We start from the raw sequence: 72,089 nt of genomic DNA, 5'->3' as shown, positions 1-72,089 counted from the left end.
GGCGAGTTGGATCGAATTCATCACTTTTTAGGCATGGACTCACCGAGTCTCCTGATGGACTCGCCGAGTCTGATGGCCAGACAGCACCAGATTCGTTTTTTCAGCTTCTATTGCAGGTATAACAAGAAAACAAGCCTAGGCTCTGATACCACTGTTGGGTTTTGAGCATTCTAACACTCCTAAGTGTACATGCAACCCTAAATACCTTGGATCTATGTTTTCTCTATTATACATGCAAATAAGAACTTCCAAGGTATTATCCTAATCTAGCATACAAAACAATAACTATAGCAAGATAGAATACATACCTCTTTGATGTAGAAAGTCTTTATGAAGCTTGAGTGCCTAGTGCCCCAAGTGTGACACCTCAAATGGAATCACACAACACCAAATACACATTGATTAACTTGAGAGAATTCTACACTTCATGAAAATCGGCTAGCCCTTTCTCTAGAATCCTACTAGTGGCCGATTTTTCCCAAGAATGTGATCTTTATATAGTGTTACAATTAGGGTAAACTCTTAATTGTCATGGCTTTCCATTTCCTTGGATCCATGGGTTCAAATACACCATGGAGCATCCATGAACCATCTTATGGGTTTTAGCCCAACTTGATTATCCATGGAGCATAAGCCCACTATACAAGTATGGATGATTTACACAATCAACCCATATATTTAATTAGTCTTCTTTTGATCACTTAATTAATCCTAGATTAATTCTTGATCAATACTAATTAAATAATCTCATTATTCTTATTATTAATATACTAGAACTTATAATAAATTAATAACCATAAGTGTCTTATTTCTCTCATTTAGTCTATCCAAGTGCATGATGCCATGCAACCCAAATGGACCATGCCGGGTCGGGTCAAGTCTCACCAATTAAAGTTATGGACTTAGACATTAATCCAACAACCTTATCCAACAGTCTCCCACTTGGATAAGTCTAATAACTACAACTGCAACACTTCAGGAACCGATCGGCAATCGTAGCTCTTTCAAGGTCTCTCGGAACTGAGAAGATGTTGATACGCCATTTAAGATAAGTGATCATATAATCCTCTGTTCTAGATATCAGCCGGACAAATACATGGAACAATGTCTTACTTATTGTCCAGCAGTTTGTTTCCCGATTCCCGATTTGTTTGACAAAGAACTTAATTGAACACATCAACTTAGTTCTGACCGGGCCCGGTACATAGGTCAAAACAAAATCATCCAGGGGCCCAGATATCAGCTTCTAATCCAAGATGGAACAGATAAACTTCGACTCATATGTTTGTTCTACCACTCATTGAATTACACACAAAAGCACGTTTTATAACATCGAGTTACCAATGCGTTTTCGTACAATCAATGCATAACCAAATCGTAAGTAACAAATCATATCTCTAGGTTTGAAGACTTATATGATATTACCGTCTCACGATCACTCGAGATAAAATTCCATGAAGTGATTCCAGTGAGCGTGGGTTGTGTCCAATGCTCAGAACTTATGAGCACTCATGATTATTGTAGCCATGTCCAACACCTTAGACCTCTGCAACCAATCATGACAGTCTTGATTCATACCTACTTCCGACATATGACCAACTGTGGAGGTTTGAATAATATGTGAAACCACAACATACTATTCTGGAAGTCAAAACATGCAAAAGAAATTATAGTAAACGACTGACAAAAGATAGAAACACTTTACTCATAAATAAAACACCTTTTATTCATCATATAATGTCAATTACACTTTACAAATTTCATAATTTATCTAACTACTAAAACTTATATCATCCTTCAGCCCTATGCTCCGAGCATGCTGGAGATGCTTAACCCTACTCAGTCCCTTCGTGAGGGGATCTGCTGGGTTCTCATCCGATGATACCCTCTTTGCCACGAGGATTCCTTCTTCTATGCGATGTCTGATAAAATGATATTTTTTGTCGATGTGTCTGGATCTTCCGTGATCCCTTGGTTCCTTAGCTAAGGCAACCGCACTTTCACTATCACAGAAAATTTCCATGGGCTCCTTTATAGCTGGTACAACTCCAAGGTCTCCAATGAAGTTCTATAGCCATATTGCCTCCTTTTCTGCCTCGCTCGCTGCTATATACTCTGATTCACAAGTGGAATAAGCCATTGTCTCCTGCTTGGAACTCTTCCAAGTGATTGCTCCTCCGTTCAAGGTAAAGACCCAGCCCGACTGAGAGCGGAAATTATCCCTATCAGTCTGGAAGCTAGCATCACTATACCCTACAACTCTCAATTCATCACTCCCACCGAGGGTAAGGACCCAGTCCTTAGTCCTCCGTAGGTACTTGAGGATATTCTTTATTGCAGTCTAGTGAGCCTTGCCAGGGTTCCCCTGATACCTGCTAACCATGCTCAAGGCAAAGGCTACGTCAGATCGAGTACACGTCATAGCATACATGATCGAGCCTACTGCTGAAGCTTAAGGTACTTGACTCATTTCTGCTATCTCAGCCTCGGTACTTGGTATTTGTTTCTTACTCAATCTGGCGTTGCTCTGGATGGGTGACTCTCCTTTCTTGGAGTTCTGCATGCTGAATCTCTTCAACACCTTGTCCAAGTATGTACTTTGACTAAGTCCAACTAGTCTTTTACTCCGGTTTCTCAAAATCCTTATCCCTAGAATATAGGCAGCTTCTCCTAGGTCCTTCATAGAGAAACACTTCCCAAGCCAGGACTTAACTTCCTGCAAATTTGGGATGTCATTTCCTATGAGTAGTATGTCATCCACATACAATACCAAAAAAGCTAACTATACTCCCACTAGCCTTGACATACACACAAGATTCATCTTCACTCCTAGAAAAGCCAAATTCCTTGACCTTTTCATCAAAGAAAAGATTCCATCTGCGAGGTGCTTGCTTTAATCCATAAATGGATTTCTCAAGCTTACACACTCTATTAGGGTACTCGTTGCTGACAAAACCTTCTGGCTGACTCATGTAAACATCTTCAATCAACTTTCCATTAAGGAAAGCAGTTTTGACATCCATTTGCCAAATTTCATAGTCATGAAATGCAGCTATGGCTAACATAACCCTAATAGACTTAATCTTGGCTACTGGAGAAAAGGTATCATCATAATCCACTCCAGGAATTTAAGAGAAGCCCTTTGCAACCAGTCGAGCCTTATAAGTGTGTACATTACCATCGATGTCGGTCTTCTTCTTGAAGATCCATTTTCACCCTACAGTCTTACGACCTGGTACATTCTCAACCAAGTTCCAAACTTGATTGTCATACATGGATTGTATCTCGCTATCCATAGCCTCTTTCCATCTCGCAGACTCGGGGCCTGCCATGGCTTCCGCGTAGCTGTTAGGTTCATCCAGACCTACTAGTGTCTCATCACTAATAAGTGTCTCACCTTCCGCAGTAATATGGAAACCATAGTAATGCTCAGGTGCATTCCTAACTATCGTGGAACGCCTTAGAGGTACAGAATTGTCAATTGGCTCAACAGGAGTTTCCTCCTCAAGTTGAGGGCTAGGGTTTGAAGTTCCTTCACCTCTTGACTCTTGAAGTTCTTCAAGGTCAATTTGCCTCCCACTGTCTCCTTGGCTTATAAATTCTCTCTCTCGAAAGACTCCTCTTCTTGCTACAAAGACCACATTGTCACTAGGTCTGTAGAAGAGGTAACCAAAGCATCTTTGTGGGTAGCCGATTAAAATACACCTCTCGCTTCGGGGTTCTAGCTTATCATGAGACTCGCACCTCACAAAAGCCTCGCAACCCCAAATCTTGATGTGGTCTAGTTTAGGTACTTTACCAGTCCACATCTCGTGAGGAGTTTTGGCAACTTTCTTTGTAGGGACTAGATTAAGAATATGGGTGGCAGTCTCTAAGGCATACCCCCAGAATGAGATTGGTAGCGAAGCTCGACTCATCATGGAACGAACCATATCCAACAAGGTTCGATTACGCCTCTCAGCCACACCATTCAACTGCGGTGTCCTAGGAGGTGTCAATTGTGAGACAATCCCACATTCCCTAAGATAGTCGAGGAACTCTGAACAAGATAATCACCACCTCGATCGGATCGAAGCATCTTAATGTTCCTGCCCAATTGATTCTCGGCTTCCTGTTTAAATTCCTTAAACCTTTCGAAACTCTCTGACTTATGCTTGATTAAGTAGACATATCCATATCTACTGTAATCATCAGTAAAAGTCAAATAATAACGATTAGCATCCCTTGTGGCATGTTTGAATGGTCCACACACATCCGTGTGTACAAGGTCCAACAAACCTTCACCCCTCTCACAAGAACCTGTGAAGGGTGACTTTGTCATTTTTCCAAGTAAGCATGATTCGCAACTATCATCAGACTTTATGTCAAATGACTCCAAGACTCCATCCTTTTGGAGTTGGCCTATGGGTTTCTTGCTTATATGTCCAAGACGACAATGCCATAATGATGCTTTATCCAAGTTATTATTATTAACAGAATCAATACACAATACATTATTTCCTAAGTTATCAACCACAGATACTGTTTCATACACGCCATCACAAGGTAATGCTTTAAAATAAAGAACATTATTAAAGAAAGCATTAATCGAACCAACTTCATTATCAAATGAAAAGATGAAACCTTGTTTATACAATGCATGAAAGGAAATAATATTTCTTGCCATTTCTGGTGAATAACAACACTTATTCAAATCTAAACTAAACCCACTACTTAGCGATAAAGTATAAACTCCAATCTTGGTGACATGTGAAGCTTTCCTGTTTCCCATGATCAAGTTTATCCTTCCTTTCTCCACATTCTCACTTCTTCTTAGTCCCTGTAAATCAGAACAGATATGAATACCACAAATGGTATCAAGGACCCAAGAATTAGAATGGGGTGAGTTATTAGATAAGATAGTGTAAATACCTGCATGGTTGGGTTTAACTTTCCCATCCTTCACATCTGCTGGTACTTTGGGCATTTCCACTTCCAATGTGCCTTTTCAAGGAAATAGAAGCATTCAGCCTCTTTTGGGTCAAAAGAAGGAGTGATGAAACCTTTCTTGGTTTCACTTGAAGAAGAGCCATCAAGGGTCCTAACCTTGGTACCCTTCGAATAACTCTTTCTCTTCTTCCCTCGTCCTTTCCCGATTGCCAAGACAGGGGCGAAGTTGGTAGGAGTAGGAGTAGTAACAACCGCCTTACCCTTAAGACCACTTTCCGCGGTCTTTAAGAGTCCTTGAAGTTTGCTAAGAGTGACCTCTTCCTTATTCATGTGGTATGTCATGCGGAATTGATCATAACATGAAGGTAAGGAGTGCAAAATAATATTTATTGCTAGCTCCTCGGGGAAGTTCACATTAAGCTTCAGCAAGCGGTCCACAAATCTTTGCATTTTCTACATGTGGCCCGTGATGGGTTCTCCATCCTTCATTCGGGTTGTTATCATGGAGGAGATGATTTCATACCTCTCTTGTCGTGCACTTTGATGGTATCTTTCCATCAAATCTTGGTGCATTTCAAAAGGGTAGTAGTCCTCGTAGGACTTTTGGAGATCGGCTGTCATAGTGGCCATCATGATGCATGCCACCTTGGTGGCATTCCTTTCATGTGCCCTAAAGTCAGCGATTTCTCGAGGAGTAGCAACTGTCTCATCAATCTCCTTAAGCTCCTTATCGAGGACATATTCTTTGTCCTCGTGGCGGGTAATCATTCGGATGTTTCTGATCCACTCATTAAAGCTGGATCCATCAAAAGTGACTTTCCCACACAAGTTCATAAGAGAAAAAGAGCCATTAGGATTAGAGCCAAAAGCAACAGTGTTTGCAGACATCTGAAGAGAAGAAAAGTTTAGTTTAGAAATAGAGATAGTCCTTAATAAAACAATCAAATGTAGTATTAAGGCTAGGACCCAATCACAATATATTATACTTAGAAGATGTATGTCGTAATCTAAGTAACAACATATCTGAAAGGTAGGTGAATGACGATTCACCAATTTCCACCAAAGTCGAAATATTAAAATATTTAATTTGGTTCTTAGAAACTCCTAGATTCTTTTGAGATTCGATGAACTTTTTCAAAGGCATGTTTCAATCTCGAGTGTGCCCTCCAAGTTTTGTGACTGGGATGCCGAGGATCACAAAACGAGGTGTGAAGTAACCATGCAACTTACTTGGTACCCTTAATAAATTACCCCTCAATCGATGTGCCGGTTAACCACACACGCTCCATCGATACTATGATAAATATTAAGTCACCCTTTACCTACCTTGTTAAGTCCAAGTTAGTGTGCCGGTTAACCACACACGCTCCACTAACGACTTAGACAAAGTGTAAAGTGTAATTTCATGGATTAGCACCTTATTCACATTTTTCCTAAAGTAACTAAGATTGGGAATTTAATAAAACATTTAGTTACTTTATAATATTCATCATACTTTTAATGAGAATTTATAAGTCCTTGTCTTACCCGTTCGGCTAACGACCCTCCACCAGTCAAGCAAGCGGTGGGTGAGAGTGGACACCCATTAAGTTGCCATTTTATAGGCAACAACCTTATACCCACCTTATAGACAGGCTTCGTGAATGAGGCGTACTAGCGGTAAGACGACTTTAATTTTATACATATATATATATATATATATATATATATATATATATATATATATATATATATATATATATATATATATATTAACTTATAATATTATAAGTATAAGGGTTGAATTTTAACTTTTAAAATTCTAAGGGTTGGAACTAAAGTTTTAATCAAGACTTTACTTGTTCCAAAACTTGAGGGAAAGTTTTGTAAACTTTCAAAACTTTTCATTTCTTGTAACTTATGAGTTTATTAGGGTATTAAAAATGAAGACTCTTCATTTTTATAACCCATGTGTTCTTTTAATGGTTTTTAAAAAAAGTGACTTTTGGTTTTCCATAACTTGAGGACAAGTTATGGACTCCATTAAAACACATAATGATCAAGAATTAATCTACCACATAGGTTACAAATAATTCCTTTGATCATCTAAACATCATAAGATCAAGAACATGAATATGAACACTTTCATCAATCAATAATTACACTTAAAACTTTATAATTTTGATAACTAGTTGTTGTAAATGGATTAGCAAAGACATTACACCATCTAAAACAAGTTTTCAAGTACCAAAACAGTTTAGGGTAATGTTTCTAGTCCATTTCCAGCAACTAAAGTCGAAAATCTGCATTCTAAGGCTCCTACTCGCCGAGTGCATGAACCTACTCGGCGAGTAGGTTGAAGATTCACATGAACTTGGCGAGTCCCCCCATGGACTCGGCGAGTTCATTAGGCAGAATGCAAAAATATCGACTTTTTCAACTATTTAGCACAAATAACAAACAAATAAGCCTAGGCTCTGATACCACTGTTGGGTTTTAAGCATTCTAACACTTCCTAAGTGTACATGCAACCCTAATAACCTTGGATCTATGTTTGTCTAATTATCATGCAAAGTTGATTTCCAAGGCTATGATCCTATCTAGCATACATGGGGAACAATTCTAAATTGAATAATAGATAGAATTACATACCTTGTTGTTGTAAGTGTTCCTTGAAACCTTGTGAGCCTAGCACCTCAAGTGTGATGCCTCAAATGCTTCACACAACACCAAATGCAAAGTATAAACTTGAGAGAATATTCTAACACACTCAAAATCGGCCAAGCCCTCTTGTTTCTCTAGTGTCTCACTAGTGTATCTAGTGTAGCCGATTTTGGGGAGAGACATGGTCCTTATATAGTGTGTTGCATTAGGTAAAACCCTAATGTAACATGACTCTTCATTTCTCAATCCATGGGTTAACTCCATGGAGCATCCTATGGGTGGAACCCAACTTGATAATCCATGGAGCCTTTTAGCCCATTATATAAGTTATGGAAGATTTACATAATCTACCCATATATTTAATTAGTTATTCTTTTGATCAAAACTAATTAAATAATATTATTAATATATTAGAACTTATAATATATTAATAAACCATATGTGTTATTTATCTCATTTAGTTTATCCAATTGCATGGTGCCATGCAACCCAAATGGACCATGCCGGGTCGGGTCAAGTATTTACCAGAAATAGTTATGGACTTAGACACCTTATCCAACAAAAGGACCACGCACAACCGGGTCAAATACATACCAAATATAGTTACGGACTTAGACACTAATCCAACAGTCTCCCACTTGGATAAGTCTAGTAACTATATCTCATATATGACTTCAGGATCCGATCAACAATCGTAGCTCTTATACGCTTCTGTCAACTTTGATCAAAACTAGTCCTTCAGATAAGGGATCGTACAATCCTCTGTTCTAAATATCATGCTGACAATACTTATTGTCCAACATTTGTTTCTCGATCTCTGATTTGTTTGACATAGAATTTAGTTGAACACATCAACTTCATCCTAACCGGGCCCGACACATAAGTCAAACCAAACCATCGAGTGGCCAGATATCGCTCTTACCCTCTTAGGATAAAAGAAACAGAAAAACGTCGACTCATATGCTTTCATTACTCACTAGCTAAGTCACACACAACAATGCGTTTTATAACATCAAGTTACTGATGCGTTTTCACATTATCAATGTATAATTAACTAGCTATCTCTAGGTTCAAAGATCATATGATATTATCATTTTGCGATCACTCGTTAAAAGTAGTGATACCAGCAAGCGCGGGTTTATTCCAATGCTCAAATCATATTCATAAGCACTCATGAACTTAGTAGAAAACCTTTGTAATGCCCAAAACCTTTTAGACAATCTACAAACAAATTCATGACAGTCTTTATTCATATCTACTTTCAAAATATGAACGACTGTGGACTGTTCGAATAATTTTATTATTCAGGAAGTCAAAACATGCAAATTGAAACAATAGATAAATAACTAATACAAGATAGTAGCTTTACTCATAAATAACACAACTTTATTTATTCATCAATGTCAAGTACAAATTATCTATTACACGTTTCTTATTTATCTAATTCAAACTTATATCGTCCTTCAGCCCAATGCTCCTAGTGTGTTGCAAGTGTTTGACCCTACTCAGTCCCTTCGTAAGGGGATATGCTGGGTTTTCTTCTGACGATACCCTCTTCACAACGAGGAGTCCCTCTTCTACCCGATGTCTAATAAAGTGGTATTTTCTGTCGATATGTCGAGATCTGCCATGATCTCTTGGTTCCTTGGTTAAGGCAACCGCTCATTCATTATCACAGAAAATTTCCATTGGCTCCTTTATGGATGGCATAACTCCAAGATCTCCAATGAAGTTCTTCAACCATATAGCCTCCTTTGATGCTTCACTTGCCACAATGTACTCTGACTCGCACGTTGAATCAGCTATGGTCTCCTGCTTGGAACTTTTCCAAGTTACTACTCCTCCATTCAGGGTAAAGACCGAGCCCGATAGCGATCGGTAATTATCCTGATCTGTCTAAAAACTAGCGTCACTGTACCCTCGTACCATTAAGTCATCCCTCCCACTGAGGACTAGAAACCATTCCTTGGTCCTTTATAGGTACTTAAGAATATTCTTAACTGCAACCAATGAGCTCTACCAAGGTTCCCTTGATATCTGCTGACCATGCTCAAAGCGAAGGCCGCAACAGGGTGAGTACAAGTCATAGTGTACATGATAGAGCCAACTGCGGAAGCGTAAGGTACTCGGCTCATATTAGCTATCTTTGCCTCTATACTCGGGCTCTGAGTCTTACTCAGCTTAGTATTGCTTTGGATTGGCAGCTCCCCTTTCTTTGAATTTTCCATACTAAAATGCTTTAGTACCTTATCCAAGTATGTATCCTGACTGAGTCCTATCAGTCTCTTTTCCCTGTTTCTCACTATCCTTATTCCCAAAATATAAGCAACCTCTCCGAGGTCCTTCATAGCGACACATTTCCCAAGCCAGGACTTGATCTCCTGCATGGTTGGGACGTTGTTTCCTATGAGTAGTATGTAATCGACATACAATACGAGGTATCTTACTATATTCCCACTGGCTTTGACATATACACATGACTCATCTTCGCTTTGCAGAAAACCAAACTCTTTGACCTTCTCGTCAAAACAAATATTCCACCTGCGAGACGCTTGTTTCAATCCATAAATGGATTTCTCAAGCTTTCACACTCTATTGAGATGCTTCGCATCTACAAAACCCTTTGGCTGATTCATATACACATCCTCAGCCAACTTCCCATTAAGGAAAGCAGTTTTGACGTCCATCTGCCAAATTTCATAATCATGAAACTCAGCTATTGCAAGCATTACCTTAATAGACTTTATTTTAGCAACTGGTGAGAAGGTCTCATCATAGTAAACTCCAAGAGTTTGAGTAAAGCCCTTCGCAACCAATCGTGCTTTATAAGTGTGCACTTTCCCATCCATGTCCGTCTTCTTCTTGAAGATCCACTTGCACCCGACTGTCTTACGACCCGGTACATTTTCAACAAAATTCCAAACTTGGTTATCGTACATGGACTGAATCTCGCTGTCTATTGCCTCTTTCCATTTAGTAGACTCTGGGCCTACCATGGCTTCCTTGTAGCTGCTAGGTTCGTCCAAATTTATCAGTGTTTCATCACTAATAAACGTATCCCCTTCAGCAGTAATATGAAAACCATAAAACTGGGATTGAACACTAACCCTACTGGAACTTCTAAGAGGTAAGGACTCGTCAATGGGCCCAACAAGAGTTTCCTCCTTGGGTTGAGTGCCAGTGTTAGAGGTTCCTTCATCGCTTTGCTCTTGAATATCTTCAAGATCAATTTGCCTCCCACTGTCCTCTTGACTTATCATTTCCCTTTCTTGGAAAACTCCTCTTCTATCAACGAAGACAACATTGTCACTCGGTCTATAGAAGAGATAGCCAAAAGACTTCTGTGGATAGCCGATGAAATAACACTTCTCACTATGAGTTTTGAGCTTGTCGTGAGTCTCTCGTCTCATGAAAACCTCACAACCCCAAACCTTGATATGGGCCAACAAGGGAGCTTTCCGTGTCCACATCTCGTGAGGTGTCTTGGTAACCTTCTTGGTGGGAACTAAGTTAAGGATATGGGCAGAAGTCTCTAAGGCATACCCCAAGAAAGCTGTCGGCAACGAAGCCCGACTCATCATAGAATGAACCATGTCCAACAAGGTCCGATTACGTCTCTCAGCCACACCATTCAACTGTGGCGTTCTCAGAGGCGTGAATTGCGAAACAATTCTGCATTCCTTTAGATAGTCGTGAAACTCAAGACTTAGGTACTCTCCTCCTCGGTCTGACCGAAGCATCTTGATTTTCCTGCTCAACTGATTCTCCACTTCATTCTTAAACTCTTTGAACTTTTCAAAGGTTTCTGACTTATGCTTGATTAAGTAGATATATCCATATCTGCTATAATCATCTGTAAAAGTCACGTAGAAGCAGCAAACATCCCTTGTGGTGGATCTAAAGGGCCCACACACATCGGTGTGTATGAGATCCAATAGACCCTCACCCCTTTCACAAGTGCCAGTAAAGGGTGACTTGGTCATCTTACCAAGTAAACAAGATTCACACACGTCATCATCCCTAAGGTCGAATGACTCTAACACTCCATCCTTTTGGAGTTGGGCTATGCGTTTCTTGTGTGACATGGCCAAGGAGACAATGCCACAAGCATGCTTTGTCTAGACTATTAGACGAATTAATATTCAACACATCATTTCCTAAATTATCAACAACCAACAAAGATTCATAAATCCCATTACAAGGTAATGCATTGAAATAAAAGACACCATTAAAATAAACATTAATAGAACCATTACTATTATCAAATGAGTATCTAAAACCTTGTCTAAGCAACCCATGAAATGAAATGATGTTTCTTGCCATATCTGGTGAATAGCAACAATTATTTAAATCCATCCCTAACCCATTACTCAACACTAAAGAATAAACTCCGACTTTGGTCACAGGTGACGATCTTCTGTTTCCCATAATCAAGTTTATCTTCCCATGTTCCACCTCCCTACTTCTTCCTAGGCCCTGCAAATCAGAACAAATGTGGTAACCACATCCCGTGTCAAGAACCCATGAAGTAACAAGTGATAAGTTGTTAAATTTAATAGAATACATACCTGCAAAGCTGGGCTTTATCTTCCCATCCTTTATGTCTTGCAGATACTTAGGGAAGCTTCGTTTCCAGCGGCCCTTCTCGTGGCAGTAGTAGCACTCTACTTCTTTGGGGTCAGAATAGGGTTTGACTGAACCAGCTTTGGTTCCACTAGAAGAGGAACCATCATGGGGCTTACTCTTTTGGTGGCTCTCACATGAAGCCTTCCTCTACTTACCCTTTCCTTGACCTATTGCCAACACGGGAGCAACCACAGTAGAGGATGATGCAACAGATTTGTCCTTGAGGTTGCTCTCAGCAATCCTTAGGAGCCTTTGGAGTTTGCTCAAGGTGACCTCTTCTTTATTCATATGGTACGTCATCCTGAATTGGTTATAGCATGAGGGTAAGGAGTGGAGAATGATGTGATAGCCAAATCTTCCCCAAATTTAACATTTAACTTGCGAAGATGATCAACATACCTCTTCATCTTCTGCAAATGCGAGGTTAGGGACTCTCCACTCCCCATCTTAGCGGTGATCATGTTGGTGATGATCTCATAACGCTCTTGCCTTGCGCTTTGGTGGTACCTCTCCAGCAAATCTTGATGCATTTCATATGGATACATTTCCTCATAGGACTTTTGGAGTTCAAGATTCATGTTGGACAGCATAATGCAATGAACTTTCGTTGCATCACGCTCGTGGGCCTCAAAGACGGCCAACTCTTCGGGAGTAGCGACTTATGGATTGATCTTTTCAAGCTTTTTTTCGAGGACATATTCTTTGTCCTCGTAACGAGAAATCATGCGAATGTATCTCATCCATTTGTTGAAATTCGATCCATAAAATGACACGTGACATGGGCTCATTAGCGAGAATGAACCAGGAGCAGTGTTGTTTGTGTTTGCGTTAGACATCTGAAAATAGAAAGGAATAAAGTTTGATTAGAATTGAGTCCCCAATTAAGGACCCAAATGAGAAATTAGGGCTAGGATCCAACAACATTATTTACAACTTAGAAAGGGATGTCGTACTCTAAAAGTAAATAATTTGAAGGTAAGTGAATGACGATTCACTAATTTTCACCATGAAAAACGAAAAGGAGATTAAGTTTTAAATGTATTTGAAAACTCCTAGATCTTTAAGATTCATTGAACTTTTCAATGGTATGTTTAAATCTCGATATGCACTTCAAATTTGCGACTGGATGCCAAGGATCACAAACAAGTTGTGAATAACCATGCAAATCAACATGGTGCACTCAACGTCTCTATCACCTAATCAATGTGCCGGTTAGCCACGAACGCTCCATTGATCTATGACAAACATCGAGCCACCCTTTGTCACCAACGTCAATCCCAAATTAGTGTGCCGGTTAACCACACATGCTCCACTAACGTTTGACAAGGGTACAGAGTGTAATTCCATGGAATAGCATCATTTTCACATTTTACCCTAAAGTAACTAAGATTGGGAATTTGGAAAAACATGTTAGTTACTTTGGAATATTCATTATACTTTTAATGAGTTATTAAGTGCCCTATCCTATCCGTTCGGCTAACGACCCTCCACCAATCAAGCAAGCGGTGGGTATGAGTGTACATCCATTAAGCGCCATTTTATAGGCAGCAACCTTATACCCACCTTTTAGACTGGCTTCGTGAATGAGGCCTACTAGCGATAAGACTAGCTTATTCTTATATATATATATATATATATATATATATATATATATATATATATATATATATATATATATATATATATATTAATCTTATAATAATAAAGTATAAGGTTGATTTTTAAACTTGTAAAAATCTAAGGGTTGAAATTTAAAACCTTTTCAATAATAAAACTTTTAATCATGGAATTTAAATTTGAAAACTTGAGGGCAAGTTTTTGAACTTTTCAAAACACAAGGGATCAAATAACAAATAATATAAATCAAACAATTAATTTAGTGATTATCTATATTTGACCTAATTCAATTTCTTGCAAGATAAGTTACCCAATTAATTCTAATAATCAATTTTAATCATATAAGGAATTTATTATCTAATCAATTGGTAATTATCTTGTGGTTTGGCAAGGATAATATTTCAATAACAAGAAAAATCAAATCTTATCAGTTAAAAACATATAAGGCAATTATCCTTCAGCAAAACAGCAAGAAAATCCGAAAATCCCTTTGTTTGACGCCCCGACTCGTCGAGCACTCATTGGACTCGCCGAGTCCATGAAGTGACTCGCCGAGTCAGTTCGAATAGAGGGCCAGAAAACGTTTTTCAGCAGAAAATCAATCATAGCATCACATACAGCAGAAACCAATCAAGGCTCTGATACGACTGATGGGTTTTATGCATAAGAACAATCATATGTGCTCATACAAACCCTAATGCTTGGATCTAGGTTTCTCTATTGTACATGCAATGAATCCAAGACTTGCAAACCCTAATCTAGCAAACATAATTTCGAAATTAGCTAATTACATCAGATCTAGATGTTTACCTCTTAAAAAAGGTGGCTTGAATCTCCTTCTCTTGAGCTTAGAGTCACAATTGTAACTCCTCTAATGAGTCACAAACACCACAAGCAAGAAGGAAACTTTTGGAGAGGAGGAAGGATGCTAATTTTCAACCCTAGGGTTTCTCTTGGAAGCAAGTGGACCAAAATTGAAGCCTTGGGGTCTAATTTATAGTGCAGGCTGCAAGGGTTTCAGTCTAAACCCTAATGGACAACTTAGCCACCAAGCAGCCCAAGGAACCTTCTGGAATAAGGCCCCTAGACGAAAATATGATGATCTTTCATCATAATTTCGTTCCTCCTTGGTCCATTAGGTTTCCCAGCCCAAAAATCAACTATCAGTCATTTGACAGTTTATGCCCCTTTATTTAATTAATCTCTTTTAGTCACCAAATTAATTACTAATTAATTTATGACCAATACTAATTAAATAAATATGATTTCTCCTTTAATATATTATTGTTATAATATATTAATAAACCATAATATCCTCTCTCTCCTCAAATTACCTTGTCGAGTTGCTTTGGTGAAGGCAACCCAAAAGCACCATGCACAACCGGTTCAAATACATACCAAATATAGTTACAGACTTCGACACTAATCCAACAGTGTCACCAGCGCGACAAGGTATCATCGATAGCAGTGGTTGATGACGGTCTTAGATCGAGAGGCATAAATCATAGATCTATTGTCGGAGCTCGTAGACCAAGAGAAATAAATCATAGATCTAGACGCAAAAAGCGTAAATTTGTCGTCGGAAGTTGTTGATCTATCACCAGAGATAATAGATCAATCGCCAAAGATCTTTGATAGTAGAGGATGTCGATTGAAGAAAGAAGATTAGAGAAGGTTTCTCGTGCTCCATCGGATCTAGAATTCAGAGGCCTGGAGACGAAGATCTAGACCGCACTACACATCATATCTAACCAGATATGAGAACCTCGTCGTCTAAACCTTTAGATCTGTGAGTATCAGTGGGTTTTTTTGGAGAAAAATCAGCAGCGGTCGGTGGTTTGATGTCGGTGATGTTACGGTTGGTTGATTTAAACAGATCTGATATGCACAGTGGAGAAAAGAGGTGATGGTAAGTCATCGACATGGTGAAGAGGCGAATAGGGTTGTGCCGCCAACAACAGTGACAATTTACCGATGGTGGTCTTGTGTCGGACGTGTGATCTTGTTGTTGTGGAAGGAAATAAGAGATGTTTAAGAGTTTTGAGTAACTGGGTGTTTTGTTGTAAATGAAAAAAAGCATCAGAACTTGAAAAGCACAATATGATGTTTGGATTAAATATCTAGCTTCTTATTTCTAGATATTTACTATAATGTCATCCTATTTATTGATAGTCAAAATGCATTTTATATAATTTGCAACCATATATTTGACAAAAATACATGTGTACCTTTAATAATAAGCTAAAAATATAAGCTCTTAGAGTTCTTAATATTTTTTAGTTCTCATTTGATTATATATATATATATATATATATATATATATATATATATATATATATATATATATATATATATAAAGAGAGAAAGAGAGAGAGAGAGAGAGAGAGAGAGAGATAGAGAGATGTTCAAATGTTACCTACAACTATTGTGTGCAGGTATGGACCAAGGAAAAACTAGGAATGATTTAATCATTAATTAAATTAATAATGGTAAATTAGTAATATTACATATATCTATTAATTAATATCCAAATTTAACCACTAATATCCCTTTTTGCTTAACTGGTAATACTAACGAGTAATGCATTTTATAAAAACATTCTCACATAATGTTATTTGATTTTATGGTGATTATTCTCATTAGAGTTTAAGGATACATTCCATTGGAATAAATTATAATTCTTTAATGTGTATAAAATTCTGTCAGAATGTATAGTTTTTATTCTCTATTATAATTTGTCATATTTTAGAGTTTCTACTATATTTGTCAGAATTTATAGTTTTTATTCTCTTAGATTGCACTGACTTTTTTTAATATTTGAAATTTGATTATGTTTTCTTTGTGAATTTAGGTTTTGAAAAGGCTGCCATTGATGTGGAAAAAGAAGAAAACATGGAGAACGAGAGTGTATTCTACCATAATGTATTCTGCCACAATGTATAATGTGTTTCTTAACACAAGTATTCGTTCAGAATGGATTAGTGTTTTTGTTAGATTTTGATGTTTTTTATAACCATTTTTTTATAGTTTTAATCTTTAAGATTAAATGTAATTCTTAAACGATTATAGGTTAGATTTTTTTTAGAATGAATGTCTAACACCCGTGACTTGAGGTAATGCTAATTATTTACTCATTGTAATTCAATGTTGGACTATGAGATTAATGTTGGATTATTGAGTTGGGCCATTAGTGAGTGCGCTGTTATACATTTGGGTTGTCTGAAGACGTACGTTGGGCATAAGCTTGGCGTACGCAGGGCTTAGTGACAACATTGGATGCGAGGGGTTGATATGCGTACGTGCAACGTATCAACAGGTACATGCAACGTACGCGAGCAGAGTCAAAACCCTAATTTTTAGGGTTTAAGCCATATAAATTACTCATTATGTCCCAAACCCTAGCCTGCTTACTAGCCTCCTTGACTCAAAAATCCTAGAAACCTAACCTTCTTCATCTTTGTGTGATTTTGATCTTGTGAAGCCTATTTTGGTGATTTGGAGCTTGGAAAGAGAAAGAGGAAGTTGGTGAAGAAGAACTTGTGTAGCTTGAGCTCAAATATCTGAGATATCATCATCATCTAGTACTCATTTGAGGTAAAAAGCTCACAACTTGCCTCATGTATTATTAGATCTATGGTAATGGTGTTTTGGACCTTTTTTGTCCCAAGAATGGAACTTGATGATTCCAAATCCGTTTTTAGGCTTAGGGTTGCCACCCTGAGTGCTATTTGAGTACCAAAAACAAAAAAGTTACCATCTTGAAGGTCATAATGTGGCCATGCATGAGTATTAGTCATATCTATGGAAGTAGGTTGCCATATTTCAAGTTTGGGTCCATTTGGGGGTTTGCAAGCCACCAAGTAATCGACTTTATTGGTTAAGACACTTTACTGGACTCAGATCTATGTTTGGAGCGTAAGGTCTTAAAGGATTAATCCTTTTTGGAGATTATGGCTTAATAGGGTAGTACGCTGGGCGTACAACCCCGTACGTGCAACGTACCAGCGATGCAGCCTGTACACTTAGCGTACAGAGGAATACGCCCTACATACTCATTGGATTTGCGTTCTACGTTATTTGGGCCTCGGGTTGGGCCATTTCATGGACTTTGCTATTTTGGGCAATAGTGGGCCATTAGAAATCAGTTACTTTGGGATAAGAATATGTTTGGGCTTAAGGGAAGGCCCATTTGAGGAGTTGGACCCAATTTAGAAAATTGGGCCATTAATGGGCTTGGAAAGGCTATATATAATTCGACCATTCATGTTATGGATTGGGCCTAGGTTATGGTCCGAATTAGATCAGGGGTAAAATGTTCATTTTACCCTAAGAAGGATTATATGATTTTGACTAAGTGTTGTTGTGGTAATGATAGCCCAGGGAGTCGTCAGAGCAGCCGTTAGAGATTCCTTACCGTGAGATTTTGCATTCAGCTTTACGAGGTGACTTTTCCTCTTGTAGAAACGGGTCAAAGACACCAATGTCGGCCCGTATATGTATGTATGTTCCAGACCAAGGTCTGATGCTAATTAGTGCCCGATATAGGTTTATATGTTTCCGGATTTCCGATCTGATGTCGGGCGGTGCCCGAGAAATGTTTGTATGCTTTATGTCTTCATGATTCTTGCATGTGTATGTATTTTATGTTTCCAGATATCGGTCTGATGTTGGGCAATGCCCGAGGAATGTTTGTATGCTTCCGGATTTCGATCCAATGTCGGGCGGGGCCCGAGGAATGTTTATATGTTTATCTTATGTGATTATTTATATGTATTGTTGATATGTTTATATGTATACCGAGCTTTGCTCGATGCCGGGCGGGGCCCAATGCCAGACTCTGTTCGTTGTCGGGTGGGGCCCGTGCCGGATTATTTCCGATGTCGGGCAGGGCCCGATGAAGCGGGCAAGGCCCATGATATGTTATTTTGTGATTATGTGATTATACGTATGGTATGTGGTAGTTTGGGAAAATCACTAAGCTTCGTGCTTACAGTGTTCAGTTTTGGTTTCAGGTACTTCGTGTAGCAAAGGAAAGAGCTCGGGATGACTGTAGTGCAGACACTATTATGTTAGCCCGGGATGTTTTACTCTGATATATTGACATATGTTTTTGATATGATGTTTTGAGATACTACGATTTACATTTTGATGAGATTATTTTGATAACTATGGTTTATTTATGATTTAAAAACGAAATTTTTGGTCATAATTTTTGGGATGTTACAAGTTGGTATCAGAGCCTTGGTTTGAGGGATACAGGCATACCATCGGGTATGTTTGAACTCAAACTAAGGACTTGGTATGAAAATTTTCAAAAGAAAATCATTTTTATAAAAACGATTTCCAAAAAGAAAAAAGGGTGTGGTGCATGCAATCAGCCGAGCTCAAGTAAATTCTCCCAAATTACCCATACATGTTTGTTATGATATGATATGATTATGAGAACTGCATGCTAGATTTGGGCTAAGGGTCTAGGAAGGATGACTTGTATGCCTGCTATATGTGTATGAGAACTGCATGCTAAATTAGGGCTAAGGATGTAGGAAGGATGCCTTGTATGCCTATTGTATGAGCTTATTAAACTACATGCTAGTACTGATTAGTCACTGATATGATGGTCTGATTAGGATATGCTTTGTTTTGATTACTCAATGCTCGAATGTTGCTTGCTTTGTGCTTTTAGGAGTTCTAGCTATCTGTAACTAACTAGTAAACGAATACGCTAAGTTATATATTGCGAGGACTAAATAATTTCAGAAGGTTAGGTTTAGCCTTATTTTGCAGCTCTTGTATGAGTTTAACCGTTGTAGGGAGAGACCTCTCATTCGAAGAATTATCTGGTCTTAGTAATATGTAATGGTATTTGCTAACTAGTTAGGGAAGATAACAGGGACTTCTTATGCAATTGATAGCAGAGAGTGGGTCGGAGATTACCCTAGGGCAAGCCTCGGATGAGATTAGCGAGAAGAGCAGCAGTAGTAGTGAAAGAGACTTGGTGGAGTCAAGGAAATTCTTGAGGAAAGTACGGATAGGTGTGGAAGGTAGTATGGGCCTGTACTCGAGTCAAGGAGAACTGAGATGAATTCAGGGAACTTATAGTGTATGTGTGTGTGTGTGATCCCTCGAGTTATGGTGAGTATTCTGATGTTTGTTATGGTGTATTTTCAATATGGTGACGCTACACACTCGAGCAGTTGGCAGTTCTGGCGTCGACGAGGGATCAGGCTTGGGCTCTGGAGTCGTGCATCTCGATGAGCGGATGAGAAAGTTCATTTCATCTGAGATCACACGCAGTATATTAGATCAGACTCTTGTGATATTTGGTATGGTCAAGGAGGGCATTTTGGAGATTCTTGACGAGAGGTTTGGTGCATTCCGCACCGAGATAGCATCCATGATCGGGGCGTGTATGATGACATTCAGGGAGTTCCGAGCTTGTGGAGCTCCAGACTATCATGGGGCTTGGGACCCCATTGCTAGCAGCAAGTGGTTGGCTGATGTCACCAACACCTTTTAGACCAGCCATTGTCCCGAGGAGGACAAGGTCCGACTTGCTTCTTGCCTTCTGAAGGACTGGACACGTGATTGGTGGGAGGAGGTTGGACATGCCATTGGAGATTATGCAACTCTTGATGCTATGACTTGGAGTGATTTCCTGTCCAGGTCCAGGGCCGAGTCTGCACCTGTGATTGAGGTGCAGTAACTTGCGAGGGAGTTTTAGGAAGAAGACTACTGAGACGGTAACTAAGATCACTACCATGTTCAGGGAGAGGGACTTTCTTGTTCCGCAGTACATGGCGGACGAGGAGATGAAAAAGGTCTGACACCATGAGAGGTTGAGGAGTGATATCCGCCAGTTTGTGAGTTGATCGAGCTGCAAGATGCTAGAGGATATGATATTGAGGGCTCAGGAAAGGGAGTTGGATTTGGATATGGAGAAGAAGAGGAAACCAAAGGGGGTTCAGACAGGGAGTTCAGGCAAAAAGCCCTAGGTATTGATCATAGATCAAGGTGCCAGCAGGGATGCAACCGTTGTGGCAAGTGCAACAAGATGCACGATAGGACGTGCAGGGCGGGTAGTTCGGGCTGCTTTAAGTGATGTCGAACTGGTAATGTTAGCAGGGATTGTACTGCTACCACCACCACAACAACAGTATCTGATATGATTTGCTTTCAGTGCAATCAAAGGGGCCACAATAGGTCCTAGTGTTCGAGTTTAGCAGCAGCAGGACAGGTGGCGACACTCGCTCCTGCTACATTGAGGATTACCGATGGCCGTCAGGGCCGGTCAGAGGCGTCTGTGGCAAAGAGCAGAGCCTTCCAGCTAACAGCAGAGGAGGCACGTGTAGCTCCTGATGTTGTGATGGATATGTATCTTCTCCTTATCTCTTTATTTATATCTATTGTTGCTTATGTTTATGTGTTTCATTATAGGATCGTTCCTTGTGAAGGTTATATATGCTCTGGTATTATTTGATTCGGGGGCTACCCGATCTTTTGTGTCACTTGCGCTCAGCAAGCGATTTGTGGGAGCTCCAGGAGAGCAGGACTGTCCTCTTGATGTAGAGATAACGGATGATAAGATCGTTCGGGTTGTAAGGGTTCTTCAGGGATGTACACTGCAGTTATTTGATGAGCAGTTTTCTGTGGATTTAGTCCCTATTCCCCTGTGAGGGAATAAGGTTATCGTAGGTATAGACTGGTTGAGCCCCAATGGGGGCAATGATCGATTGTGAGCAACATCTTGTAGATTTTCAACCGCAAGTGGGAGAGACTTGGTGATTGAGGGTGAGAGGACGCAGCATGGGCCGACTTTGTGTTCAGCAATGAGAGCTAGGCGCTACCTCCAATAGGGTTGCCCAGGATATGTCGCATATGTCATGGATACCCGAGATAAGGGTAAGGCGATCGTAGATGATGTACTGATCATACGGGAGTACCACGACTTGTTTCCAGAGGACATGCATGGGGTACCTCCGGAGAGGCACGTAGAGTTCAAGATTGAGCTGGTTTCTGGTGTGGATCCGATAGCCAAGTGTAACACCCATAAAATTTGAGCCAAATTAAAACATTTTATCTCATTCAAAAACCATTAAGTTCATACATCTTGTTTTCAAAATAGTTTAAACATCAGAGTATCCCCCAAAACCATATCACATAAATCATAAAACATGAGGAGCGGTACGATCACGCCTTCGCCTTGCCACGATCTCCTGAAGTACCTGAAACAATTCACTGAACTGTAAGCCCAAAATCTTAGTAAGTTACCCCCAAAATACCAACCACAAATAAACATACTCATAACATATCACAAATAGAACAACCATGCACATCAGGTGTACTGTGTGACTGGTCTGCCCGCACCGGGCCTTCAGTCCACCTGGTCCACCCTCTGAGTCTAGCCATGTACATCGAGTCTATAGTGTGATTGGTCCGCCCGCACCGGGCCTTCAATCCACCTGGTCCACTCTCTGAGTCTATCGTATAACTGGTCTGCCCACATCGTTCCTTAAGTCGGCCTAGTCCACTCTCCGAGCCTCAGCACGTCTGGTCCGCCCTCTTGGGGCCTTCAGCATATCCAGACCGCTCGTTGGGCCTTCAGAATATCCGGTCCGCTCTGGGTATGTTGGCCTACAGCACAAAGCAAGACCCGCCTCAACCCAACCCCCGTCAAACAACCATGAGCACATAAAACAATTAATCACATGACAAATCCTTAACCAGACAAACAGTCTAACAGATCACATAGCATATCAACATACTAACCAGGATTCCGACCTAATCGGTCACTAGCATAACATTACCCTATATACCGGGTACCGACCTTAACCAGGTCACTAACATAACACCATCCTAAATACCGGGATGCAGATCTAGCAAAGCAATAACATAACAAACAAAACCCGGATTTCCATCCGATAAAGGGCCGGCCTTGGTGCCGTAGACCCTGTCGATATAGTTGATGGGTTTTAGTCATAAGACATCCTATGTGCTCATACAAACCCTAATGCTTGGATCTAGGTTTCTCTATTGTACATGCAAGTTATCCAAGGCTATAAACCCTAGATCTAGCATATGATAATCAATATAACATATAATAAGGGTTTAGATCATACCTTGATTGTTATATAGCAATAACAATCCCAATTCCTCCTTGTATTGACTTTAGAAAGCTTAGAGTCACAAATGTCACTCCTCTAATGGTTCACAAACACCATAAGCAAGAGGATGAAGAGGAGAGAGGATGGAGGCTGCCCTAAAACGTGTTCTAACCCTAGAGGAGTCTTGTCCACGTTTTTGGTCCTTAAGGGGTCTATTTATAGTGAGGCTATTAGGGTTATCTAACCAGGAAACCCTAATTTGGATGCTTAAGCCCTAAGCAACCCATAGACTCCTTTAATTAAGGCCTTGGACGATTTCCTTATGGGTTTCCCCATAGAATTCGTCCACTCCTTAATTTAAGACAATCCATGGCCCAAATTGCAATTATCTTATAATTACAAATCCAGTCCCTTAAGTTTAATTAATCTCTTTTAGTCACAAAACTAATTACCAATTAATTATTGACTAATATTAATTAAACAATATGATTTCTCCTTTAATATATTATTCTCATAATATATTAATAAATCATATTTAATCCTTTCTCTCCATAATTCATCCTATCAAGTTGCTTTGGTGAAGGCAACCCAAAAGGACCATGCACCATCGGGTCAAGTACATACCAAAATAGTTATGGACTTAGACACTAATCCAACAGTCTCCCACTTGGATAAGTCTAATAACTTTTATGCGTATGACTTCAGATCCTGATCTGCAATCGTAGCTTTCCAAAGCCGCTGTCAACTCTGATCCTATCAGATACGCGTGTCCTTAGATAAGGGATCATATATTCCTCCATTCTAGATATCATATGAGATATGATTTCAAATCATTCTCTTTATACTATATCTCGATTCCCGATTTATGACGACTGACTAATTGAACAAATCAAATTAGCCCTAGCCCGGCTGAGCATTAACGTTTGTCATCACTAAATCATCGAGGGGCCCAAAGATATCTCTTTTATCCTACCTTGGATAGAAGGAACGGATAAACTTTGATACAATGCTTGCTTGCACTCACTCACCGAATCACACACAACAATATGTTTTATCACACCAAGTTACTAGTGCGTTTACATATTATCAATGTGTAACCGATTTGCAAGATACAACTCACACATCTCGGTTTCAAGAATATAAGATGTTATCGTCTCACCAATCACTCGTGATACAATTCATGGAGTGATCCAAGTGAGCGTGGGTTTAATCCAATGCTCAAATCATATTCATAAGCACTCATGAATGTTGCAGCGAACATTTGCTTATGTCTAATACTCTTTTAGACATTCCACACACCAATTCACGACAGTCTTCATTCATATCTACTTCCAACATATAAACGACTGTGGCCCGTTCGAATAATTCGATTATTCTTAATAAATTCAATTATTCTGGAAGTCAAAACATGCAAATGTGAAACACAAGAATAATACTAATCCCATATGGCCTCAAACCTTTGAGTATAAATAAAACTCCTTTTATTTATCACCATATCTATTACTCATTATTTGTCGTTTCGGGTAATCGACTTCTTACTTGAATTATTACACTTGTCCCATGCTCTTAGCATGCACACAATGTTTACCTATGGTTCTTACTTTTGTGAAATAGATCAAATTGAACACATTTCCAATCATTCTCATTTCACAACTCCTAATCCTTTTCCATAAGTGTAAGAATATCAAATTCTTTCTACTTATACAATATATTAGATTCTAACATTTTATGCAATGATCCTTTCGTAATGTCACTGCACTAAAGTCACAAAGACTATTGCCAATGATATTACAAAGTCCTCTATTGGAGATTGTTACAATACAATTCCTTAGATATGATGTCTCTCACTCAAAGTACATTCCTTTGAACATCCTTTTGCATAAAATTTCTAATCTAGACATAGATTTTCTATATTCAATTCCCAATATGGACACGTTTCCATATTTCCATATGACAACTCATTCTTAATAGAATCTTATCTATTCATAATAATGTCGATATGGTCCATCCAATATGGAAACATTTCCATATTTTCCAATACTATACTTCCAACTACTCACAAGCGACCAATCCTCGGCGAACTTTGGATTGTCCTTTGATAGTTGTTTAATTATCTTAGTCAAAATCGATTCTTGTCCTTTTTCCCTCTAAATGCGCTAGACATTTGGAAAATTTTAGAATGGTCAAATATTATAGCATTTGCAATCGATCCTATACCCGAAGCGTATGGGACACAATGCATAATGTCTTACATAAAGATTTGATACTTTATCAATCTTCTGCCATAATATTTCATTTGCTATGTTCTCAAAATTCGAATTGTGGAGAGGAATGCCATAATCATAATCGAAATTTTAAGAACACACTATGTACCCTTGACTAAATTTATTAACATTCCACAACCTAAGCCTTTAGATTTGAAATGAAGCATAATATTCTCTCCCTTAATTATAGCAAAACAACTATTCCATCCTTACAACTTTGCAAAGAATGACTCTTGTTTTCTATAATTAATATTGCCAACTTGCAATACTTTCCTTAATAATCATACAATCATAACATTTATGCTCCCACTATCATGATGATTATTATAAACATAACACTTATGCTCCCACTAGCTTTGACATGTATTCAGAAACAACTTAACTTTCAGAAAAACAATGCTTATTGAATTTCTTAAGTTCATGTTTCTAATACTTAGTGTTTTGATAATCTTTTATCAAGGCTTTTTGAACTTATACACCTTTGCCTTAGATAGTTCATATGTGCGTCTAAACAATTAAGACTAATTGCCAAACCTCACAACTCAAATGATGGAAAGGGATACCGTAACCATAATCGCATTCGAAAATGCAATTTTACAATCACTATCTTCTTAAAATCTTTCTTAGTGAAAGCATTTCCTCACAATCATTTTCATGAAGGAGGGAATCTTATGACACTTATATTTTAATGGTGTATGTGTTCCTATCCATGTGAATTTGTCAAAACCAAGGTTTACGACAAATTCAAACTTATATGGATCGAACTTTCTTAATCTTGATTTCTTGCCTTATGGTAGCACAACTGCCCACCATGTCTTCCAAGTAGTTAAGCAGCTCACCTTTTTCTTATCAATGTACTTTCCATTGATCAAGGTCCTTTCCTTTTATGCATTCAAATGAGAACTCATAGGACTCACATGCATAATTAACTCGATTGGATTGGCACAGAAACAAAATAATGTCAACATGATAGGTTGTAAACCTCAACTCGTGTGCTAGTGATGATTGATAAGGTCTATTTGATTTGTTCTTGAAACCTTTCAAGACCAATAAGACTCCCACTGGCTCCTTGACATATAAGAATCTCTTGTCAACAACCATTTCTTGACAAACAAATATTCAAGAGTTAGTGTAGCTTTTATCAAAACTCTTCATAAATTGGTCCTAGTTGGTCTTTGTCTTATCCAAGACATCACAACTTTCCACATTTGATGAATGTTATAAACCTTTCTAATTCTTGTCACTCAATGTCACAATCTTTACATTAAGACTTGTTTTGGAACGAAGTATGATTGACTTATTGATTTAACCATTTCTTCAATCCTTGATTCCTCTTCTTAGACATACAATTGTACTAAGACTCACTTAGAGGATCAATTGAGATATGGTTCTTAATCATTAAGACCTATCATAAAGCATAAAAGGTACTCTCCCTTCTTCTTAGAATGGAGAAACTTTTATCTTTTTGCCTACTTGATTCTTCTTATTCGTTCTGCTATTGATTTAAACTTTTTCAATCAATTCAGAATTACACTTAATCTTATAAGTATAATCATATTTACTAAACCTTTAGTAAATCATGACGAATATCTTTGTTACTCTTATGGTGGACTTGATCAACACGCAACTTTGTGTGCTCGATCTCCTAGTGCTTTACTTGACACTTTGTCAATGAATTAGTCTAATTTCCAAATATGAAATTTCTTATTCATCGTGCAACCAAGTTGCATGATTCCAAGTTTCTGTCCAATTGAAACTTGGGTGATGAGAAACTCTCCCTATTTGGTAAACTCTCGACTTTCCATAAATAACATAATAAGAACCAAATCCATTATTGCTAATAATAGAAACATTCAAACATCAATTTTTCATATACGCCATTGCAAGGATAAATAAATAATATAAAATCAAATTTTATTTTATTGCGGAAAAATTTTGTCCTTACAATGCAATTCATTGAAAAACTATGCTAATACATCTTTCTTAGCAATCTAATTCTAACTCTAAGTAGTAGCTCAAGAATCTAATCTTCGAGAAATGCGATCAAAATCCATTCCTTCACGGTTAGATTCTGCTCACTTCTTCCCTCAAGCTTCCTTTCTTTTCTTCGATCCTACAAAACATCAATTGTAATCTTATCACATTATGTATTAAGAATCTAGAATAGAAGCTTAAAAGAGTTAGTTAATGGATTTTACCTATATTAGAGCCATACGTTTCGACTCTCCCATCTCTTAGATCTCTTAGGTAAATGGGGCAGCTTTGTCTCCAATGCCCTTTCTCTTGGCAATAAAAGCAAATTGACTCTTTTGGAACATGACATGGAACTACTTAAGACATTGCATTTCTCTTATGATCAAACTTTTCGATCATAGCATGTATTTCGTTGCCATTGTCTATATCCATAGAGGTCTTGAAGGCAGATTCACCAATCAACTTTGCTTTTCTATTGCGCCAAACCATTGCTGATTCAGCAGCAATAAGCATATAGGTGAGATCTATAAGGGTCACGTCGCGGTTCATCATATAGTACTCTCTTACGAACTCACTATATGAGTTAGGAAGTGACTAAAGAACCCAATCAATAGCCATTTCCTCACAGACAACGGATCCCAACATTCTTAACCTATCAATGTGTGACTTCATCCCTAGGACGTGTACACACACCGACTTTCCTTCTTTATGTTTACTTGCCAAAAGGGCTTGAGTGATCTTGAACTTTTCAAGCCTTTGAACTTGTGGGTTAGGGAGAATAATTGGAGGAGGTGGAGGAAGTGAAGCATGATTTCTTGTTCCTCGATCGAATCGTGGAATATCATCTTCATGTGGAATGCTTGTTCCACGGGATTTGAGAAGACCATAGTTGTCAAACTTTGACATCTACAAAACGGGAGAAAACGAATTCAAGTTAGTTGATTGATTGAGTCCTTAGTAAATCACCCAAATGAGATACTAAGGCTAGGACCCAACACAATATTCTACAACTCGGGAGAGGGATGCCGTAACCCAAATTGCAGAACATTTGAAGGTAAGTGAATGACGATTCACTAATTTCCACCATGAAAAACAAAAAAGAAAATTAAGTTTTAAATCTATGAAAACTCCTAGATCCTTTGAGATTCATTGAACTTTCAATGGCATGTTTAAATCTCGATATGCCCCTCTAATTTGTGACTGGGATGTCGAGGATCACAAAGCGGGTGTGAATAACCATGCAAACTTACATGGTGCCCTCACATGTTACAGTCACTTATTCGATGTGCCGGTAAACCACACACGCTCCACCGAACTATGACAAACATTGAGTCACCCTTTGCTACCTTTGCTTAGAACCATTTAGTGTGCTGGTAAACCACACAGGCTCCACTAACGTCTTCGCAAGGGCACTAAGTGTAATTTCATGGAATTGAATCAATTCACTTTGCCTAAGTAACTAAGATTGGGAATTTGTAAAACATTTAGTTACTTCTGTATTTCATTATACTTATAATGGAAGGTTTCGTCCTATCCTACCCGTTCGGCTAACGACCCTCCATTAGTCAAGAGTGCGGTGGGTAAGAGTGGATACCCATTCAATCGCCATTTTATAGGCAATTTCCTTAAACACCCCTTATAGACCAGGTTCGTGAATGAGGCCTACTAACGGTAATACTGACTTTTACTCATACATATATATAATGTTAGACTTTTAATGTTATATATAGTATAGGGTGTATTTTACAACTTTTAAAATACTAGGTGGTCAAATTTAATAATTATACTTTTAATTCAATTAAATTGTAAACCTAAACTTTTATGGATTTATTAAACCTCTTTTAATTATACACCTTAATTAATTAATAAAACCATAAGGGTGTGATTTGAATCTTTTTCAAAACAATACTAGGGTTTTAGAATTTAACATTCCTAAATTAAACCTTTAATCAACTTTTAAATTCCAAAACTTGAGGGCAAGTTTTGAAACCTTTTTCAAAACATTAGGGTTTCAACTATTTAAATTTCAAAACAACAAAACTTTTGAGGTCAAATTTAAACTATAAAACCTAAAGGGGAAAATATGAAACATTTCATAACATAAGGATCAAATAACAAATAATCTAAATTAACATTTAATCACATAATTATCCATATTTTATTTATTTAATGATTTCTTGCAAAACAATTTATCAATTTAATCAAAACACTTTATCATAAGGAAACAAATATTTTATTAATTGATAAATATCTTCCATTAGATCAAGAATATAGTCATATATATCAAAAAATCGGATTTATATTGATCTAATATGATAAGGCAAATATCCTCAAGCAAAAATAGCAAGAAATCCCGGTTTTCCCTCTCACTAACCAGCCGACTCGTCGAGTCAGGCATGGACTCGTCGAGTTCAGCATGGACTCGTCGAGTTCAGCATGAACTCGGCGAGTTCATCTAAAAAACTCGGCGAGTTCAACCCCCAGAAACACAAAAATCGAATGTTTTTCAATATACAAAGCATCAATACAATAGAAACCAATCTAGTCTCTGATACCACTGATGGGTTTTAGTCATAAGACATCCTATGTGCTCATACAAACCCTAATGTTTGGATCTAGGTTTCTCTATTGTACATGCAAGTTATCCAAGACTATAAAACCTAGATCTAGCATATGATAATCAATATAACATATAATAAGGGTTTAGATCATACCTTGATTGTTATATAACAATAACAATCCCAATTCCTACTTGTATTGACTTTAGAAAGCTTAGAGTCACAAATGTCACTCCTCTAATGGTTTACAAACACCATAAGCAAGAGGATGAAGAGGAGAGAGGATGGAGGCTGCCCTAAAATGTGTTCTAACCCTATAGGAGTCTTGTCCACGTTTTTGGTCCTTAAGGGGTCTATTTATAGTGAGGCTATTAGGGTTATCTAACAAGGAAACCCTAATTTGGATGCTTAAGCCCTAAGCAACCCATAGACTCCTTTAATTAAGGCCTTGGACGATTTCCTTATGGGTTTCCCCATAGAATTCGTCCACTCCTTAATTTAAGACAATCCATGGCCCAAATTGCAATTATCTTATAATTACAATTCCAGTCCCTTAAGTTTAATTAATCTCTTTTAGTCACAAAACTAATTACCAATTAATTATTGACTAATATTAATTAAACAATATGATTTCTCCTTTAATATATTATTCTCATAATATATTAATAAATCATATTTAATCCTTTCTCTCCATAATTCATCCTATCAAGTTGCTTTGGTGAAGGCAACCCAAAAGGACCATGCACCATCGGGTCAAGTACATACCAAAATAGTTATGGACTTAGACACTAATCCAACAATAGTGAGGATAACTCACCTGTAATTTCCGACTGAAGAGATAAGACCAAGCTACTCCGACCACCGACACGAACTTCACCACAGAACACTACTAAAGAACCAATTCCATAAATACCAAAATTACCAAAATACGCTTGGAAGTCAAACTGGTCAACTCTTGGTCAAAGTCAATGTCCTCAGTCAAAGTCAACCTTCCTGGTTGATTCTACTCGTCGGGTCAACCTGTCGACTCCTCAAGTTCCTATACTCAGAAACTCCCATAACACGACTCAACTCGCCGAGCCTCCCCAAGACTCGTCAACTCCAACGATCTCCGAGTCCCATCCTACTCAACTCACAGATTCGCTCCTCGACTCACCAATTCGAGGCTTAACCAGAAGAGGTTAGGGTTCCACGACCAGACTCACTGAGTCCAAGAACAGACTCGCCGAGTCCAAGGCAATCTTCAACAGACTCGCCGAGTTGTTCTTCTAACTCGCCGAGTCCATGCACATGTTCATACAACTCGTCGAGTACACCCATGTGACTCGTCGAGTCTCTCCAGTTCTTAATCCACACAGTGGTTTTTCGAGCCATGCAGGGGCTCCAATCCATAGATCCACTCTTCTACAGTCTAACCCTCACATAAAGTTGCAAACTTTACGTGAAACCAAGGAGATATAGGCCTAAAACACACTAGGGTTAGGGTTGAGGACTAGGGGGCTTCACCATCAACTCTTAAACCGAAGCTTTATGACATTTTGGACCATCATAAGCCTAGATCTGGAGTAGCAACCTCAGATATAAACTCCAAACCCGAAATAGATCTCAAACAAGCAAAGGAACTCCAAATCAACCACCAAGGATGAACCAAAAAGGAAATAGCTTAAGATAATGGTTCCTTACCTCTGAGATGTGCCCAAACTGATGTAGATCCTAGATCTACACAAGCCCCTTGATGCAAGCCTCTAATTTCTCAAGCTCCTTCCACCAAATTCCTCTTCCAAGCTCAAATCTCCTCAACAATGGAGTGTCACACGAAAATTAGGGTTTCTGGATCTCAAAAGAGTAGCAAAGAGGCTGAGGGTGGGTTATAATGTGCTTTATATAGGGCACAACCCCCGGGATTAGGGTTTTCTCTCTTCAGCACCAACTCGTCGAGTCCAAGCCGCCGACTCGGCGAGTTGGCCACTTAACCCGCGACAGAATCCAGCTCCGACTCGGCGAGTAAGCATGCTACTCGTTGAGTCCCTTTCCTTAATTTACACTTTAGGTCCTTCAATAGCACCTCTGGAATTTGGGGTGTTACACCAAGCCACCATATTAGTTGGTGTTGGATAAGGTGTCTAAGTCCATAACTATATTTGGTATGTACTTGACCCTATTTAGCATGGTCCATTTGGGTTGCACGACATCAGAACAGTTTGGATAGACTTTTGTGAGAAGAGGATATTTATGGTTTATTAATATAGTATAAGTTCTAATATATTAACATGAATTATTTAATTAGTATTGATTAAGAATTAGTTTGGAATTAATTTTTTGATCAAAAGAGACTAATTAAATAAATAGGTATTGATTTGGTAAATCATTCACACTTATATAGTGGGCTTAAGATCCATAGTTCTTAATGTTGGGCTAAACCCATGTAGTGAACCATGGATACTCCATGGAGGTTAAAACCCATGGATCATGAGGAATGTGGAAAGGCATGAGTTACATGGTGTAACAATAATGTGCACACTATATGATGAAGCCTCATCCTAGCAAAATAGGCACTTAAGAGATACACAAGTGAGGGCTAGCCGATTTTGGTGCAATATAATCTTCTCTCAAGTTATTCCAATTGTTGGTGATGTTGTGTGGATCATTTGAGTCATCACATTTGGGGTGCTAGGCTCACAAAGTCTTAAGGAATCAAGGCTACAAGAAAGGTATGTCATTCTACGAGTTTTTTGTATTACATATATCCCATGATATGCTAGTTAGGATGAAGCCTTGGAAAATGAAAGTTTTCATGTATAATAGAGAAAACATAGATCCAAGGTTTCCAGGGTTGAATGCACACCATAGGAGTGTAAGAATGCTCAAAACCCATCAATGGTATCAGAGCATAGGCTTGTTTTCAATAATACTTGATGTTGCTTGCTGAAAAAATCGATTTTCTGCTCACTGTTTAGTGAACTCGCCGAGTCCATTGGGGGGGACTTGACGAGTCCATGTGAAAATTCATCCAACTTGTTGAGTTGGTTCATGCACTCGATGAGTAGGAGGCCCTGAGTGCAGAATTTCGAGTTTCAATGTTGGAATTAGACTAGGATCATTACCCTAAACTGTTTTTAGATTGGTAAACCTATTTTTGATGTGGTAATGATTGTGCTTATCCAATTTTAAAGATAATTGTCAAAGTTCACGTTTTATATTAAGTTCATATGATTCTTGAAAAATTGTTGATATGAATTATGCATGCTTATAAGTTTTGTTAGATTATAGAAATTATTTGACATGCTTGTTAGTTTAATTATTGATCTAAATGCATTTTAATGGACTACATACCTTGTTCTCAAATATGGAATTCCAAGAGTCTTTTTCATTAAAATTATTAAAACTCATAAGTTATAAAAATGAAAGATTTTGAATAGTTTCAACACTTTCCCTCAAGTTTTGGAATTTGTAAACTCACTTTAGAAAACTTTAATTTCAAACGCCAGGATTTTAAAAGTTTAAAATTCAACCCTTATACATTATAGTATTATAAGTTAATAATATATATATATATATATACATATGTATGTATGTATGTATGTATGTATGTATGTATGTATGTATGTATAAGATCAAGTCAGTCTTACCGTTAGTAGGGTTCGTTCACGAAGCTGGTCTATAAGGGGGGTATAAAGTTGTTGCCTATAAAATGGCAGCTTAATGTGTGTCCACTCTCACCCACCACTTCCTTAATTGGTGGAGGGTCGTTAGCCGAATGGTAGGACAAAAACTATAATTCTCGTTAAAAGTATAATGATAAATATAAAGTAACTAAACCTTTTATAAATTCCCAATCTTAGTTACTTTAGGAAAATGTGAAATTGGTACTAACCCATGAAATTACACTTTGCACTTTGCTAAGTCGTTAGTGGAGCGTGTGTGGTTAACCGGCACACTAACTTGGACTAACAAGGGTGGCTTAAGGTTTATCATAGATCGGTGGAGCGTGTGTGGTTAACCGGCACATCGATTAGGTAATAAAATTAAGAGTACCGAGTTAATTTGCATGGTTATTCACACCTTGTTTGTGATCCTGGGTATCCCAGTCACAAACTTGAAGGTCATAATCAAGATTTAAACATGCCATTGAATTGTTCAATGAATCTCAAAAGATCAAGGAGTTTCAATCCAATTAAAACTTAATAATTTGTTTCGTTTTTCATCGTCATTTACCTACCTTTAAATTTTTTGTAGCTTGGATTACGACATCCCTCTTCCAAGTTATAAAATATTGTGTTGGGTCCTAGCCTTAATATTTCATTTTGGTGTCTTATTAAGGACTCTATATCTAATATAAACTTGTCTTTCTTCCTTTTCAGATGTCTTCCAACAATGCTTCTGGCTCAAACCCAACTGGCTCCTTCTCTCTCATGAACCTTTTTGGGAGAGTCATCTTTGATGGAACTAATTTCAATGATTGGATTAGGAACATAAGGATGGTCACTCGTTATGAGGACAAGGAATATGTCCTCGACAAGGAGCTTAAGGTTACCGATGAGTCGTCTGCTACTCCCGAGGAGATTTCTGAGTACACTAGCCATGAGAAGGATGCCACTAAGGTATCTTGTATCATGTTGGCTACCATGACAACAAAACTCTAGAAATCTTATGAACATTTCTACCCTTATGAGATGCTCCAGGACCTGATGGAAAGATACCATCAGAGTGCTCTTCAGGAAAGGTATGAAATCATCACCTCCATGATAACAACAAAAATGAAGGATGGAGAGTCTATCACGGGCCACCTGCAGAAAATGCAAAGATTTCGACCGTTTGCTAAATTTAAATGTGAACTTTAATGAGGAGTTAGCAATAGATATCATTTTACACTTTTTACCCTCTTGTTATGATCAATTCCGCATGACCTATCATATGAACAAGAAAGATGTCTCACTTAGCAAACTTCAAGGACTTTTGAGGACTATTGAAAATAGTCTCAAAGGTAAGAATGTTGTTACCACTGGTACCTAGGGATGAGCAAAGGCGGGGCACCCGCCCTAATTCTATGGAACCGGTACCGAAACCGGAACTGCCGGTTCTTGGAATCTTGGAACGGAACCGGAACCGGTACCGATACCGGGTACCCGGTTCGTAATTTTCTTTATTATAATTTAATCATTATAAACCACAAAATAATCATATATTATTAACAAAAACTATTAGTGAGTGTTTATTAATAAACATTATAAATTAGTTATCAATACAATTATGATGTTATATCCATTCAAAACCAAATGTCGTAAAAAATGTTGAAAACCAAATGAAAATTATTAGTGAATATTTACATATTGTTTCTCTCTGTTCTTTTATAACTTCATACACACCCAATGTGTAACTTTCATCGGCACATGTTTTAGTGAGACTAATAACCGAAGTCTACAACTATTATTTACTTACAAGTTGGTTGGTGTATAAAAGAATTAGCATAATGACCATTTCTAAACACATGACCACATGGATAGTAAGAGATAATAATTACCATCTTATTATAGACCATTTAAATTAATGTTTACAGTGGAGTTTCTATGAAACAAAATGTCTTCACTCTTAATTGTACAAAAGTTTAGCTAGAAACAAACTAATAACATGTTTTAAATATATATATATATATATATATATATATATATATATATATATATATATATATATATATATATATATATATTTAAATTAATGTTTACAGTGGAGTTTCTATGAAACAAAATGTCTTCACTCTTAATTGTACAAAAGTTTAGCTAGAAACAAACTAATAACATGTTTTAAATATATATATATATATATATATATATATATATATATATATATATATATATATATCAGTTTCAGTGGGTACCCAACGGGTAGCGGTTCTGAAAAAATGAAAACCAGAACAGAATCGCTTAAGGCAGTTCCAGTTTCGGAACCAGCAGTTCTAAGGCGGTTCCGGTTCTGAAAACGGGTACCCGGTTTCGTTGCTCATCCCTACTCCTACCATCACCCCGACAATCGGGCAAGGTAAAGGGAAAAATAGGAAGACCCCTTCGAAAGGTTCCAAGGGAAAGTCTCTTGATGGCTCCTCTTCGAGTGGAACCAGAGGAGGTTCTGCCACTCTCTCTTCCAACCTGAAGGATGCACAATGCTTCTACTGTCAGGAAAAAGTGCACTAGAAGCAAAGCTGCCCCAAGTACTTGTAGGATGTTAAGGATGGGAAAGTAAAAGTCACTCATGCGGGTATTTACACTATATTGTCTAATAACTCACCACATACTAATTCTTGGGTCCTTGATACAGGGTGTGGAATTCACATTTGTTTTGATTTGCAGGGCCTAAAAAGAAGTGAGGATGTGGAGCATGGGAGGATAAACTTGATCATGCGGAATATGAAAGTTTCACCTGTCACAAAGATTGGTCCAATGAGCATGGGAGGATAAACTTGTACCAACTATTAAGGAGCCTATGGAGATTTTTTGTGATAACGAGAGTGCAGTTACCTTAGCCAAGGAACCAAGGGATCACGGAAGATCCAGGCACATTGATAGAAAATACCACTTCATTAAACATCGAATAGAAGAAAGACTCCTTGTGGCAAAGAGGGTATCATCGGATGAGAACCCAGCAGATCCCCTCACGAAGGGACTGTGTATGGTTAAGCATTTACAGCATGCGAGGCACATTGGGCTGAAGGATGATATTTTTTTTAGTAATTAGATAGCTTTTGAAACTTGTAATAGTTGAAATGTAATTGACATTTGATGTTTAAATAAAATGTGTTTTTTATTTACTAGTATGGTATTGTCTTGTGTCAATCGATTACTATTGTTTCATTTTGCATGTTTGACTTCCAGAATAATTGTATTATTCAAACAATCCACAGTCGATCATACTTTAGAAGTAGGTATTGAAATAAGTCTGTCATGAATTGGGTTTGTAGATTTGTTTGAATTGTATTAGACATAGCAATTGTTATTGCAACATTCATGAGTGATCATAAGTTCTGAGTATGGGATTCAACCGATGCTCACTTGTATCACTTCATGGAATTTATCTCGAGTGATCGTGAGACGGTAATATCATATAAGTCTTCAAACCAAGAGATGTGAGTTGTTGACTATGAGTTGGTTATACATTGATAGTACGAAAACACATCAGTAACTTGATGTTATAAAACATGTTGTTGTGTACAATTTGATGATTAGTTAGTACAAGCATATGAGTCGAACTTTATCTGTTCCTTTTAGTTCTTGGAGGATTAAAAGCGATATCTTGGGCCCCTTGATGATTTTGTTTTGACTTATGTGTCGGGCTCAGTCATAACTGAATTGATGTGTTCGATTAAGTTCTATGTCAAACAAATCAGAAATCAGGAAACAAACTATTGGACAATAAGTACGACGTTGTTCCATGTATTTGTTCGGCTGATATCTTGAACAGGTGTTTATATGATCGTTTATCTAAAATGGCACAACTTAGTTCCACGAGACTTTTAAGAGCTACGATTGCTGGTTGGATCCTAAAGTCGTACTTGCAGCTATAGTTATTAGACTTATCCAAGTGGGGCACTATTGGATAAGGTGTCTAAGTCCATAACTATATTTGGTATGCACATGACCCGATTTGGCATGGTCCATTCGGGTTGGATGGCATCAAAACAATTTGGATAGACTTTTGTGAGAAGAGAATATTTATGATTTATTAATATATTATAAGTTCTAATATATTAATATGAATTATTTAATTAGTATTGATCAAGAATTAGTTTGGAATTAATTTTGTGATCAAAAGAGACTAATTAAATAAATGGGGATTGATTTGGTAAATCTTTCATTCTTATATAGTGGTCTTAAGATCCATTGTTTTTCATGTTGGGATAAACCCATGTGGTGACCCATGGATACTCCATGGAGGTTAAAACCCATGGATCATGAGGAATGTGGAAAGGCATGAGTTACATGGTGTAACCATAATGCGCACACTATATAATGAAGCCTCATCCTAGAAAAATCGGCACTTAAGAGATACACAAGTGAGGGCTAGCCGATTTTGGTGCAATATAATCTTCTCTTAAGTTATTCCAATTGTTGGTGGTGTTGTGTGAAGCATTTGAGGCATCACATTTGGGGTACTAGGCTCACAAAGTCTTAAGGAATCAAGGCTACAAGAAAGGTATGTCATTCTATTAGTTTTTTGTATTACATATACCCCATGATATGCTAGTTAGGATGAAACCTTGGAAAATGAAAGTTTGCATGTATAATAGGGAAAACATAGATCCAAGGTTTCTAGGGTTGCATGCACACAATAGGAGTGTTAGAATTCTCAAAACCCAACAGTTGGCTCCTACCGAGATCAGGAGTTGTCTACACAGCTGCAAGAGCTGTTAGAGAAGGGATTTTTCAGGCCGAGTAGTTCGCCATGGGGAGTCTCGATCTTGTTTGTGAAGAAGAAGGACGGGTCACATCGGATGTGTATAGATTACCGAGAGTTTAATAAGGTAACGGTGAAGAACTGTCTTCCCCTCTCGAGGATTGTTGACTTATTTGACCAGCTTCAGGGTGCATCTTGGTTCTCCAAGATTGATCTGCGATCGGGTTATCACCAGATGCGAGTCAGGGACGACGATGTGCAGAAGACAACCTTTCAGAATCGCCATGGTCACTACGAGTTCGTGGTGATTCCGTTTAGGCTCACTAATGCTTCTACAACGTTCATGGATCTCATGAACCGCGTGTGCAGACCAATTCTGGACTAATCTATGATAGTCTTCATTGATGATATCTTGGTTTACTCCAAGACTCAAGAGCATCATGAGGAGCACCTGAGGGACGTGTTTGAGACATTGAGGAGGGAGAGACTTTTCGCAAAATTCTCCAAGTGCGAGTTTTGGTTGCGCGAGGTGCAGTTTCTGGGGCACCATGTCAACCAGAAGGGTATTCTAGTCGATCCAGTCAAGTTAGAGGTCATAATGCAGTGGGAGGCTCCGAGGTCTCCATCCGAGATTCAGAGTTTTCTTGGCCTGGCCGGTTACTATCGGAGATTCATCTAGGATTTCTCCAAGATTGTTGTTCCATTGACCCGAATGACCAAGAAGTTGGTGACACTTCGTTGGGGGCTTGAGTAGCAGGCAGCTTTCGATACTCTCAGACAACGGTTGTGCGAGGCACTGATTTTGACTTTGCCAGAAGGCTTCAACGATTGCATGGTTGACTATGACGCTTCGATCACGGGCACGGGTGCAATGTTGGTGCAGCAGGGTCACGTGATTGCGTAGGTGTCGAGGCAATTAAAGCTTCATGAGGCAAACTATCCAACACATGATCTGGAGTCGGGGGATATGGTTTTTATCCTCAAGATTTAGCGACACTCCCTCTATGGTGTTCATTGTACCATTTGCACGGACCACAAAAGCTTGAGGTATCTGATGGACCAACCGAATATGAACATAGGGCTGCGTCGTTGGTTGGATATAGTGAAGGATTATGACTGAGATCCTTTATCACCCGGGGAAGGCCAATGTGGTGGTTCCAGTCTGAGACATATGCCTGACGATAACAGTGATTACTCCGTTGCTGGAACGGATTCGGGAGGCGCAGGTCGAGGGTACGAAGGAGGAGCATCGTAAGTGTGAGCGGATCATAGGCCAGGTGGCTTTATTCGATTATGACAACTGTCTTTTGTTGAACCTGCATCGTTGGGTCTGGGTTCCTTACTAGGGTGGGATGCGCCAGGCTCTGATGGAGGAGGCCCACAAGTCTAGGTTCCCCATTCATCCAGGGGTGACGAAGATGTATCGGGATCTTCGCCCTGATTAATTGTGGCCCTGCATGAAGCGATACATAGCTTGGTATGTAGAAAGATGTTTGACTTGCAAGAAAGTCAAGGTCGGGCACCAGTGACCTCACGACAAGATGCACCGTTGTAGATTCCCATATGGAAATGGGAAGACATCACCATGGACTTCATCAGAAAGCTTCCCAGGACTGCATGTGGAGTGGATTTGATTTGGGTCATCGTGGATCGGTTGACCAAGAACGCACATTTCATCCCTATACAGGAGAGTATATCGGCTGAGAAGCTAGCCGAGACCTATGTACGTGAGGTGGTGGCATGGTATGGAGTGCCGGTTTCGGTTGTGTCAGACTGAGATGTTCGTTTCACTTCCAGGTTTTGGAAGTGGTTTCGTGACGAGATGGGTACTCGTATTCACTTCAATACAACTTTTCACCTTCAGATGGATGGGTAAAGTGAGAGGATGATTCATACTCTAGAGGATATGCTACGTGCATGCGTATTAGATTTTGGAGGGAGTTCGGATACGTATCTTCCGTTAGCGGAATTTTCGTATAACAACAATTACCACGCTAGCATAGATCGACCTCCCTTCGAGATGCTCTTCGGGAAGAAATGTAGGACCCAAATTTGTTGGGGAGAGGTCGGTTAGAGGTTCATGGGGAGTACGAAGGTGGTACTCAAGACCACGGAGAAGATCCAGCAGGTCCAGAGCAGGCTGCAGACTACTCAGAGTCGGTAGAAAAGCTATGCCGACAAGCGGCGTTCAGACCTAGAGTTTCAGGTAGGGGATATGGTCCTCCTGAAGGTGTCACCTTTGAAAGGTGTCATCCGGTTCAGGAAGAGGGGCAAGCTGGGTACCAGGTACATCGGTCCGTTCAGGGTTTTGGCTCGGGTGGGCCGAGTTGCTTATCGTTTGGATCTTCCAACAGAGCTCAGCCAGATCCACAACACTTTTCATGTCTCCCAGCTATGGAAGTGCGTAGTGGATGACTCCGCAGTTGTGCCTTTAGAGGATATTCAGGTGGATGATAACTTGAACGACATCGAGAGACTAGTAGCCATTCTCGACAGGAAGACGAAGGAGCCGAGGAACAAGAGGGTGGAGCTGGTAAAGGTGTAGTGGCTGCACCACAAGGGGTCTAACTGGACTTGGGAGCCCGAAGAGGAGATGAGGGAGCACTATTAGAAGTTGTTCAGGGCAGCGGGCTTCTAGGACGAAGTTTGATTCAAGTGGGGGAGAATTGTAACAGCTGTGACTTGAGGTAATGCTAATTATTTAATCTTTGTAAATAATTTTTGGACTATGAGATTAATGTTGGATTATTGAATTGGGCCTTTAGTGAGTGGGTCGGTATATATTTGGGCTGTCTGAAGACGTACACTGGGTGTAAGCTTGGAGTACGTGGGGCGTAGTGTCAACATTGGATGCGGGGGGTTGATAAGCGTACGCGCAGCGTACCAAGGGGTAGGCGCAACGTACGCGAGTAGAATCAAAACCCTAATTTTTAGGGTTTAAGCCATATATATATACCTCATTATGACCCAAACCCTAGCGTCCTTACCAGCCTCTTTGACTCAGAAACCCTAGAAACCTAACCTTCTTCATCTTTATGTGATTTTGATCTTATGAAGCCCATTTTGGTGATCTGGAGCTTGGAACGAGAAAGAGGAAGTTGGTGAAGAAGAACTTGTGTAGCTTGAGCTCAAAGATTTGAGATATCATCATCATCTAGTACTCATTTGAGGTAGAAAGCTCACAACTTGCCTCATGTATGCTTAGATCTATGGTATGGTGTTTTGGACCTTTCTGGTCCCAAGAATGGAACTTTATGATTCCAAATCCGTTTTTAGGCTTAGGGTTGCCATCCTTAGTGTTATTTGAGTCCCAAAGACAGACTAGTTACCATATTGAAGGTCATAATGTGGCCATGCATGAGTATTAGTCATTTCTATGGAAGTAGGTTGCCATATTTCAGTTTTGGGTCCATTTGGGGGTTTGCAAGCAACCAAGTAATCGACTTTATTGGTTAAGATACTTTATTGGACTCAGATCTGTGTTTGGAGTGTAAGGTCTTAAGGGATTAAGCCTTTTTGGAAATTATGGCTTAACAGGGTAGTACATTGGGCGTACAAGCCATGCAGTCTGTACGCTTAGCGTACGGAGGAGTACACCCCGATTACTCATTGAATTTGGGTTCTTCGTCATTTAGGCCTCGGGTTGGGCCATTTCATGGACTTTGCTATTTTAGGCCATAGTGGGCTGTCATAAATTAGTTAGTTTAGGCTAAGAATATGTTTGGGCTTAAGGAAGGCCCATTTGAGGAGTTGGGCCCAATTTAGTAATTTGTGCCATTAGTAGGCTTGGAAAGGCTACATAGAATTGGACCATTCATGTTATGGATTGGGCCTTGGTTATGGTCCGAATTAGATTAAAGGTAAAATGGTCATTTTACCCTAAGAAGGATTATTGGATTTTGACTAAGTGTTGTTGTGGTAATAATTGCTCGGGGAGTCGTTGGAGCAGCCTTTAGAGATTCTTTACCATGAGATTCATCATTCAGCTTCGCGAGGTCAGTTTTCCTCTGGTAAGAATGGGTTAAAGGCACCAATGTCGGCCTGTATATGTATGTATGTTCCGGACCAAGGCCCGATGTCGGGCAGTGCCCAATGTAGGTTTATATGTTTTCGGATTTCCGATCGGATGTCGGGCGGTGCCCGAGTAATGTTTGTATTCTTGATGTCTTCGTGATTCTTGCATGTGTTTGTAATGTATGTTTCCGGATTACGCTCTGATGTCGGGCAATGCCGGAGGAATGTGTGTATGCTTCTGGATTTCGGTCTGATGTCGGGCGGAACCCGAGGTATGTTTATATGTTTATGCTATGTGATTATTTATGTGTATTTTTGATATGTTTATATGTATACCTAGCTTTGCCCGATATCGGGCGGGGACCGATGCTAGACGGGGCCCGATGTCGGATTATGTCGATGTCGGGCGGGGTCCGATGAAGCGGGCGGGGCCAATGATATGTTATTATGTGATTAGGTGATTATGTGTATGGTATGTGGTAGTGTGGGGAAACTCACTAAGCTTCGTGCTTAAAGTTTTCAATTTTGGTTTCAGGTTCTTCTGGTAGTAAAGGGAAGAGCTTGGTATGACTGTAGTGCACACACCATTATGTTAACCTAAGATGTTTTACTCTGATATATTGGCATGTGTTTTTGATATGATGTTTTGAGATACTACGACTTACATTTTGATGAGATGATTTTGATAACTATGGTTTATTTATGATTTAAAAGCGAAATTTTTGGTCATGATTTTTGGGATGTTACAGAATGTAATAATCTTTTTTGTTCTTATTCTTTATGAATTAATGTAATTAGTGATTATTATGTTAAAAAATATATTAAATGTAACCATATTCTACAAGAATAAAATAAAAAATATATTTACTAGTTTATGGTTGATTTTCTGTCATTCTGACAGAATAAAATCGTTATTACTAAAAGTTATATTAAAACTAAATTTGAATTAATTTAAAAAAATCAGATTTTAAAAAGTAAGGGAATTAATTATCCCTTAAAATACGAAAATTTCTTTTTTTAATATATGTTAATTGACTAAAATACCTTATGCTGAAATTTGTGTGATTATATTATATGGTACATGTTACTATATTGTAATATGATAGACCCTCAGATCATGATCATTGATTCTATTCCATCCGTTGGTCCAGATTTGTGCTTACGAACACACAATAGATGCTAGAAATGCATGAACCTAGCCCTATATATATATATATATATATATATATATATATATATATATATATATATATATATATATATATATATATATATATATATATATATAAGGAAAAATGAATTTGTGGTTGTTATGTATGTAATGCTAGATATTGAACTTAGGGGTTGTTTGATAAATGTCTGACCGAGTCGGGTCAGACGTATTTTGTTGACTCGGTCAGCTGTTTTGCGTTTGATAAACCAAATCTAGATGGCTGACTCGGTAAGATGTATTTGAGTGAAAAAGTTGGGGAATTATAGCTGACTCATAATCGTTCCAACTATGCCCTTGCCCTAAATTCCGTTCAGGGCCTCCAAAAAAAACTCCTTCCTCCTCTTTCAACGGCAATAAGGATCAACACCAACGCAAGACGCTGCTACCCCTCCCTCTTCATTCTTCTTCCATCGTGACCTACAGAGCAGCATACCCCACATCGACATCTCCACATCAAGCCGCATCTTTCATGTCGGGATCATCAAACAGGTAACTTTTTTCTTCTACTGCCTCATCGTTACTTCTCTTCCATCTTATTTCTCTTCTGTTGTTTTGTTAATGATTTTTGAAATCAGAAAATATGTATGTATAAGATATGAAATCAGAATCAATTCTTCTATTCTTCTATTCTTCTGTTAATGATGTTATGAAATATAAAGTTTTCTATGTATAAGATATGAAATCAAAATACTTTTTTGTTCTAATATTACAAATTTTGAACTTGTATGTGAGTTGGAAGTTCTTTTTGTAGTTCTTTGTGAAATTGTTTGGGTATATGTGAATACAATTGACCTTAATTGGTTATGTAAGTTGTGAAATCATGCGTTTATTGTCAATGTTGTGTTTTTTTTTTGTTATTAGGCTGTGAAATCATAAAGTTATGATGATTGGTTTGTTGTGGTTTTTTTTTTGTTATTTGGGTGTGAAATCTTAAAGTTATGATGATTGGTTTGGAACAAAATTTGAAATTTTTTCTTGTGAAATCATGTGTGTATTGGCAATGTTGTGATTTTTTTTGTTTATAATCTGTCAAATCTTATAAACATACTGTGATTTTTTTTTTGTGTGTATAGGCTGTGAAATTTTATGTTTATAGGCTGTGAAATTTTTTGTGTATAGGCTGTGAAATTTTGTTTTGTGTATAGGCTGTGATTTTCTTCTTATAAGCTGTGAAATTTGAAAGCCATTGACAATGCTGTGAATTTTTTTTTATTATAAGTTGTGAAATCTAAAAGCTATTGGCAATGTTGTGAATTTTTTTTATTCCATCCGTTGGTCCAGATTTGTGCTTACGAACGCCCTATATATATATATATATATATATATATATATATATATATATATATATATATATATATATATATAAGGAAAAATGAATTTGGGGTTGTTATGTATGTAATGCTAGATATTGAACTTAGGGGTTGTTTGATAAATGTCTGACCGAGTCGGGTCAGACGTATTTTGTTGACTCGGTCAGCTGTTTTGCGTTTGATAAACCAAATCTAGATGGCTGAATTGGTAAGATGTATCTGAGTGGAAAAGTTGGGGAATTATAGTTGACTCATAATCGTTCCAACTATGCCCTTGCCCTAAATTCCGTTCAGCGCCTCCAAAAAAAACTCCTTCCTCCTCTTTCAACGGCAACAACGATCAACACCAACGCAAGACGCTGCTACCCCTCCCTCTTCATTCTTCTTCCATCGTGACCTACAAAGCATCATACCCCACATCGACATCTCCACATCAATCCGCATCTTTCATGTCGGAATCATCAAACAGGTAACTTTTTTTCTTCTACTGCCTCATCGTTATTTCTCTTCCATCTTATTTTTCTTCTGTTGTTTTGTTAATGATTTTTGAAATTAGAAAATATGTATTTATAAGATATGAAATCAGAATTAATTCTTCTATTCTTCTATTCTTCTGTTAATGATGTTATGAAATTTGAAGTTTTTTGTGTATAAGATATGAAATCAAAATACTTTTTTGCTCTAATATTACAAATTCTGAATTTTTATGTGAGTTGGAAGTTCTTTTTTGTAGTTCTTTGTGAAATTGTTTGGGTATATGTGAATACAATTGACCTTAATTGGTTATGTAAGCTGTGAAATCATGCGTTTATTGTCAATGCTGTGTTTTTTTTTTTTTTTTTTTTTTTTTTTTTTTTTTTTTTTGTTATTAGGCTGTGAAATCATAAAGTTATGATGATTGGTTTGCTGTGTTCTTTTTTTTTTTTTTTTGTTATTAGGCTGTGAAATCTTAAAGTTATAATGATTGGTTTGGAACAAAATTTGAAATTTTTTCTTGTGAAATCATGTATGTATTGACAATGTTGTGATTTTTTTTTTATAATCTGTCAAATCATATAAACATACTGTGATTTTTTTTGTGTGTATAGGTTGTGAAATTCTTTTTGTGTATAGGCTGTGATTTTTTTCTTCTAAGTTGTGAAATTTGAAATCCATTGTTAATGCTGTGAATTTTTTTTTGTTTATAAGCTGTGAAATCTAAAAGCTATTGGCAATGTTGTGAATTTTTTTTCTTTTTTTTTATAAGCTATAAAATCTGGAATTTTTTTTTTTTTGTATAGGCTTTGTTGACAATGTTGTGATTTTTTTTGTTTATAAGCTATGCTGTTGATTCATTGGTAGAAAATTATTTTAATGTTTTAGGAAGTTGGTTTGGAACAAAAGTGAGGACAAAACTTTTCTTGGTGCATGTATCCATGAACTAACCATTAATGGTCGTGAGGGTTCTGGGCTTAAGGCTAGTTCATGGAAGATAGTACGCGAAAAATTGATGAACGAACACAGTAAAGAGGTTGATCAGAAGCAAATGAGAAACCACTTTGACTACTACAAATCAAAGTATGTTGCTTGGGTGAAACTGAAAAACAAAACTGGCAATATATATGACCCTATAAAAAATAAATTTAACCTAACTGATGAACAATGGAAGGAAGAGGGGAAGGTAATATTTTTATAACAAATACTATTATGATTATTTTAAAAAAAAAAATACTAATATTTATAAAAATTGTAAACAGTTGAACAAGCACATGTTGTCATTAAAAACTAAACCCCTGTTGTTTCCTGATCTTTGCACCCAATTATTTGAAGGGTCGACCTCAACCGACTTTGAAAGTTGGGGGCCATCTTCTACACTCCCTCGTCCTGTAGAAGAGTTTGGTGCCCATGATTTTGATGATGATGTTCTAATGGAAACCTCAACACAACATATAGGTGCAAGTGAAGAGTCTTCAGGGCGTTCAAAACACACGGAAATTGGTGGAAACAAAAGAGTTGGTGGGAAAAAAAGAGATGTAAGGGCATTAGAAGTTGAAGATGAGATTATCAAGCTTGCAAGGTTGTTAGTGGAAAAAAATGAAAGAATTGAAAAAAGTGAAATGGATAAGGATGTTGATGCGTGTATGGAGAAATTAAACAAAATGGAATGGGGAGAAGAAGATGAAAGACACAAGACCGCTCTTTTGCTATTTGGTGAAAGTGCTGATGTTCGAAAAGTTTGGTTACGACTTTCGCATACTAGTTGTGAGTCATGGGTGATGGGTGCGGGTAGGAAGTATGGTTACCTTTGATGGGTGCGGGTTGAAAAGTTTGGTTACTAGTTTTTTTGGTTACTTTGGATCCTACGTTTGATGACTTTTTTGGATGATGTTTTCTAGTTTTTTTGGTTACTTTGGATCCTATGTTTGATGACTTTTGCATCTTATGTTATATGACTTTTGTTAGTTTGGATGATATGTTATTGGATATTGAATATGACTTTTGTTATTTACTAGGTTTTTGAATATGACTTTTGTTATTTACTAGGTTTTTGAATATGACTTTTGTTGTTTACTAGTTTTATGTTATATGATGTTTGTTATATGACTTTGGTGCATGATTTTTTTTACTTTAACATGTTACCTAATTGTTTGTAACAAGTCAAGTATGGTTTCTGATGGTGAATTTGTAGCTTTTCTTCTACTTGTGTTTTATTGGTTGAGGTCAAACCGGCGCAGACTAATCAGAATTCATAGAATTAGAGATAACAATTCAAGCGGGTATGCGTATACGCAAGATTTGATATATGGAGACCCTACACAATGTTTCGATATAATGCGTCTTACACAAGAGGCATTTGCACTATTATGCAACCATTTTACCGAAAAAAATTGGTTGCAAGCTAGTAGGACAATACGCATTGAAGAGAAGATGGCTATCTTGTTACATGTTATAGGACATAATGAACGTTTTCGCGCGGTTAAGGGAATATTTCATCACTCCACACAAATGATTCATCAATGTTTTCATGAGGTCCTAACAGCAATGATGTGTTTTGCAAAAGAAATTATAGTACCAACAACTCCTAATCCAACAAGACATAACTCGGAACGACATAGACGGTTAAAAAATATTTTTTTCCGGAGCAATAGGTGCATTAGATGGAACTCTTGTACATGCGGTTGTACCCGTTGATCAACAAACTCGTTATAGAGGAAGAGGAAAAGGAGAATGTTTTCAAAATGTAATAGGAATTTGTGATTTTGATTTGATATTCACCTTTGTTTGGGCTGGATGGGAGGGTATAGCACATGATTCAAGAGTTTTGAAAGAAGTTGCATTCAATTCGACTTCTGGATTTCCATTTCCTCCACCAGGTTTGTAATCTTTATATAATTTTTATTATCTATCTTCTTTATATAATATGTGTCATTATATATTATGTCACATTCGTTTGTAGATAAATATTACCTTTGTGATGCCGCATTTACAAACACTCGTGGGTTTATGGCTCCATATTGCAATACTAGGTATTGGTTAGCCGATTTTCGAAGAGGCAGATTTTTAACTAGAGAAGAAAGGTTCAATTATGCTCATGCACAACTTAGAAATGTTATTGAGAGTGCTTATGGTATATTGAAGGCGAGATTCCCAATCTTAAAACAAATGGCTCATTATCCCTTTACAGTGCAAAGAGACATAGTCATTGCTTGTGTCGCGGTCCATAATTTTATAAGGAAATACAATATAGAAGATGACTTGTTTAGAAATTTTGAGGACACTATGGTTACTCCTGACGTCCAAGGTGGGGGAATTGATAGAGAAAACATTCAAGGCATAGAATGGGGTCCAGAAGTCGTTGAATATATGCGTGTTTTGCGTGATTAGATTGCAAATCGACTACTTTCACCTACTTTACATTAAATTATTATGTTATTTTAAATTTTATTATGTTTTTATTTGGATATTAAATGATTTATGTTTAATTTACATTTTGTATGACATTTTTTATTTGTGTGTAATTTACATTTTGTATGACAATATGTATGTTTTTATAAGTATTCATCAACTTAATACATCACTATATATAACAGAAGGGTAAAATGGTCATTTTTCATTACTCAGCACATTTAGTCAGATGTACAATCAAACAACATGATTTCTTACTCATTCAGGATTTCTTACCCAAACAAACCTTTCCCAGTCAGCACTTTCTCAGTAAGCAACTATCAAATGGGGCCTTACACTACTACGTCGTTTCGTTTAAAAACCACGTAGTTTTGATCAATATCCTAAATTTTAAATATACTTTTGTTTCCTATTTTAAGTCTCGATCCCTCAATATCAATGAATTGATCCTCAAAAAAATATTGTTTCTACTTTTAATCCATTTTGAATTTACTGTTGTAACATAAATCGTCTTCTTAGGCTTGAAGGAGTGGACTGCGGTTCCAAGCCGCATCCATGCGACCTGGACCGCAAACACCACCCCCTGGGTGCGGTTTCCTGTGGTTTTGGCTGCAGTGCGGCTAGAAATGGTCGCACCCTCTTTCTTCTCTCTCTTTATTTATGTGTCTTTCTTTCTCTTCTGATTTCTCTCACCTCTCTCTTTCCCTACCATGGTTTCCACTCCCTGGGTGTGGTAAAGAACCACACTTTGTGTGGTAAAAATGATGTGGCTCCTATGTGTCAAATGAGGGAGTGCGGTTCCTGTGGCACCACTCCCTCCAGCCTTAATTTGGTTGTACTGTTCATCGTGAGCACTATTCGTGCTCTTAAATATCAACACTTGATCAATAGTACTAATGGAAAAAACACATAAATATCACGAATATGGGAAATCTCCTTGTCAATAGTTGACAGCAAATATTCGTTATTTGGTTGAAAAATAATAAAACAAATGTCTATATTATCTTTGTAAATGAAAACTACAAGAAACAACATATGCTAATTCTCCATATATTACTTTTCATTTTTGTATATATATAGGGTCCGGTTCCGATGATTACTCTTTTTAAAGTAAGGACTCATGAAGACACCTTAAAAAAATTGAAAAAATCTAAAAAAAAAAATACAAATCATAAAATCGAGCATAGTACTATATCCGGGAGAAAAAAATTTTGCATCATTAAAATTGAATCATGGATCATAAAAATGATACATGCTTTAATTTTAATGATCAAAAAAAATTTTCCAAATTTTTTTCTCTCCGATATAGTACTATACTCGATTTTATGATTTGTATTTTTTTTTTAGATTTTTTTCAATTTTTTTAAATTGTCCTCACGAGTCTTCACTCGATCCTGTTTATATATATATATATATATATATATATATATATATATATATATATATATATAGAGAGAGAGAGAGAGAGAGAGAGAGAGGATCATTTGACAACCTTTAGTTTTCCGAGAACCTGAGAACCAAACGAGGATCGTTAGATCAAAATAAACTATGATTAGGATGTTTTGTGGCATTTTTGTAAGTACCTGGGGAAAAAAAGACACGGGGCATGTTTTTCAAATGAATCAGGGGTATTTTAGAATAAAAAAATTCATACGCATTTATCGAACTGAATCACATCAACCTCTACGCTCTCTCGCCCTCTTCATCCCACTTCTCTCTACCCTTCATTCCACCTCTGACAATGAATCGTAGAAACAATATACTGATGGTGTGTTATGGATTAACAGATCGATGACATTTCCTCACCAATGGTGATTTTATTAAAGAGTAGCTACTTAGGGTTTTCGAAGGGTTGAAGTCGATTTTGATTTCTGATTTTTTTTATACAACCGTGTTTCCGATATGTAAGCGAAGATGAAGACAATGAAAATCGAATGGATGTGATGGTGGAATTTGTTCCAGAGCACGCATTAAACAAGCTGCTCCATTGTCAACAATGTTTGGCCTTGAATGTTGAGACAACCCGCCTATACTCTCCTCCGGTGGTGAATCCGGCGATGTCCTGCAGATCTCCTTTCTCAATTCTTACGTTACCGGGAACACTGATTCGAAGATCGCCATTGTTCTGATTTCCAATGTTTATGGTACGCTACTTCACTCCACTCTTAATATTCTTATTTACCAACTCTAACTACTGTAATCAATGATAAGATTTATATATGGATGTTCACTAGTCACTCTTACAAAAATTAGGTTTTAATCCATAAATAATTTACTTTTCGAGAAGTCTTTAAAACACATGTATTTGATTGCAACACGTTACTTACTGTGAAGCTTGTCTCTTAAAATCACTAGTCTTTTTCGTATTTTGCAAATAGTTTGTATAATCATCTGATTGTTGTAACTTGTTATTATCCGGTATCTTTTCTGCAGGTAATGGAGTTCCAAAATTGAGGTGCTTCTGCCATTAAAGAATGGAAGTATTCTTTAATGGATGTTCTGCTCTATTTCACATCGGCTTCTTCCATTCAGTGTCTATTTCTGACTTCTTCTCTTTGATTTCAGGTTCTTCTCTTACCTCTATACCTTAAAAATGTATGTATACGCTTTGTAATCACTTACTTGCATGGTTTGATATGTTTCTCCTTTATGCCTTGTTTTCTATATGTAAATCACAAGTGAATAACATATGAATTACATGTGATTCACATGTAAATCACATGTGAATTACATCTATATGCACACATGCATTTTGTATGTGTGTGTGTTCTTCATTAATTATATTTTAAAATTTTCTTGTCAATTTCACATTTGAATCTTAAAATATATCATCACATGTGAAAATCACATTATATAATCACATGTGAATATCACATTATATAATCGAATGTGAATCTTACATGATATATATATGCATTTTTGTGAGTGTTCTTGGATTAATCATTTTTTTATCTTCTTGTAGATTTGAAAAAACTTGTGGAAAATTTTGAAGATGCAAAAAGTGATAAATTAAAGAAAATATGGAAATCTTGATATGAAGAAATGAGAACATTATGAATCATTGTAGCTTTTTTTTTTATTTTTATATATTATTTTTTATCGAACAAAGTACTTGTATAATTATGTTTATAGATTGATTAATAAAAATAAGATATTTTATGATTACTTACGAATACTGAAAAACTACGCATATATGCACCAAAAATGTTGGGTTATTTTGTTAAAAAAATTAGGTTTTTTTATAAATTGTCTAAGTTATTTTAAAAAAAAATTAATGATTTTTAAAATTTTACTTTTTCAAAAAATGCAATTTTTAAAAAAAAATGGAGTTTTTTTTTTTTTTTTGAAAAAATTGCAGTTTTTTTATAAAATAATTGCCGTTTTTTTTTTCTTTTAAAATTGCAGTTTTTTTTTTAAATGCAGTTTTTTAAAAAAATGGAGTTTTTTTTTGAAAAAATTACAGTTTTTTTGAAAAAAATGCAGTTTGTTGAAAATAAATTCAGTTTTTTTATAAAAAAATTGCAGGTTTTTTTAAAAAAAAAATAATTGCTGTTTTTCTTAAGAATGCACTTTTTTAAAAAAATTACGTTTTTCCATTTTTTTTAAAATTCATATTTTCTGAAAAAAAAATTAAAGAAACTCCATTTAAAAAAAAGTATTAAAAAAATCTGAAATTTGATTTATTATGTTAATTTTGTCAAATAACACAAAAATAAGCATTAATAGAGATCGGTAACATTACGATAATGCCCTTAATAAATTAATTTTAATCTAACGCTTCACACTTAGTTTTTAGGTTTCGGAAAATTATAAGTTATTAACCGATTTCAACCCTATATATATATATATATATATATATATATATATATATATATATATATATATATATATATATATATATATATATATATATATATATATATATATATATATATATATATCAACTTCTGCGAACTGTTAGTATGGTCCCCTACCTACTTATCTAGATTGAATGCATACCAATCCGAAGGCAACAACAAATACCGTCACCATTAATGTTTTCATTGTATTATTCTTCAATAAAAAAAATATGTTTGTAATGTTTGGTATACCTTTTATTATTATATTTCTACTATTAGATATTTTGATGAGCTGTCATATCTACCTTATCAAACGATGCTTGAATTTGCGAGGCTGGTAGTCTGGGTTGGTCAATTATGATAGTTAGTTTGTTTTACTTTTTAAGTGTTAATTACTTGAAAATTAAATATTTGTCAAAATATAGATGGATTAGTCATCAAACAATTTAAAATGATTAAAAAGTAGAGCCACAAAAGTATTAAAATGATATACATAAATTTTGTAAAGTTGGTTTTTTAAATGGTTATCGACATTTTGTGGAGTAAATTATCCAAATAATCCCTATAGTTTGGAGTAATTTGCACGTTTGGTCCCTTACTTATTTTTTTTATTTTGGAAGGTCCTTGAAGTTTGTTTTTGTTGCGCACTTGGTCCTGTCTTACTTAAAAAAACTATTTTGTTCTTGATTTTTTAATTTATTTAAATAAGATAGGGTAGATAAGGTAAGGTAAGGCGAGATAGAAGTGAAGTTGGGGGTCTGTTTATTTAAATAAATTAAAAAAATCAATTGGAAAATAGTTTTTTTTAGATAAGAGATGGATCAAGTGTGCAACAAAAACTAACAGTAGAACCTTCCGAGTGAAAAAAATAAGACAAAATTACAAAAAGGGTTCCTGTGGTTTGCCAAAAGTCACAAAGGCAGTCCCTGCTAATTTTTTAATGCAAATGGTCATTATGATTTGCAAAACTTGCAAGGTTGGTCAATTTTACTAACACCGTTAGGGATTGAATTTGTAAGGGCATTTTCGTCTTTTCAAGTATAAAGAGATTTAATTCGTGACATTTGATAAACCACAATGACCATTTTTGAAGATTTTTTGAAAAAGTGAATTGATTTGCTAAAGGAAGGGGGAAGGCTAGAACTCGCAACCTCCACCCCCTTATATTGCAAAAGCCTTTAACCAGTTGAGCTAAATGCTCAATTGGTTATACCAACCTAAAACTACTTTATATAATAACGAAAGCATTAATATTTAAATAATAAATAAATTACAAAAAAACATTTTTTTATATAATTTTTTTTAAATAAAACAAAATGTATTTTAGTGGTATTATAAAAAAAACACAATTTTTTACAAACAATTTGTATGCATTTGTATGTATTTATTTTATGTAAAATATATTTTTATGTCATTAAAAAAATACATTTTTGTATAAAAAATATGTTTTTGTAAAATATATTTTTTTATGTCTTTGAAATAATAATAATTAACACTACTCATGACATAAAAAAACATATATAAATTCTTTTGGTTTGCTAGTTCTAAAACAGTTTGTTCGGTTATGTATCTAAACAATTTATACAGTTTTTTTTTTATGTCAAGAGTACTATTAACCGAATAGGTTTTTTTAAATACATATAACTGAAAAATGGTTTTTAGAAAACCGATTAGTTCAATCGGTTTTCTGAAAACCGTTTTTCGGTTATATGTATTTAAAAAAGATGAAATACATATTTTAAATAAGATGAAATATATATGTTAAATAAGATGAAATACATATTTTTGAACTAGCGACCCAAAAGAATTTATATAGTTTTTTTATGTCATGAGTAGTGTTAATTATTATTATTTCAAAGACATAAAAAAATATATTTTACGAAAACATATTCTTTTATACGAAAACGTATTTTTAATGACATAAAAAAATATTTTACGTAAAATAAATACATAAAAATACATTCAAATTATTTGTAAAAAACTATTTTTTTTATAATATGACTAAAATGATTTTGTTTTATTTAAAAAAATTTTGTAAGAAAATGTTTTTTGTAATTTATTTATTATTTAAGTATTAACGTTTTTGTTATTATATAAATTAGTTTTAGGAATGTATAAGCATCTGAGCATTCAACTCAACTCGTTAAGGCTTTTGCAATATAAGGGGGGTGGAGGTCACGAGTTTGAGTCTTCCCCTCTTCCGCAAGTTAATTCACTTTTTCAAAGAAACTTCAAAAATGGTTCCTGTGTTTTATCAAATGTTACGAATTCAGTCCCTTTATATTTGAAAAGACAAAAATGTCCTTACAGATTCAGTCCCTAACGGTGTTAGTAAAAAGGGCCAACTTTGCAAGTTTTGCAAACCAAAAGAACCATTTGCATCAAAAAATTAGTAGGGACTAACTTTGTGACTTTTGGCAAACCACAGAGACCATTTTTTGTAATTTTTTCAAAAAATAAGTTAGAGACCAAACGTACAAATAACCTCAAACCATAGGGATCATTCGTGTAATTTACTCCATTTTGTGAGTTTTTTTTTCTATGACGATTTTTGTTTGTTTATATCATTAAAGTATGTTTGGTTGGCACGAAATGAATGAAATTCCAGGGAAAAAAATTTCAATTCCCTCGCATTCATGCGTTTGGTTGGATTTAGAAGGGGAAAGAGATTTCTAAACTTTCCACTATATGAAGGAACATGAATTCATTCCAAAGTAGGATGAAAAACTTTCTTCTCGTCAAGAAAGGTGATAGATAACAAAAATACATCCTTTACTTATCAAAAAACCAACAACCATCACTAGCGCTACCGACCAACAACTGCTACTCCCACCACCACCACCAACACTCGGCACTACCATCATCCGCCACCACCACCACCGCCACCACTACTACAACCGCTTCCACCACTATCATCACCCACCACTATTACCATCACCGTCGCCACTACCAGCTCATCGCCACCACCATTATTGCCATGACCACCACCCGTACTACCGTCATCGCTACTACCACTACCATTACCCACCACCACTACCACCAAAGACACCACATCCACCGCCACCAACACCTCCTCTACTGCCACCAACTCCATTGATTCCTCCACCAACAGTACCACTGTTGCCACTACCAATACCATCACTTACCACTACTACCACTGCCGCCACCACCACCATTACCATCACCATCACAAGTAATACCACCACCACCATCGCTACCACTACCACTGTCGAGATTTTACTATTTTATAATTAAATATAATGTGTCTTTACATATGAGTTAGAAAATAAAAAATTAAGCAAACAGACTAAAAGGATAATTCTGTCATTTTATATGGATCCAATTACATATCATGCGAACCAAATAAAATATGGAATTAATTTTAATTTCATTTCTTGCCAACCAAACATGATATGAAATTGGATTCAAATTCTTGATAAATTCATTTTTCAATTCTAATTCCAATTCGTTCATAAACATTCTATGAACCAAACAGCACCTAAGTTTTATAAGTTTTTTCGTTTTTATCATTTTTACTTATAATAGCAGCTTTTCAGGTTATTATGAAATATTATTGGCAAAAAGCTCTTAAGTTTATACATTTTTTGCAAAAAAAATAAAATAAAATAAAATAAAACCCAAAGTTTACAAACATTTTATGCTTTTATCCTACGTATATTTTTTTTCATATTATACGAATTAATAGCGGCTTTTGAACGACTGAATGCAATGAAAAAATCATAGTCTAACAAGGAGCTAGATAAAAAACGAACCAAATACATCTATGCCATCAAACATAAAAGATGATTTTGAACTCATTTTTTCAATTTAACTTGGAACTTATGTTTCCAATGAATTAACCAACTAAAAGACGAATCTATTTCTAAAATTCTAAACTTCTATGCCATCAAACATTCTATCATTTTTTAGTGTGTGTGTGTCTATATATATATATATATATATAGGTTTAAGTTATTTTGTTTAAAGTAATTATTGTGTTATTGTATACATAAATGTGGGCCAATCAAATTTACTTATTTTAAGAAAGTGATTAATATATATTATTGAATTAAATATAATTGAAATAATCATCTTAATTAATTACAAGGGTAATTTAGTCAATTAATATAAATTTAATGAAGAAAAATTGCATTTTTAAGGGATTATAGATTCTATTAATTTTAAAAATCCGATTTTACGAATTATAATTCTTTTAATTCGGACATTCTGACATAATATGTTTATGATTATATTCAAAAAAATATATTCTTGAACCATAAATAATAAAAATATTCTTGAACCTATTTCTTGATGATGTCTTTAAAAACTTCTTAAAGAATAACAACTTCTTGTAGAATAACAAAATCTTGAACAATCAATTGAAGAATAAAAACAAAAAATACATTATTTCTTATAAAATATGAGTAATAATTGTTAAGAATTACATTTCTTGTTAAAGAATAAACCTAAAAAAACAATCAAAACGGGGAAGAAAAATCAAAATCTAACAACGACTAATACATTCTAAAAGAATAATATGGTTCGTTCTTCAAACATCAACTTCTGTGATTCCAACAAAATTGGAATCCGTCATTCCATTCTAATAGAATTGGAATCTCACCAATATCATCCATTGAATCATCTGCATAAATTAATAAGATTATTCCAAGATTCGGAATCTGGATCGTCAGGGTGATTCTGTACACAAATCAATTTGACTTAATTGTGTGGGATCCACAGTTTCAGTTTCTGATTTCTTTACGAACATCTTCAAAAGTTATCATTTAGCAAGTTGACAATTTTTACATTACATATACATTGGCATTTACAAAATTATATATATACCCATTCCTTCACAAGCATCAGCAAAAGTGTAACAGAGTATCAAACATACCATGAAAATACATATGTTTATATGTTGTTAAGCAAAATTAGAAATAGTCATCAGGCTTCACAAAGTTGTGATATTCCAGTTGAGTCATCTCCGCTCCAGCTTTTGGGTCAAATTGGCATCTATAGAAACTGCACAATTACAACAATTTTAATCCATAAAAAACAGAGTAATCGTCATTCCAGAATGAATATAAATCTGTCAAGAAACTTTAATACCTTCCATCTAAGCCAAGAATCACCACTGTGTTCTTTTGATGACCAAACGCAACAATATACTGAGAGCCTTCAACCAATCGGAACTGAGCCAACGACCACACGAAGCTAAAATACTTGGGGATAACTCTTGCAACATAATTTAATGACATATTCATGAAACTATAGTATGTCTTTTTGTCAAAGATTCGAGAAAAATGGTTGATTTTTAATTAAAAACCAATGCGACTGTGTGTACTGTGTACCTTTAACGAGAGCACGAGATGAACTGGTAATGAGGACTGGATTATCGATAGATGTGATGCTGAAAACATGAATAGTACCCTTATCACTTGATACAGAATGTGTGTTTTTGTTTGTACTTGTCTTCTAGCTCTATAATTGAGTAATGTGTTTTGTGAGTGAAAATGACGAGTGTGGGAAAGACTTAGAGACGCATAACTCACCATCACCAAACAAATAATTACCCAGATTAACCCTGAATAATTCCATGGCTCCAAAAATACAATCTAGAGTGTCTGAACAGACAGTTTACGAAAGGAGGAGCTACAGAAAGGAGGCGTTGTTTACCTGATGCTATGAGGAGGAGAGCGAGAGGGCAGATCAAAGAGTCGAGCGAGAAAGATAGCAGGTCGAAACAGTGAGCAGATCAACAAAGAGAAGAGGGCTTTTGTTTTAAAATTCTAGAGTCATTTACACAAACGAGGAGGGATTGGAATTGAACTCATCTTCATACCGGGCTTCAAGCAGATTTCCCGAACAATCCCGACGGAAGATCCCAATACCACCACCAAGACCACCTTTGTTCGATGCTTGATTGCTCAATTCTTCTCTCTCCCGATCTATGAAGAAGACGATGAAGGGTCGCTGATGTCGATTTGTTCTAAAGTTTTCAGAATCTGTTTTTAGATAAAGAGGAGAACAAGATTTAAACTGGAGAGATACCATGATTATAGGGATTATTTTTGGAATTTATTAAGCAAATTACTAAATCACCCTTATTTTTTTATATAGTTATTAAATTTTTTATTTAATTTTGATTGACCCACATTTATGCATACAATAACACAATACTTAGTTAAAACATTTGAATCTAACTCTCTCTCTCTCTCTCTCTCTCTCTATATATATATATATATATATATATATATATACCGGGAAATGATAGAAAATTTGATGAAAAATAGTGTCATTTAGAAAGGATAGAATGTTTGATGACATAAATGTTTGGAATTTTAGAAATCGATGTGTGTTTTAGTTGGATAGTTTATAAGAAACATAAGTTTCAAGTTAAATAGAACAATTGGCTTTAAAATCATTTTTAAAATTGATTTATTTGGTTTGTTTTTGGTCTAGTTCCTTGTTAGAGTCTGTTTTTTAATACATAAACTTTAATTCGTATAATATGAAAAAAAAACATACTTAGAGTAAAAACATAAAATATTTGTAAACAAAAAATATAAAACATTCATAAACTTCAGGGCTATTGTGCAAATAATAATTTATGGTAATCTGAAAATCTATTATTACAAGTAAAAAGGACACCAAGAAAAAAACTTAAAAAACTTAAAGGCATAAACGAACAAAAAATCATTATAGGGACAAAGTCACAAAACAGATAAAACTAACGTAAAAACTTTTATGTAACTTTTTTTTTTAATTTGAAAATTAATATACTGACGGTCCACACTATAAAATACAATTTGTGCAAAGACCATGAATTTTATTATTCTCAAATTGAAATGTTACAATGTATTAGTAAATCGGATTATTCATTAAGGTGTTGTTTTCTTTTATATATTTTAATATATTTAATTGAAACAACACTTAATAGTTAATGTATATAGAGTAAAAACATAAAATATTTGTAAAAAAAAACATAAAATATTTGTAAACTTAAGGGTTATTGTGCAAATAATAATTTTTGGTAACTTAAAAACCTATTAGTACAAGCAAAAAGGACGTAAAAAGAACAACGAGAAAAAAACTTGAAAAACTCAAGGAAATAAACGAACATAGGGTGGGCAATAGGAACTTTTGCACATGGCCATATTTTCTAGGGGCCCCATTTTTTTACATTATATGTAATTAAAATTCCAAGCTCAAATGCTTAGCTCCAACAGTTCATCAAGCATGCAGCAGTCCAGAGATATACCTAATTTTGTCGACTTGTCGAGAAAGTCGAGTATTCTATGATTTCCGACTTTCCGTGAACGTGAGGTCGGGAGAAGTGAGAAGGACAGTCGATTATTCATCATTTAGGGACATTTGATTACTCTACAAGGCGCAACGACCTTCAGATTTTAGATTTTGATTCGGGGACATTCAAAATCATTCAGATTTCAGAAAGTAGAAGGTGAGAACTGAGAAGGGCAGCATCGGTATTCTTCCACAATTTTCTTGTTTTATTTTGTTCCATACTTCCAGTCGATCATAAATCATTCATCATTCAATTATAAGTTATTCAGACTTCAGTTATGTTTAATTATTTGTTTTATTTTTGAGATATTGAATGTTGAACCACGATATCATAGGAAATATGATCATATTAGATAATTAGATTAGTTATCAAAATTATTCATCAGAAATTGAATTACAATTAGATTGTAATTTGTAAATTGTTCCACTGAAATTACATCAGAATTTAGAAATCAGAATGTGAATTTTATCAGATTATAGTTAGTGAATGATGAAATCAGACATTAGAAACCAGATTATGAGAAACCACTCACATCATAATATATTATGTTAATGAATGTTAAAAGTTGAAACTCTTGATTATTGAACTTATAGTGATAAAGTCTAAACAACCATCCTGTAGTCAAAAACGTTAAAAGAGAAAACTAGATGAAAGAAAAGAGAAAGGTTGACGTTGGTTATCTAGATAATTTTATCCATAGCTAGGAGAGCTTTACGGGTCGTCGGTTACGATATGTAATTACTCATTAAAATATTATACTTTTGATATGTTTATTGCTACAAAATTTATCGTCGTTTAAAAAAAATCAATTTATGTAATTTAATTTGTTATACGTTAATGTCTAAGGGTCTTTTTTTCCACATCGTCCCGGACATTTGAATTCTCAGGACCGGCAACAAAAAAATCGGTATAGGGACAAAGTCACAAAACAGATAAAACTAACGTAAAGACTTGTATGTAACTTTTTTTTTTTTAATTTGCAAAATAATATAATGATGGTCCACATTATAAAATACAATCTCTGCAAAGACCATGAATTATATTATTCTCAAATTGAAATGTTACAATGTATTAGTAAGTGGGATTATTCATTAAGGTGCTGTTTTCTTTTATATATTTTAATATATTTAATTGAAACAACACTTAATTGTTAATATATAAAGACGTTTCTGTTTTAATCAAACTATATATATAGCATCTTAATGGATAAATTACAATACATATAGTCGGTACTACAATCAAAGTTCAAGTAATTTACCTGCGCAACCTAGGATGAGGCCTTTTGGATGTTGAGACAGTCAGTGATGATCAAATATTGAATGTGCAGTTTTTAAAGGTACAAATTCAAACAGTGACATTCTTTTAAAGTAACAACTCAAATAAATTAGTTAACTACATAATCAAGAACCCATTAATGAAAATTTACATAAAAATAATGCTTTGTAGAGTGATTGTTTTAACAGATTGATACCCACTAGTGCCGACACACAAAGAATACAAATAAATAGGAAGAAATCTTGTGTCCCTTTTACTATACCCCAATTTACAAAGTTTTTAGTGCTATGGTTTTAGAACATTTAATGACATTAGGCCACGTTTTATCCGTTTTATCAAAAAGTGATCCAACAAAAGCTATTATTAAAGTGTTTACATGATCATAAGTAGAACTCTATAAAGCTCCATTACATCTATCTTCTAAAAACACTTCCAAGTCTTTACTTTCAAACATGATACATATGACATTTTAAAATAAATGAAAAACCACTTAATACATTAATATAGTTTTTAGTTTTTATATATTTTGTTTTATTGATTTTTCTTTTTTTTTTTGCAAAATAAATCCTTAAACTTATTGTTTTTTACACATTTAATCCTTATGATCGGTTTTAATGTTGAGTTCTTAGTTTGTACATATTTAGTCCTCAATGTTCTTTTTTTGAAAAATAATCACTTGTTGATTTTTACACATTCAGTTCTTATGACCGTTTTCTTCAGACTTTGCTCCAGTTACATCCTATGCAGGACAATCATTAATGAGATGTTCTCACAAATGACTCGTCTTGGGAGTGGAATCATGTATCAGTTGTCTTGGTTTTGGTTTGGTAGCGAGATCATATAATACCATTTAACAAAGGCAGGTTAATAACATTGTACTTTTACTATCATTACAGCATATTACAAGTTATTATAACCATATCACTATGTGGATTCTTCTTCAGCTCATTCATTTCTTTCTTGAGACAGAAAACCTCATCTTTAATAGTTGCAAACTCATCTTCAAAATTTTGATTCAATTTGACATGTCTACATCAACCCATTGCCAAAATTTACACTTTTACCTGGTTAGATCATTAACAAAAAAAAATTAAGCAAGTAAGAAAGAAAGTTAAGTTAAAAAGAACAAAAAACACATTCGTGGAAAAAAAATGGTCAAAATCGACGTACCAAGGAATTAAGGAAGATTCCAAACTTTTTGTCAGGGTGTTTGATACGAACCCATCCCATACTAGGCCCGTATCATGTCATAAGCCCAAGTGTAGAACTCACTCCCAAAAGCCAGCTTGTAGGAGGAGGGGACACAGAGACTTATAAGCCACCAACTTATAGTACTTTCGGCCGATGTAGGATCATAACAATACCTCACGCTTTGAAGAGCCAACGTCCTCGTTGGTACCCCCTTTTGGTCCAAGCCACCACTCTGAGTCATTGTTGGTCACGGCTACGTTGGTTATGGTTGGCACCCCTCTTTTTGGGTCCAAGTCACCACTCTGTAGGCCACCACTCCAAGTGTTGGCACCTCGAAAGATAGGGACGACTCTGATACCAATTGACACGAACCCATCCCATACTAGGCCCGTATCATGCCATAAGCCCAAGTGTAGAACTCACTCCCAAAATCCAGCTTGTAGGAGGAGGGGACACATAGACTTATAAGCCACCAACTTATAGTACTTTCGGCCGATGTGAGATCATAACAGTGTTCTTCTATCTTGGAAGTGTAAATTCAAGTTGGGTAGAAACAGTCACAAAGAATCTCGTTATCTTCTATGAAGATAGATGAAATTGGAGCCAAGGACATATTCTTCTTGGAGAAAATTAGGACACCGACATTATTTGTGAAGTAGGTTATTGTAACGCCCGTAATTTTGTACTAGACATTTTAGGTATAATAATAATAATTATATATTTTATCGAACAATTAAAAATTGTTTATTAGAGTAATTGTTCTTCATATGTGTTTCGAGATAATAAATAATTATCATATATACATTAAATAGACAAATATTAGGAGTATAGAATATTTGTAGAAAATCTTAATATAAAAATTATCGTTGAGCGATAAATTAACATTAAAAATAAAGTATTATTTAGGATAAATAATCTTATCGAAAGTTGTACTAGTTGTGATCATGATTCCGTAGGTATAAAGTACGCCCAAATCTGACTTTGTATGAGAAAGTTATGATTTTTTTAAGTTTCACAATCAAACCGACACGACAAAGTGATTCATAAAAAGTGAAACTGAGATATGTTGCTTTTTCCCCAAAGTGATATAAATGAAAGTCGAAGTGCTCGTCAATAGAACATGTAGATATAAAGAACACCAAAATTTGACTTCGTATGATAAAGTTATGATTTTTCAAAGATTCGAGAGCGACACAATACAACAATGTGCAAAAATCAAAATCAAAACCGATTGATTGTTAGTCGAAACAATCTAAATAAAATTTATACTACTCTTCAATATGAAGTCAACGATATAAAGAGCGTTGAAAACATAGCTCGTATGAAAAAGTTATGGACTTCACAACGTTATTTACAGTCTAAGCCTTTTCGGACTGCAAAATGAAAAATAAGGTGAAATTTAGGCGACGGAGTCTAAATTAAAGTTGTAGTGCTCGTTGATAGCTACATGAGGATATAAATACCATCAAAAACGAAGTCTGTATGCGAAGGTTATGAGTTTTAGAAGAAAATTAAATTCGTCAAACAACTTGTCCTTTTAAAAAGGAATCTGAAGTCTCAGTTAAAGATCTGACTTTCTTGTCAGTCTTCCACCTATATCAGGTGAGTGCATAGTTACTTTCAAGAATATGATTTTAATACAAAGTATTTATTTAAAAGTGGTAATTATTTGTTGAAAGTTTGTTGGTGAATTAATTTACTTTCAAGAATATGATTTTAATACAAATTATTTATTTAAAAGTAGTAATTATTTGTTGAATGTTTGTTGGTGAATTAATTGTTTATTATCTTGAATATTTGTTTAATGTATATTTGATAACATATACTGTGTGAACGGGATATGGTTAATTACGTGCTAAGTGAATTATATGATATTATTACATGATAATATTAAGAAAATTATTATTACTTAAAAATATTAATGCTTATTAAATACATGATATTATGTGTTTAATATATATCTTGAATTATGAGTGTGTTGTCTGAATAGGGTTAGTTTTGAAAGTTTGATATCAAGGATTATAGTCTCGTCTACTTTTAATATAAGACGTATAAAGGATCTTTAGATCTTGTTAAGTTGAATAAAAGTGTAGTCCTATACTGTATTGCGATGGTATGGTATGAAACCGAAAAACAATTGAAAGTTGATTATAAGCATTATAATCTTGCTTAGTGATGAAATAAGACTTATATAGAATGTTTAGTTCGAGTTAAGTTGAAAGAGTGATAGATTTACCATGTATTGCAAAGATATTACGTATGCATGAACTTTGGGATGATTATGGGTATTACAGTTTGTTAGTGATATCCAATGACTTAAAAGGGATGTCTAGTTCAATTAATTTTAGACAATGAGTAGTTTTATATTGGGATGTGCGTAAGATTGATATGGAGAGTAAAGCTCTATATAGGGTGCATCGGAGGAACACTGCTAGGCAAGTCTAATTCATCTAAAGGGTGTTGATGACCATCCTGACTTAACTGTCTTGTGATGTTAATGAATTATACCAATCCAAAGAGACTGGATTATATGTTCCTTTGAGTACTTCATTCCCGTTATTTGTTGTCTTTATTGATCTTCATTTGTTGCCAAGGAATTCCCGAAGCAGTATAGTCAACTTGTTGCTTATAGTGATCTCTCATGATAGATTTCATAGGATCACTGTTATAGGATCAGTATGTGATAATCGATGGGTTAGGTAACTAAGGATAGATTACCTTATAGGATGTCTAGGTTATAATATGGTTGGTCTTTGCAGGTTTGATAATTATAAATACTTATCATAATAATATTGTGGGAGTGAAAACCCTATGTGTGTCACCAGGTTTCCCAACTTGAACCACTCCATTTATATGCATCACATGTAGCACTATTAAGACTGTTGGAGATTTGAATAGGATATTGAGTGATTAAAGAGAAAATTTGCAATTGAATTCAGGACCATAGGTCTTTACTATGTAACAATGTTATGTGTATTGATTATAACATCCTTAGAGTTTTTTTATTTTGAAAACATCTTTACTCAAAGATATTTTAATAAAATAAGATAGTTTTCATAAAATGTTTTATTGTACTAGGATTTTTCGCAAACAAAGATACTATGATTTTAAAGCATAAAGAAAAGTTTTTTTTTTTTGGTTCTGAAAAATAGGGGATATCACAGTGATATAAGTGAGGGACGAGCCACATATGAGAGCACATCATTAATGATGAGGGACGAGCCACATATGAGAGCACATCATTAATGATTGTCCCACGTAGGATGCTACATGAACAAAACTTGAAAAAAATGGTGATACGGACTTAATGTGTACAAAAACAATAATGACTTATTTTGCAAAAAAATAGTAAGGACTGCTTATGTACAAAATGAGAACTTATGGAGTATCCGGCCATATGGACTAAATGTGTACAAAAACAAGTTCAACGACTTATTTTACAAAGAAAAAACAATAGAGACTATATATGTACAAAATAAAAATTGTATTGCCGTATTAAGTCATTTTCCCTAAAACAAATAATACGTAAAAGAAAAATTGTTTCGTGGGCTACATGAGTTTTATGCACAACCAGATGATAAAACACATGATGAATTTTAGCATATTTTCAAATTCTTATAATGAATATAAGTACAAAAACTTGTTCAAAACTTCAAGTATAATTTATTCTCAAAACCAACTTCATGTAAAGATAAACAAATCTAAATGAATAATCTAACCTTTCAATAAAACTTACTCAAATGAGATTCATTGAAAGACAAACAAAATACAATGCATGATCACAATATAAAACAAATAAAAACCTTATGGATTTCATCGTATCTAGCTCCATATAAAAATACAGTGTATAGGTCAAATACCTAATTAGCGAGCTTATAGATTCCACCGTATCTTACTTACCAAATGAGAAGAACGATTTGACTCACTATGGTGTAAGTGGTCTAAGAGTCTATTTTGCGACAGGAGGTACCATCATAGTAGAGCCTTTCTAGCTTATCTTGTTATATGTATATATTGTATAGACATTTAAATAATGATTGTATTCATGAAAAAAAAAACTTGATGAAACTCAAACAAGGTACAAATTCACTAAAATAAAATATAAATAAATTAGCATGCTTGAAACAATAACTCATAGAAATGCTTCAAAATATAAAACAAAAACAATAGTGTATTTCAAACTTGCAAATAATCATGGTTCATGATGCCAAAAATAATCCAAAATAGTAAACACGCTTACATTTGAATTCATAACAACATCAAAAATTTAATCTATAAAGGTAAGTCTTATTTTAAAATCAACTAACATGCTATGTCTTTTATATCTTTATACTTATAACATGCTTCTTGTAAAGTATTAGCGTAACAAGCATGTTTCACACTTTCAAATGATTTTGGCTTAGAAAAAAACATTGACACTGTTAAAGTATGCAAATACTCATACTTATATGAAAAATTAGCACTTTGGTTTACAAAAGGATAACTTGTTTTCTCATGTATCCCGTAATAAAAATCCACATGTACTCACCTCGTATATAGGTATGTGTAGTTATACTAATACACTAGCTTATTCTCTTATTCACTTCCAAATGCTCTTAAATGTTTATAGGATTAATTCATGAAAAGATAAGCCAGTTACTATCACCTAATGATGTTTATAGCATGTCATTATTCATACTATGTGTCAATATCATTATTTGACACTAACTCAATGATTTTCATTATTATATTACAACTCTTGTATGCCATTAAAACTTTGGTCATGAACATAATCCTTTCATATAATTCTTATAAGTTCCTTGATCTCATAGTTACATGTACCAATTAATTTCAATATTTATAATTTTGCGTCATATTTGGTTTCAATTTCATATCATACTAATGATAAACATATGAACTTATTTCCTTCATAATTTACAAATCATATGAACTTATTTCCTTCATAATTTTGTCTAATCATCTTAATATGTAACTCATGAACATTTAACTAAGTAATCATGTCCAATACATGTTATTTCTTATGAATAACATGTTTATTCGACTTGTATTAACGTTGTCTAACTTTAATTTAACATATGGACAAACCCTAAAATTTGGTGTTCATGGATACTTACATGATTTTCAATATATATATATATATATATATATATATATATATATATATATATATATATATATATATATATATATATATATATATATATATATATATAAAGTTGATAATTGATTCTTATTTTGATCCTTTGATTTAAATGAAAAAAATCCCCTTTATTTGGTCCTTAATTTTTTTTTCGTGGAATCAATTACGCAAACTCTTGCACCAAGAACACACATTAATCTTTGGGAGAGTTATCTTTTAACGATTGAATTTTACAAAAGCTACCTAGATGATAGCAAAAAGAAGCAAAAATAAAATTGTTCATAAGCAGGTGTTGCATCCATGCATTTCAATCTCAACTAGACTTATGAGTTCTATTACAACACCAATGAAACGAAAAAAAATTATGAAGTCAAAAAGTTGATCTTTCTTGAAATGTTTGTCACCAACTAGAAGCACATTTAGACGAAATAATGCAAAAACTTATCCGAAATGGACTTGACTTGGTAGTAAAACATACTCAGATTTGTAAGATCCCACATGTGAAAATGTAAATATGCGTCTTAGCTACTCGGTGCCAAAATTTAGGGCCAAATGGCCTTACCATGCTATCTTACACACTTTTATAATGACCATGTTAACTCGAATGGGCTACAAATCTGATATGAACAAGGAATTGGCTGACTTTTGCTAAACTTTCGTCCGATTTTGATTTTCTTCCAACTTTAAACCTTCATATCTTTCTTATACGAAATCTAATCAAGCCAATTTTCTTCATTCTTTTGTACATGAAAATGGATATAATTGACATATTATACTTGTAATTGAGCATCAAGAAGTCATAACTTTTAGGCTTCAGACTTCTTAGTGATTTTTGAACTTTTCCGAAATCATGAAATTCTTCATTTTGCTTCTTGAAATTTTCTCATGACTTAAACACCGCATAACTTATATAAATATCAATCATATTATTTCTTTTTACTCTCTATTCTCTTTAATACTTTTAGACATTAGTATAAAGAACTAACTTAATTGATAATGCATTGTCCTCTTTACATAGTTCTAAGCATTGATGCTTGTCACCCATTCAATGCTTAGTAAATTTACCAAGTCTTATACAACTATTTTTCTTCCATTTTTTAATGTCCATAACTGCTTTTATATGGAATTGTATTTAGTTTAATCTATTTTTATGTATTGTTTTTTGTATAACATAAACTTTCTTGTAGGAGGCCTCTCACGAGTTTCATATCTTGAGTTAAAAAGCCTCAAACTTGATATCTTGGAAAATTCTTACAACATTTGGTTTTTCAACATAAAATTTTCATTGTTAAAGTAGGGTATACCGATAATACTTGAACCCAACGGTAATAAAAAATCCCCCTTTTTATTCAATCATTGTCAAAACATAACTTAATTATTCAAATCATAGTATAAATAGAACATGCAGAAAGCTAAGACTTGATACTTATGCGCATGTACAGTCAAGCCTTGTTCTTCTGCTAATCTGAATAAGTATCGGAAATCATTTGTAATCAACTGGGTAAGCATGAAGCTTAGTGAGTTCCCCAAACTACCATATACCAAAATACATATACATGCCTAAAAATAATGGTTACGACCTTTAGCTCTTCTACCAATAATGTGTGTATCTAGACTCACAGTCTGTCGTTTTTTCATCATCAACACTAGTCTATAGGATCACAACCATTGTCATTTTTCCGTCAACTCCTCCTACAGACATATAATTGGACTAACAACTATTCCTATCATAATGTGTGTATCTGTACTCACGACTTGTCGTCGTTCTATAGTTATCACGAGTCTGTAAGCTCGCGGCCTAATGTTGTTCTACTATCAACTTCTTACACAGACATAACGAATTAATCATATAAATAACATTCAATTATATAGAGACTCTACCAGTCCATGCATACAACTCTGCCCTACTATGTTTTATATCCTATCATACATGGATATATATATATATATATATATATATATATATATATATATATATATATATATATATATATATATATATACGGTGAGGTAACTGACATGGATAATTACTCAAATGACTATCAGCTATCGAACTAGAGAACAGACATGTCAAACATGTATTAACCTGTAACACTATAACTGATTAATTTCTAAGGAAACCATATGACAAAAGTTAGATCCTTCACTAATCCCAATAATATTGAATGACTATCAAATAAGGATTATTTAGTTAAGACAGTCGAGAGGCAGGATCATTTTGACATATAGCTTTTCTAAAATTCAATAGCCAAGACAACATGCTTATCCTATATATTTCATCGGTAAGTAGATCAATTAGTATAACTTGGATTAATGATTAATATAATACACATGTACATAAATAACGATGATGGGTATTCTTCATATTAGTTACATTTAAGAGAAAGTGTAACTTACCCGATCAACGTACACCAAATATCCACGAGCAGAACTTTGATGCTTTATTTTTTTATCTTTCCACAACCTCTAGCATTTTGCTACTGATACTACTGAAACTATAGAACGATAATTCATATCATGAGTGACCAAAATGCTTGAGGGTGAGAGAGAGAGAGAGAGAGAGAGATTCCATAGAGTGAATGGTACAAGAAATGAGGAGGGCAAGCATCCTATATAAAGGTTGGTCTGGAGGCCACACCGCGCCTCTGGTATTTGGTTAGAGTTACCTCTGAAGCTACCACATGTCCTAGTAGTGGGTGGGGTGCCTGGCTCTGGTGCTGCCATATGTCCGCTGCCAGGTATTTTCTTGCATTCTTCAATAAATCATAACTTTCACATACGAGCTTCATTTTTGGCATTCTTTATATCCACGAATTCATAATTACGAGTACTAAAAATTTCATTTACGATACTTTGTCTAAAATGTAATTTATTTCGTTTTCATTTTTATATAAACATATCTGGTATTTATACAGTGAAATGATCTTCTAAAATTTATAACTTCATAAAACCTCAGTTTTCGACGTTCTTTATATTCACAGATTCGTAATTTTGTCTACTACAACTTTCTAATGGAACACACTGGCTAAAGCGTAATGTATTTACACTTTGAATTTCATAAATAGATGTTTATACTAAATTGTATTTTAAGGTGAAAACAGGGTGTTACAACTCTCCCCCACTTATAAAGATTTCCTACCCGAAATCCAACTCCTATCAAACCTTAAGATAATGTCAACACACTATCTTATTGGGGATCTCGAGACCCACCCAGAACCTAGTCAATGCCGCTATATCGATTTCACCCATCTATACTTATTTAATTGTAGAAATTTGTTTTCTACCTTAAATATATCCATGAAATCCATGCGAAGTCTCCCAAAACTAGGAGCTCATCGTTCTGAACTTCCAAACATAAAATGTCAATCTATTCCTTCGACGAGGAACACTTCCAAACCAGTACAAAGCGGTTACCTAAGGCAATCCATCTATAGTAACTTGACGGAATACATGGTCTAGAACATATCCCTAGAAAAGGAATACGATATACTGTGACATCCCTATTTTCACGGTTATTTTAAAACTTTTTATTTATGCTTATCTAACATAGAGTTTATTAATTAATGTGGAATTTGGTCCTATAAAAGTATTTCTGAAGAAATGTTTCCATTGATTTATTAAGGTTGGGGATTCCATAATTGATACAAGAAACATAGGTATAAATGGAGAGTTACAATGTATCAACATACTAATGATATACATCCCCTCGAATATCTCAACAGATACATACATCATTATCCACATATCTTTACTTAGTTAGCTGTAATTCAAATCAACTGAGTGGGTCTGGTAGGGAAACTTGGTGAGTATATAGGGTTTTCAACCTACAATAATACAATTAATATGTTTAATTATCAAACAATTAACCTGATTACCCATTCCCGTTTTATTATTTAGTTTTCCCTAAGGATCAATCCAAAGGGTCATCATTGATGACAGTAATGTTATAGGGATTTCTCCGCAATACATGTCAGTAGATTTCTTCCTATTTTCATTAATAAGGATTCATCCTCAGGATTATTTCAATCATCGCTACTGACAATACTGTTACAGGGTCTCCACAATACATATCAGTAGGAAGTAAAGTATATCAAATAGGCACGAAGTCCATCATCTATAGGCTATAAACCTGCTTGTGTTCCACAGGATTGTCATCAAATAGTTTGGTGGTTGTCAATTATACTCTGGTATATGACTACATCGTTGGTACACTAGTACCAATCCTAAAGTCGTCAGCATATGTAACATCCTGTTTCGAGTCGTTCCATAGTTCAGGGTTGTGACTCGAAAATAAATTATCATAAGGCTTCGGGCCTTGGGGAATGAGAGGTTTAGACCTATTTGGATGTGGGTAATGTATATCAGGTGATCCAAGAGTTTCGTGTTTGCTTTGGAGCCCAAGGGTATAATGGGAAAAGTGGTGTTTCAGACTTCTTTTATGAATTATGGATTTTAGTTTGATGTGTTTTAAGTTAAAAGTAATTAAATTGGATTGTAGATCTCCTTAATACCTTTTGTGGACATAAAGAGCATCGAAATCGGAGTTGAAACAAAGAAGTTATCACCGTTTGAAATTAGGACGGTTTTAAGTTAATCCGCGTACGCTGGATGTACATGGAAGTACGTTGGGCATACTAGGGTATCCCTAAATACATTGGGCATACCCAAGGTTGTAGAACTCGCTGCTCGGTACCAGTTCGGCCGACTGCTGAGTAGCGAGTACTCGGGAGTACTCGGATTCGGCAATTCATGTAAAAATATTTTTAGGGAAATTATATGTGTCAAAATCATAAGTTGATTGAAATATATAACAAAATTA

Source organism: Lactuca serriola, chromosome 8 (assembly GCF_051521515.1).
Source record: "Lactuca serriola cultivar US96UC23 chromosome 8, Lser_US96UC23_V15, whole genome shotgun sequence".
Classification (NCBI taxonomy): Eukaryota; Viridiplantae; Streptophyta; class Magnoliopsida; order Asterales; family Asteraceae; genus Lactuca; species Lactuca serriola.
The sequence above is the reverse complement of the archived record's forward strand: the minus strand, read 5'-3'. Positions refer to the sequence as shown.